Source organism: Leucopleurus acutus (genome assembly GCF_964270905.1).
Source record: "Leucopleurus acutus genome assembly, chromosome: 15".
Classification (NCBI taxonomy): domain Eukaryota; kingdom Metazoa; phylum Chordata; class Mammalia; order Artiodactyla; family Delphinidae; genus Leucopleurus; species Leucopleurus acutus.
Window position 1 is genome coordinate 32,464,817 of NC_139157.1, and position 60,948 is coordinate 32,525,764.

The 60,948-nt window shown below is 38.1% G+C and overlaps 1 protein-coding gene across 1 annotated transcript; it reads left to right on the forward strand.

Annotated features, from left to right (window-relative positions):
* Positions 1–26,411: 26,411 nt before the first annotated feature.
* TMEM244 (transmembrane protein 244) lies at positions 26,412–52,738 on the forward strand (the record flags this gene model as incomplete). The annotated part of the gene is given in 9 exon segments (XM_082855855.1): positions 26,412–26,444; positions 43,682–43,750; positions 43,752–43,768; positions 45,638–45,711; positions 49,104–49,130; positions 49,133–49,225; positions 50,796–50,840; positions 52,643–52,665; positions 52,667–52,738. Coding segments are annotated over 9 exon segments (453 nt in total).
* Positions 52,739–60,948: the final 8,210 nt, after the last annotated feature.

The window sequence follows — 60,948 nt, forward strand, 5'->3', positions numbered from 1 at the left end:
GATAACCATATAGAATACATGAAGCCAGACAAGAAGCCCTAGGACAAGTTCAAGGTCACTCAGGGCTATAGTGTTTTATCATCAATGTATCTTCAACCATAGAGAAGTGCCTTACTTGGAGAGCACAGATAAGGTACAGTATATGTCCATGTGCCAATTCCACAACAATGACAAATGTTAGGTTTTAAGACCAAATATCTGCTATCTTCATTGTTCAAAAAAAAAAAAGATTTCACTTAAGATGAAAGAAAGCTCAATTTCTCACCAAGTGCATTTGTCACTCTTTGTACCATTAGGCTTATGCTTCCTTAATACATAGACGATATTGTATTAACCAGATATTTTGCACTGTCTAGTGTAATATGCATATATGATATAGTGTATTTATAATTTTCTCTTTTGTATAATTCTATGTGTAGATTGTTTGCCACCTCGTGGCAGTTGTTTTCAATTCAAACATTAATATTCACGACCAATTTTAATTAGTTTGGCAATGTGCTTTTTTTTTTTAAGGAAAGATCCCAAAGTCATAAAATGTTTAAAAATGTTGACAATGACATTATTCTGCTCTAGCAAACTTAAAAAAATACCTTGCAAATTTGGTTCATATTTAATCCTTGACAATGACAGATGAGGCAGTGTATTCAGAAGTCATTTCCTGTTGCAAGAAGAATGTAGAGAATGGTAAAATGAACATTTCAATTTTTAATAAATAATACTAAGATGTTCTTTGGATGTGGTGGTTTTCTGTTTTGCGTTCAACATTGCTTAGCAAAATATACACACACAGTTGCAAAATTCATTGATTTATCACATGCACATTTTGGCCTATGTAACTCTAAGGACTTAATCATTGCTCCTGGTGGTCATGTTTAAACTTTTAATATTTTATTAAAAGTTTTTATGCAGTCAAAATCTCATACAATCTGGGGCATCAGGGTTAGAATAATTCTCAAAAAATTGCAAATAAAAATAAGATTTTAATTCACATCAATCAGACTAGCAAAAGTTAGTATCTGGTTAGTGAAAAATGTTGTGCATTGCTGGTAGAAATGTAGATCAGTGCAGACATTCAAGCCAGCAATATGACAACACTTAAGTATATGTTTATTCTAGCTTTTGCACAGCAAAGGAAATCATAAACAAAAAGAAAAAAAAAACCCTACAGACCCCGAGAAAATGTTTGTAAACAATGTGACTGACAAGGGATTTCCAAAATATACAAACAGCTCATAAACTCAATAACAAAACAACCCAATCAAAAAATGGGCAGAAGACCTAAATAGACGTTTCTCCAAAACAGACATCCAGATGGCCAATAAGCACATGAAAAGATGCTCAACATCACTAATTTATTAGAGAAATGCAAATCTAAACTACAATGAAGTATTACCTCATACCGGTCAAAATGGCCATCACTGAAAAGTCTACAAATAATAAATGCCAGAGAGGATATGAAGCAAAGGGAATCCTCCTACACTGTTGGTGGACATATAAACTGATGCAGCCACTATGGAAAACAGTATAGAGGCTCCTTAAAAAACTAAAAATAGAGTTACCATGTGATCCAGCAATCCCATTCCTGGGCATATATCCAGAGAAAACTCTAACTCAGTAAGATACATGCACCCCAATGATCATAGCAGCACTACTGACAATAACCAAGATATGGAAGCAACCTAAATGTCCATCGACAGATGAATGGATGAAGATGATGTGGCATATATATGCAATGGAATACTACTTAGCCATAAAAAGAATGAACTAATGCCATTTGCAGCAACATGGATGGACCTAAAGATTATCATACTAAGTGAAGTAAGTCAGACAGAGAAAGACAGTTAATAACCGTATGATACCGTTTAAATGTGCAATCTAAAATATGATACAAATGAACTTATTCACAAAACAGGAACATACTCACAGACATAGAAAACAAATTTATGGTTACCAAAGGGGAAAGGGGGTGGAGGAGGGATAAATTAGGAGTTTGGGATTAGCAGATACAGACTACTACATATAAAATAGATAAACAACAAGGTCCTACTATATAGCACAAAGAACTGTATTTAATCTATTTAAGTAGAATAGAATAGTTGGGAAAAGAAGATGGAATTGGGAAATGGATATAAAAAGGAACAAGTGAAGGGATGAATTAATAACTCAACTAATAGGAAAGGGCCTTGCAGGGATCAGTGATGATAATGTGCCTTAAACTGAGAACCAGTGATGATGAAGATCAACTCAGTCTCTGAACATGAGGTCAAAATAATAATGATGCTTGTGTCAAATTTAAGATCAAATTTAAAAAACAAAATTTTCTCTTCGAAGCCAAGGAGATATTTCTCTCAGGTAGAAGTGATATTTATTTTAGCTGGATGATTTTTGTTGGGGGTTAATTGTAGACACCTGAAGCTATTTATATTTTAAATTCACTGGGCAGTGAGATTTTGAATATAGTTATTAAATGAACAATTTTTTTTTTTTTTTTTTTGCGGTACACGGGCCTCTCACTGTTGTGGCCTCTCCCGTTGCAGAGCACAGGCTCCGGATGCACAGGCTCAGCGGCCATGGCTCACGGGCCCAGCCACTCTGCAGCATGTGGGATCTTCCCGAACTGGGGAACGAACCCATGCCCCATGCATCGGCAGGCGGACTCTCAACCACTGCACCACCAGGGAAGCCCATGAACAAAGTTTTGAGCTTAAGGGTAACAGTCTGATACAAACACTTGGTGGGGTATAGTGGGAAGAGAATAAAAGGGAACAGAGATAAAAAATAGAGATATTTAAGGAGAGAAAGAGTTTAGGTCAGCATTTCTCAAAATTTGAGAGTCCTCTCTCGAGTGGAAAACCAATGCTGGGCTCGCTCTATAGAAGAAGATGGTGTTGTCAGAACTACATTTACTCTCTGCTTTGCAGACTCGCAGGAAACAGGAGCACATCTGCAAAGATATCCTGTGTTAAACAAATAAACCTGTTGACTTCACCTAACTTAGTGCTTCTCAGACCTACTTGACTAAGTCATCTTTGTTTCTACGAAAGAAAGCCATTAACATCTGCCAAATGTGCCTTTCATGGCCACTTGGGAAAACACGAGCTTAAGCAAACTCCCTACCACTATCCCTTCATTTTAACCTGTATTTTCCATTTCACCAGTCTTTGTAATGCTTATAACTTATATCGGCTTCCTTAAAAATACACACACACAATGGTAAAAGTACATATGCTTATTGAAACATGTTAAACAATAGAGAAGTAGATTTTGTCTCAGAAATGAGATCATACCATACATCCGGGGCTGTATTTTCCTTTTGCCGTTCAGTAGTAGATCCTTGTCAGTATATTCACACCACGTATTTTGTGCTTTTTTAACAGCCACGGAATATTCCAGAGTAGAGATGTAAATGACCCGAGGGCAGGTTTTAGTACCACGACGGGGAAACGGGGCAAACCCAGCTCACACAGATAGCCTTAGGGTAGGGACCCGGCGAAAGCTGCACCAGGCTAAGGGACATGTGGCCCTGGACAGCGAGAGAGAGTCACGAGGCAGCTTTAAACAGGAGGGGGGGGAGGGTAAAGCTGTGAAAAAGGCAGTGAAATGAGAAGCCATGGATATTAGGAGTAGACCAGGGAGGAAAATGATACGTGTACAGAAGCAAAACAACATTAAATATAGCTTTTGAATATTTGCAATATACCAGGTACTAGGCTAGGTGCTTTACATAGATATTTTTTCTTAAATCTTCAGCACTCCCCCCTCAACGACATCTTGTGAGATAGGTATTAATATCTCCATTATACCTGTGAGGAAACCAAGGATTCGAAAATTCAAGCAAGTTGGTGGAGGTCGTGATGCTAGCAAATGGCAGGCAGAGGTGACTCCCGAGTCTGTCCGACTTGAGCAGGCAGGACCCCACTTATTACCGCGTAGCTAGCACACACACCGGGGGAGAGAGGCTTTGACTGCTCCTTCTTGGTGGGGAGGGGCTGGAGCCACCGCTCAGGACCACACACGAGATGCGGGTGAGGGGTGTTAATATCAAGGTGGGAAAAATGCCTGATGCCTCTTTTCCTGCGCCTAGAGGTGGTTTTCTAATCTCTTTCCTTCCAAACCCAGCTGAAGAATGTTACAAAACCATGTGGCTTGAAACTCTTTAAACTCACATTCTTCCAGTGTCTTCTCTACACTCCCTCACCAGCTTTCTCACCCTTCCGCAAAAAATAGTCACCGGCCTGCTACCTTCAGGAGGGGACTTTCCCTTCTCCAGCTTCCCACAGCGTGGAGCTCTCTCAGCGGCACCATCGGGACGGCCCCTAAGCATCTTCATCTCGTTAATCGTGAGTTCCTGGAGAGCGGAAAGAGCGACCTACTTTCTGCACGTAGGTGCAGTGCTTCACCTTGCTCTGCTTGGCACAGTGAGTGGCACAAAGGCAGGGGCTCAGAAATGATTGTTGAATGGACCGTAAGACACCTGGCCACATTCAAGGCTGGAGGGGATAACAGGTGTGTGAGATGCGCTTCCTTGGTTTCCATGGGAATGACGTGAATGGGAAAGGCAAAATGAACGATAGGAATGGACATAATGCTAAGATGATTCTCCAGGAAAGCAGCTAGAAGGTGTGCAGCTCACTTTACAAAGTGAAAGAAAAATAACTGAAGTTGTCTATTTTCAAATGTTTTACTCAATGTTAGCCATCAATAGGTCAGGTATAAAGTAAAAGCGCAACCATATACCCTTTATATATACATATACATACATGCATTTGTACACATATACACATACAAATACATATAATCTTACAAATGGAATAACTATATATAAATATCTATATGTAGGGCTTCCCTGGTGGCGCAGTGGTTGAGAGTCTGCCTGCCGGTGCAGGGGACACGGGTTCGTGCCCCGGTCCGGGAAGATCCCACATGCCGCTGAGCGGCTGGGCCCGTGAGCCATGGCCGCTGAGCCTGCGCGTCCGGAGCCTGTGCTCCGCAACGGGAGAGGCCGCAACAGTGAGAGGCCCGCGTACCGCAAAAAAAAAAAAAAAAAAAAAAAAAAATATATATATATATGTAAACATCTATATAAAATATACTTTACAGGCCTCTAAGAAGCTTAATCATCTGTGTAGAAAAATCTAGCTCTAACTAGTATATACAGTTATAGTCATTGACACATCATGGTTTTATTTTATGAAACACTTCATCATAAATTAGTCCCTTCCATCTTGAGGGAAGATTTCCCACATTGGTGACTCATGCTACTTTGGTTTTATAACCTTTTGAGTAATGTGATAATAGTAATGCTTAATTTGTATGTGCCTCTACAAACCTCTGAAAATCACTTAGGCAGTGTGGAACAGCAAATAGAGGCTTTATAATTTTAATTCCAGCTATACTATTTCTGAAGTATGTGCATTTGGGTAAGTGCTAAGCTTTCATCTCTCTCTGTGTGAAGTATCTACCTTAAAACAGCCATTTTGAGGATTAAAGCAGGTAATCAACCGAAGAACCATACTACGCTCTCAAACGTTAGGGGTATTTCTATCCTCCTGCTTTTCTTCTCAATGACAATGAAAGTGTTAGGAACTAGGCATTGACATTCAATTAAGTTAAACCACATGGATTTATATATTTTGGCCTATTTTTATTGATTAGCAAAGTGAAGCTAAGATCGGTTACCCAATTAGATGGTCTGTGTTGAAGTCAAGACTTGAATTTGTGCTTATTGTCGAGGGTCTTCTGTGCTGTATACTCTGACATTCAGCCTGCCCTGTGAGGAGAGGCGAGGAGAGGATGAAAGCAAGTAGCATTTTGAGGCTTGACATCTCACAACATCTTTGGGGGTAGATCAAACTGTGTAGATGATAAAAGCGAGGCACAGAGAAGTCAAGTTAACTTGCCCGAGGTTATAACAAAGTTGGAAAGCATGAGTGGATAAAACTGGAAAGCCAGTTTTTTATATTCCAGAACTCTCTGTGGTTTCCTGTTATTGTTGTGACTTGTTTGACTTCCTATGGTTTGTATGCCGTAGCGATTTGCAACAATCCAGGGAAGATAAATTGAAGGCCTATCTGTGCCAACCTCCAAATATTTCAATTCAGCCAACACTTCCTGAGCCCAAACAGCAAATGTTAACTCTCATTGTTTCCTCCATTCTACTCAATGCTCTCCTTACTCTCCTTCCTGATTACTGAAAATCTACCACTGGAAATTTAAACTTTGGATTAATGGTTAGCTCCTTGTTAAAATGTAGACATTTTTTCCCACATCAGTATCTTTTTTTTTTTCCCACCGTATCAGTAATTTGTGCCTTAAAGTGAATTAACTTGCCAGATCCTTGCCTGCATTTTGACAATGACAAGAAAGGAATGCCACAGGCCAGTAAAAAATGAAAGGGAAGGTTGTGGAAACATTTTACAGGTCTGCCTCAAAGGACACCCTGACTTAATTCTCTGCTCAACTAGGCCTGTGTAGTCCCATAAAACATTTCGGGAAAGGATGTGGTGTGTGTACTTGGTAGAACATTGTGCAGTTGTTAAAATCATATTTTCAAAGAAAATTTAATGAAATGATAGAACACTCCTAATTATATCATTAACTGAAAAGAATAGAAACAAAAAATTGTGTTTACCACATGATCGTAATTTTGTAACATATGTGCATGTGTGTGCACATATGTGTCTGGGCATGTGAGTGTATGTGAACGCGCGCGCGCACGCGTGTGTGTGTGTGTGTGTGTGTGTTAGTATTTTGGCTGAGTCAGAGATGAGACAATGTGAGCTTGGCTTGCAGTGTTCAACCCACCACCACCTGGCAGAAGTCCTCTGTGAGTTCAGGGCAAACCAGTCTTCTGCCTGTCATGAAATCTTCTAGGAGCTGTTGCTGATGAAATAGAAATAAAAGAACTCGAAACTGTACAGATGGGTGAAGATTAAAGGGCTCTGAGACCATCTACCTCCTTTCCATATCCCAGAGGTAAACTCAACATTTCTTGGGGTGACTTCCAGAAATGTATCCTCATGCAAGTATGGATCCCACCCCTATCATTTTTTTTTAGATATATGGAATTATACTGTTCTGCATCATTTTACTTTCTACTCCATGGACTCATGGACTTTAATTTTTCATATCAGTATTTGTTTTATTTCACAAAAATTTATATAATGCTTTCCATGTGCCAAGCCATCACCTAAGCACTTTGCAAACATTGAATCATTTAATCCTCATAACAACCTATCAGATGGGTACTGTTCTTGCGTCCATTTCGTAGACAAGCAAAGTGAGACATATAGAGATTATGATACCTGCTATAGATAACTTCAGCTGTAAGTGGTGGGGCCAGGTTTCAAACCCAGGTATGGTTCCAGAGTCTGCACTGAGGCTCCAGAATCTATTTCTAATCACCAAGCTAAGCCTCTGTTTGGTATGCACAGTGTATATAAATCTTGGTGTATATATAGACGTCATCCTTCTTAACAACTGGGTGATGTTTCATTGCATGAACAGCCACAATCTATAAATCTAATCTCCTATTTATAAGTACTTTAGTTGTTTTCAGATTTTTATTATTATAAAAAGTGTTACCAAAAAATCATTGCATTTATCATCTATCTCTGTATAAACGTGCAACATAGCCTCAGGATAAATCATTGGCAGTGATGTTGCAAAATCAAAAGGCAAATTGTTTAAACATTTGATAAATAATGCCAAATTATTTCAGAAAAATTTGTTATCAATCTTTCTCTTATTAACAGTCTATGAGGGACTTCCCTGGTGGTGCTGTGGTTAAGAATCCGCCTGCCAATGCAGGGGACATGTGTTTGAGCCCTGGTCCAGGAAGATCCCATGTGCCGTGGAGCAACTAAGCCCGTGCACCACAACTACTGAGCCTGTGCTCTAGAGCTTGAGAGCCACAACTACTCAGCCCGTGTGCCACAACTACTGAAGCCCGCGTGCCTAGAGCCTGTGCTCCGCAACAAAGAGAAGCCACCGCACCGCAACGAAGAGTAGTCCCCACGTGACGCAACTAGAGAAAGCCCGCGTGCAGCAACGAAGACCCAACACAGCCAAAAATAAATAAATAAATACATTAAAAAAAAAAAAAAAGTCTATGAGAATGCTTATTTTCTTCACACCCAAATGCTCTGGTTGCCAGTTTATCAACAAGGAAGGGTGGAAGCTGAGATTCGTTTCTCACTATTTGTACTTGCATTTTAAAAATTACAAGTGAGTTGGGCATATTCTGTGTGTTTATTGAACAGATAATATTTTTCTTTCTATGAACTGCCTTTTATGTATTTTATCCTTTGCCAATTTCTCCAGTAAGTTCTTTTCTTATTGAGTATCAACTGCTTTTTGTTTTTGAAGGCTATTAGCCTTTGTCTGTCATACATAGTACATATATATTTACCCAGGTTGGAGGAAATCAGTGTCAGCCAAGTGAACATTGTGGAATTAGTAGTTTGAACACTTCCAGCAACATGGCATCAAGATGGGCAGTAACACATAATGAAGAAGTCATGGTGGCCCCCAGCATGTAAAAGTGCAGAGCTGAATATGTACAGCAAGGCATCATGCCCAACCCTCCCAGAAGTTCCCAGAGGGGCTATGTCAGAGGTTCATCTCAGGAAAAGACTGAGCTTCCAACTAATCAAGTACGTTGAAAGAGGTTTAAGTACACTGAACATAGAAGGGTTTCTAATAAATGTGAAACTTGTTCTCAATGGTAGCACAGAGCAGTGGCAAGACACATACTTTCAAGTCAGTCTGCCTAGACTGAAACAAGAGCTTAAATATTATTAGCTCTGGGCCAGTTATATAGTCTCTCCGTGTCTCAGTTTCTTCACTCATGGTTGGTGGGCGGAGGGTAGTTCCCACCCTAGATTGTGAAGATGATGTGATAGTGTATGGGAACTGCCCAGGTCAGGGCCTGTACCTTGGGAGTACTCAGTAAAGGACGGCAGATAGCAGCAGGGGAGGCCAAGAGGTCCATCTGAGGCATATTCTTCATGGAGACAAGATATTAAGGAGAATGACACCAAAATGTTAACAGCAGGTGTCTCCGGCTACTGGGATTGTGGGAATTCCATTTTCTTTTTTTAACTTGTCTGCATTTTCATTAATGAATAAACATATACTTTTATCATCTGCATAAAATATTACTTTTAATAACCTTTTCCCTCCCGTAGACTTTGTTTATTGACCTCAATCAACTCTGATTTCTACCATGTTCCTCAGATTTGTCAATCATATCTAGCTAGCTAGCTGCCTCTCCAGCCATGACCTTTGTCTACAAGTAATTTATTAAATTCTAAACCGAAAACAGGTCCAGGGGAGGAAAAAAGAGAAAACAATGAAAAATACATGTAAGTATGTCCTAAGATCCAACAGAGCTGTTATATTTTGAGAACAGTTTTGGCTCTGAGCTTCCAGGAAGACAGAGCAATAAAAGAAAAAAGAAAGATTTTATTGTCTTTAGAGGAGAAAAAAAAAAGTTCCCTGGGGAACTTTTCCCAGTTGAAGAGGCAGTAGGAGATAAAGCAGTCACTATTTTCAGAAATGGCGGTTCATACTAGTATTTCTTGAAATGTCTCTCAGTGAAAAGCAAAGTAACAACAAAACCCAGTTAAGACAATTGTGTAAGTCAATAAAATAGCATGGCCCAAGAACATGGCTTTTGCATAGTCAGAAATGATTAGAATGAGACTACATAGTGACATGGAGACATTACTTGTCCTTCAAAGAAACCCACGTAATTAGCATATTGCAACTCCTTCACCATAATGCTTTCATCTTTCTACTCTTGAGATATTGGCTTGAACCATAAATTTCATATATGTATGAATTATCTTGAGAACAAAATTATATTTTCTATTTTTGTTTTGTTATACCACACATAATACATTCAGCAATTTATATCTCACTAACTGCTTTGATCCAGCATCATATATATATTCCTTTTCATCTTTAGCTGTCGATATATGAATTTCAAACACAGTTTATTTTTAAATTTAGTTTTGATAGAATCAATTTGACGGTTTGAATCACATAAAGCTTTATGTGAAAATGTTACAGGTAAGGTCCTTTTATTGCATGAAATTCAGAAACGCTTTACTATCAAAAATTGGGATTGAAATGTTCCTTTAACTTATGTCTTTTAATCACTTTGCATATTTAGTAAACACTTCAAATTGATGAGGTGCTGTCCTCATCAGATGTTTGATGTTAAAATTTAGTTATTGCTCTGATTTCCCTACATTGTGTGTTTTAAATCTAAAATTTAAAATAATCCCCAAGTTTACTTAGATATGATAAGAAGGGAGTTAAAAATACACAAAATCACCCCTTTTTACTTTCAGTTTGAAGCAAATGATCATAAATTACAACTACTTCGGTAACTCACCTAAATAATGAACATTACAATATTTTGAAGAAAAATCTATTCTTCCCTAACCAAGTGGGGGCAGGGAGGATTGATTTTTTTCCAGGAATGGTTTTATTGTTTTTACCTTGATATAAATCCAAGAAAAACCACAACTTCCTAAAATACCGCAAATTTGGGAGAGTGACACATTTATCTTTTTATCTCTGGTATAATTAGATAGATAATGATAGAAGATAGATAGATAGATAGATAGAGGTTAAAGAAAGATGAAAGACAGAAAGAAAGACAGACAGAAAGAAAGAAAGAAAGAAAGAAGAAAGAAAAAATAGATTTCTTCTGTATCTATTTTATTAGTTGCCACTCTTTCATCAACTCGTATAATGGAGCCTTTTAATGCCTTATATTATGGTTTTCTTTTTTTCCAAATAGGTCTTTAACCTGCTCTCTAAAATGTAGAAAGAAAGTTACAACAATGTACTACACCTAGTAAATACTTGTTAGGTTTGTTAGTGCCTTGTATTGTTTTAACATATTTCCTCTTGACGTGGAAGAGCATTCCACCATCAAAATACTATAACCTGTGCAGGGCCGTATCTGAATGTATATTGACAGCTTGTTATTTAATTTGACTTTTATCACATGAGAACTGAAGTAATTTAAGATGTGGCATGAAATTTTGGATACCAATACAAATTCTTTTTACATTAATAAAATTTCTTTTTACACTAAAGCCTTGCTTCTTAGTCCAAGTGCCCTCTGAGAACAGCTGAGGGACCCCTTCAGGGTGAATCATGTTGTAATGAGGCTTCTCTGCCTTTCTGACAACTAACCTCCCTTGGAGGCTGACCCAAATGTAGTCACATAATGTTAAATTTCACTGTAGTAGACTGTGTGGTCTAAATTGTTATTAACAAAATGTCTGATATGAATCAAAGTAATTTTTGAAAACTAAGGTACAAATTTTAGGCTCTCATGAAATTTGAAGCACATTTTAAAAGCTAATTGAATAGCTGTATCATTAATAAAAGCAACTTTTTCAGTGTTTTTCTGAAAGCAGCTCTGAAACAAAACTAAGATGAACTAAAGCCCTCTCTAAGTAGAAAAAGTTAGAAAATGAAGCAAATTTAACGAGACATAAACAAATCATTACTGCTAGTAAAAATACCAAGCTAGACTAAATAGCACTCAAATAGATGCAATAAAAACATTAGTCCAAATAATTCCTAAACTAGATGAATTGAAGGGTCTTATATAATAAATTTCTACCACTCTATGATGAGTATATATATTGACAGCTAACGGTTAGTGGGTGCTTGCCAGATGGCACACAAAAACCATATCACTGAATTCTCACGTAAACTCTCAGAGGTAGATGCTATTATATTCATGTTTTACGGGTGAGGAGACTGACGAGAGGTTAAGCAAATTTCCCAAAGTTATGTGGTTATTAAGTGGTATACAGCCAGGATTTGAACCTGTAATCAGGCATCGTCGTCAAATATCTTAATCACCATATAGGCTAACCTGGCTCCTATCTATACTAATTAGTGGTATTTGCTTGCTGTAAACATAAGTTACTACATGACAAACTAAGTAACTGTGGACCAGAAAGGTTAAGGGAATCATCCCAAGTCTTTTTTTTTTTTTTCATCCCAAGTCTTTTGATTAGTTAGTAGCAAAGCCAAGCGTCCTGGTTTCCCTGTTCAGTGTGTTCCTCAAAACTGTGCTGCCTCCCAGTTATATGATATGTGAAGAAAACAGGAAAGTAAATTCAGAAAGATAATCTGTAAAATGACCACAGAATAATTAAACATCACCAAAGTGAATCAATCGTTTCAATTTACATTGGCTGTCTGGGTGCTGCCCCACGCCCCCCAATCCGCACCCTGGTTTTCTATTCATCAGGGCATTTTTAAAAGTCTCAAGATACTGATATGATTGAATTTCTTAGACATGTGTAATTCTGCCACAGTCCTGAGTTATGGCCATGGAGCGGACACACTTGCAGCTCACTCGTGAATGATTTTATTAGAAGTATGTTATTGTTTGGATCATAGATTAAGAAGGTAGGAGGAGCCTTCTGAGCTATTCATCTGACATCTTTTATTAATTTTAAATTAACGTAGAAATTAAAGTGAGTTGCTTTTATTAGAAAGAAAAATTGGTTTGGTAATTATCTGAATAGTCACTGGCTTGTGTTTTATTCTCAGATCATGGCTTGAGTTGTTTATATAACCTTCAGAAAGTCGATAAATCTCTCCCGGTCTAAATATAAAAATTATGAAGCTTAATTTCATCCTGCTTTCTGCCACTTAGCACTGCCCAACAGTTCTCCTGTGTGTAATGTGTTCCCCTTATCCGGTGATATGGGATAAGCAGAGAAATCTGAGGAAGCATGAGTGCACACAAGTTTAGCTGGGCTTTCCCCTTCCCACCCCAAATTCTAGGCCTTGGGTACTGTCCCTTTAAGACCCAGTGAGGCACAATTACAAACAATGGGGCTGAGACCTTGAAAAAGGACCCACCTTGCTACATTGCTGGTTATCAGTCACATAATCTTTCTATGATTATATGATTCTGATCTAGATTTAAATGTGCAAACCCACAGGCCTAGCAATTCCACTTTTAGTAAGTCACCATATATAAAGATTTATTCACAATCATAAAAGAATTCAAATCACAGCACCACTTAAAATAGTACAACAATTCCAACCAAATCTGTATATGGTAAAAGTCTAGCAATAAAGGATTTAAGTAAAATGATACTTCCATACTATGCAGTATTTTATAGTCATTTTAAATATAGTTGTTGGCACATGAAAACGGCAATAAATAGTTCACAAAATATCATCTCTATTTTTAAAAATGTTATATTAATACTCTGAAATTTAATGAAGATTATAGTTGAGGGGTAAAATTATTGGTAGATTTTACTTCCTTCTTTGTGAATTTCCATATTCCCTTAATTTTCCTAAATGAATTTGACATATTTCCCACTCTTATCTCTAAGTACTAACTGAGTTACCACTAAATTCGGTTCATTTCTTGTCTAGATTCCCATCCTGGCCAGGTGCTACTGCCATGACATCTGTCATAGGTAATGGTGACCCATCACTCTTTCCTGGTCTCAGTTTGGCCTGTTTTTTTGGGTTTGGTTTTGGTTGCCATTGTTTTGTCAATGTTCTCTTGGTAACGTCTACGGGAAGGCCTGATTGAAACCTTTTTCCCTTTCAGTAATTCTTGAGCATCTTACTCACCCCTGTGAGTTAAGTGATTAATAATTTATCCAAAGCAAAACTTTGGAGTAACAGAAAACAGGAGAAATCTTTCTCAATCAATATTACTAACGTTATGTATGTCAGAGTACATCATGTCACAGGGATGATCAGGCCTGTGAATGAATATTTATATAAACATTGACAAAGAAAGTGGTGTGTATAATATGATGACTTTCTCCAAAGTCTCCTTCTTACATAATAAATGTGCTCCCCAAACTAAGCAAGCATAAACAACAAATGGTGACCTTATAACTGCAAGAAGGGACAAAAAGCTTCGTACAAGACAAATATCCATTTGTAAAGTTTCTAACTGATAAGTTTAAGTCTCACATATACTAAACATTTAATGTCTTAGAGAAGGGTATAGGAGAGCTCTCTTGGAGGAAACTGTTTATCTGAATAGCTTCAGTTTTGCATGGGTTCAGTTTCATGCAATCAGGTTTCACTTCCTGTAAGAGATTGTTATGTTTTTAACCCATGATGAAAAAACTATGTCAGTTTATATCATAGCAATTTGTTCAAGCTAGCCTAATTTAATTAACATATCAGACCTGATCATACCTGGGGTTTTTATGCAGAACTTCAGATCGTCCAGGAATGTCATTGCCATGTGCAAACATAAATGTCCTGTGTTGGCACAAAACTTTCTATGTAAATTTGTATATATTCAACAGTGCTCAAGAGCTATTATGATTGAATTTCACAAGAACACCAGGCTGGAAATGCAAATACAGAACTTGTGGACTTATTTATGGAACACCTGTCTGCAACGTGGCTGTCTCCAACAGTATTATTGAATGGTTCTTTTCATAAATTTTGAATATGCTCAATTCTGTAAGATAGTATCTATTATAAATCCAGTAGTAGTTTGGGCTCATTTATTTCCAGGTAGTTTTCAAATGCTTCAAATTTGGTAAAACTCAAAAGAACTTCACCAAACATCCCCTACTCCCATCCATCTGGAAATACTCTTACCTCGAAGGGTAACTGAATCCTTCTACAGATACTTGCTAAATCTGTAATCAAGTTATCAGGGTGTTGTTTTATCTGCACTATTTAATTTCTAAGAAGCTGCAGAACTTATTTCTCAAACTGCTGCTGCTGTTTCTCCTCTTCTCCTTCTTTCAAATTACTGGAAAGATGTTCTCCCCAGTGTTAGGCAAAGCAAAATCTGGAGAGATCTGGAAAATTTGCTTTATTCCAAACTTAGATTCCATGAGGCTTTGAATGGGCCTAAATTTGGTCAAACCTGTTCTCTCATTCCTACCGTCAGCTTGTTTCAGAGTCATCTGGACTTGATTTTCAGAGAAGAACCTGGAGATCAAAGTTCAGCTGCACAACTTATGGTCAACCCAGTGCTTTACAGGGTTGTGCATACGCATGTGGGGTGTGTGTGTGTGTGTGTGTGTGTGTGTGTGTGTGTGTGTGTACATGCTAGGATGTGTCTTTAAATCAAAAACAAACTATACATTAAAACTAGTGATTATTCAAATCAAGTTTTAAGGCTCCTATCCCACCTCCCTTACTAACTCTGGGTTTGCACTGGAAGGAACGGTGGAAAACTGTCAGGAAATGGGTCTAAATGTTCCAAAAGTTTTTTTGGAACTATTTTTTAAGGCAGCAATCTATGCAAGTCATTCCTTTCTGTAATTTCTTGGTTAAAGCAGCAATACCTTTACTGGCCTAAGTTACTTTTGAAAAGAGGATGACAAAAATCATTTTTTCACAGCTGCTTTTGCAGTACTATGTATATAGCAGTTATTCAAGAAATTTTAGTAAAATGAATGCTTGGCTAAATGAATGAATGATCTTGTCTAAAAAGATACTTGGAATTTTTTATGATTAGTACAATTTTGTATTCTTGTATATAATTAGACATTTTCATTTTAAAAATAAAGTTTTATTTAAAATTTTGAAAAATTATACAAAATATTTTTCAAATTATATTACTGATTGCTACAAGTGATTCATTTTCCTTAACTTTAGTCATGAAAAAAATTTTTTTGGTCCCTGGGCATCCTCTAAGCATGTTATCTACCCAAAATGCTAATATTTAATGATATTTGCATTAGCAAGCCTCCAAAATGGCCCACAATCATCCACATCCCCTGGTATTCACATCCTTGGGTCATCTTCTCTTGCAATGAATCCAGGCTGGCCCTGTATCACCAACAGAGTTCAGAAGTGACAGTGTATAACTCTCAAGGTTGTCTGATCTCTTGGATCACTCACTCTGGGGGAAGCTAGCCACATATTATGAGGACACCAAAGCAGCCCTGTGGAGAGGCCCATATGGAGAGGAACTAAAGCACCTGATCAACTTGTCACACCTGTGAGGGAGCCACCTTGGAAGTAAGTCCTCAAGCCACAGTCAAGCCTTCAGATGACCGTTGCCCCAATCTGACTCCAGTTACAAAAGAGCTCTAAGTGAGATCTAACCAACAGTGCCTTTCTTGAATTACTGACCTAGAATTTGTGAGCATAATAAATCATTATTTTATGCCATTAACTTTTGTGGTAATCTGTTATACTGTCATAGTAACTGGAACAATATTTAAATGTACACATATTCAGCAAATTTATAGATTTAATTCTCACTTTTAAGAGTACAGAAAATCAAAAGAAATTCCAAGATCAAGCACACACTTTAGTCTTCCAACAATCTTCTATCGAATTTCTCTTCTTAGAAAAGTTTCTATAGGAAATGTATTCAATTCTGGACCATTTAATTCCTGGATGGGCTTTTCTAACCTTTAACTGCTTTGGTGCACTTACTTCTTATCCCTCTCTGAAGACATGCCCCTTTTTCCATCAATATCTATTGGCGCCCTTGGGTTTGATGAACTACATCTACTGAGTGAATGAATAAACGGATTAGTGGATAATGGGTGATAATATATAAACCAATGAGCAGATTTGGGTTCCTAATATGTGTCAGGTACTGTGTTAAATGTTTCACATATTATGTTCCATGTTTCCACTTCCATTACCCTTTTGTACATGTGCAGTCATTTTTGCAGTATTTCACATGCACTTTACCTTTCCAATAATCCAATGTATTCAGGGAACAAAAAGGACTCTCAAGGACAAAGGGAGTTTGTTAGCATTTAGAGTCTCCCTGACATGATTTTCTTTTTAAGGATGTAATCAGCTTTTGGTTTGTGGAAAGAAAATCTGAGAACTACCCATTAACCAAGAGCTTCCACTTCCCCAAGAGACACAGGCTCCTTCTCTCAAAGAGCTTCATGCTTATGAGGAGACTGACAATGAATGACCAAAAGGAAAATTAGTACAAAGCAACGACTTCCATGCAGAGATGCAAAAGAAGAGAGATGGCTGCGTTAGAGGACGGATATCCTAAGATCTGAAAAGTGTTGGCATCAGTGACAAAAAGCATGGATCTCTTTAAAGTGATATCTCGAGACAAAGATGGATATAATCAGGCATGCTGAAAGCAACAAGTTTTAGCCTCAGTGGTTTCTCAATGAAATCTAAAGAAGTCAACGGTGTATTCAACATTGAGAATGTAAGAAAATTAAAGATTGTATAAAATGGATTAATGTACTGTTGAAAATTCTTTCCGAGAAAAAAAGAGGAAAAGAAAACATTACAGGCAGAAGGAGCACAGCATTGAGGCCACAAGGTAGGAAAGAGCTTGGCATATTGGGGACAAAATGAAGACCAACAGCAAAGAGAAGAGTGCACAAGGATGGTGTAAGATGAGGTCAGAGAGGTATACTGGCCCAGTCAGGGAGGCCTTTGTGCAACAGAATAAGAAATCAGAATCTTTTTTCTAAAAACAATGAAAAGCCAATGAGGACTTTTAAGCCAATGACATATTTCTAAAATATCCTTCTGGCTGCTCTGTGGTAAGTGGGATACTCTGTGGTGGGGGGTGGGGGGGGAATCAAAGCAGGGGTTGTAAGGAGACTTGTACAGCAGGATCGGGAGGGATGATGGTGGCTTGACCGTAGAGGCTGTAACACGGAGGAAAAGAAGTTGATCTATGCGAGGCATGCTTTGGAAGAAGATTCCGAGGAACTAGCTGATGGATTGCATGTGGGGGTCTATTGCTGCCTGCCAAACCTCAGCTGTTTTGGCACCGTCACCTTTCTGGCCTCTACAGCACTGTTTGTACAATCATTTAAAGCTTCACTGACCTTTCCCTTATTATTTTATAAAATAAAAATTGGAAAAAATGAAAAATGTTGCTATTAGTGATAAAGAGCATGCATCTTTTTAATGTGATATCTCGAGACCAAGATGGATATCATTAGGCATGCTGACAGTAACAAGTTTTACTCTCCACTGGTTTCTCAATGAAAACTAAAGCAGCCAACAGTGTATTCAATGTTGAGGAATACAAAAAAATTAAAGACTGTATGAAGTGGATTAATGTATTGTTGAAAACTGTTTCCAAAAGAAAAGGTATATTTGTACTTTTTTGACCTCTCTATCATGTTTAAGTCTATTGCTCAACATTTGTACATTCTTGATAGCATTCATGTTTTCATGCTTTCAAATGTATATAGCCCTTGAGTAAATATCACATCCTAGTATAAGACTATATATATTGATTGTTACCCAAATACATTTATTCATGTATTAAAACTTCCTGAGTTTCTGCCTTGTTCTGGGCACTTTTCTATGTACTTCAGTTATAGAAATGAATAAACGAGGTCAAACACAGTCCTTGCCTTCATGGGGCTTATAATCTATAGTATATAAAAATAAGTAAACAGGCAATCACAATGGAAAGTGATGAGAGCCATGATGGGCAATGTTCAGGTTGCCGTAGGAACACAGGTAGAAGCACAAACTAAGAAGGTGGGCCACTTGGGGTAGGAGGCAGCATTGGAAAATCCCCCTAGAGGAGGTGACCTCCAGGCTGAAACCCCAGTTCTCATCAGTAAGAACTGGTCACCTCCCTAAGAATGAGCCCAGCCATTCATTCAGCAGCCACAACTCAATGTAGCATATTTCCTTCCCCTAACATGGCACATGTGTCTCATGTTAGACACTTCTAACATGGTAAAGAGACAAAAGTTGTATTTATTTTTAAAAACAGGCCCTGGAAAGAAAGTCAATTGTCAAGGCCAAAGATGGAGGTGCAGATGAAGCAAACTGGTATAAGAAATTCATGGCTTTTAGCCAAGACAGAGAAATCTCTGCTATATTGAAAAGTGGTATATTGGGGTTCACAACGGCTCTGCTCTACAAGGCAACTGAGTTCCCTGTTGAGCTCTACATGGAAACACATAAAAGCAGACTGTAAAACAGATTCAGAAAGTACCAGAAACAGTAAAATGTACTTATCAAGTGAGAGAGATAAATCGCTACGTGTCTGAAAAGGTACATAGATGTTCACTTGTGGGTTTGCTTTTGTTTTGTGGGAAAATAGTATATTATGGTAGAATTTGCAAATTTTGACATTCACAGAGGGCTCAGGCTCTCCTCCTTGGAACCAAAAGGCCTTTATCCCCTTCAACTGGATATAATATTTCCTCTAAAGAAAGACTTATAGAAACCCAGCATTTGCATCTTCGGTCTCTCTTCCATCTTCTGAGTGAATCTACCTACTTTTGCATTGTTTGTCATCTCCAAGTTCCCCTTCCCTGCATATGACATGATATTACTAGAGTTAAGAAGCCAGCGGGACTGACTTTCAAATATTTCAAATGTTATTTATACAACTAATTTAGTTTCCCTAAGTAATAATGTACACACCCAGCAGGATCTGCTCTGTAAATGACTCCCCAGTTCACGTTGGATCCCACTTAAAAGCTGCCCTTATTACTAGCTTATTAGTCAGAAAGTGAAGAGCTTATGATAGATTTTATTATGCTCACAGGAGCTTTCCTTCTGGGGAGTTAGAACCCATCTGCAAAGTAAGAAAAAGTGAGTGTACTTACCCGGGGTCAAGAGCAAATCTGGAGGAAGTGAAGGTTTCTAATGTCCTTGCTTGTTTCCACAGTGTAAGTTTAAATTTTAGGTCTGTGGATTAAATACTACAAAGATTATCATCCTTTCTGGTCTCCATATTCATAAAAGCTCTCACTATGCATTCTATTCCTCTTCTTTACCTCTCTTTACAACTAAACATTGACTATTTAGAAAATGTCTGTCTTTATATAGTAGTTACTTCCTAAGCTATTATATGAATGTAGTTATTGAATAGGATCTTATATGAGTCCTGTATGAATGGGATGTTAGGATTTGATCCTCCAGAAGAAGGCATGGGGAAAAAAATGTTACACTAAGAACTTTGATAAGGCTGAAAAATATTTAATACAATGAAAACAACAGAACTGAGATTTTTTCAATGTATTTTCCTCGTAAATCATTTTGTTGATGACTTTAAATGTTTATAAAGCAACTTGAAGCTTATTTTGACTTGTTAAAGTGCCAAAGTTTATATAAATCTGGCTCTGTCTTACCTGATATTAGAAGTGCCAGAAGGCTCTTAACTGCGATCTCAGCCGCAGAGTATCAGTTTACCGACATGCTGTGTAAGAAAAAGCCAAAAAAACCAAATAAACAAAAAGCGAGTAATGCACACAAACAGGCATTACAGTGTGTTTTTCTTAAAATAATATTTTAGTCATTGTTGTTGTTGATCTTAAGTTCCTTAGGTGAGCGAGAAAAGTGGCCAGCAAATAATGCTTTCCCTCCCCAGCCTCAGCTTGTGCTCTGGCTGTATCTGTGGGCCTAGAGCATTTGTAGTCTGCAGAACTATTGCTCCTGTTCGATTGAGATTTGTTCTTAAACACCCATAGCCTGATCTCTTAAAACGCTGGTGCTTATCTGCAGAGCTTGCTAGTTGCTGTACAAGCAGTATCCCATGTCTTCGTTAAATTAGTTAGGTCATTTTCTTTTCTTTTCTTTTCTTTTTATTGTAGTGCAGTTTATAAAAATGAAAGAATTTGGCACTGTTTTGTGTCTACCAAAGCACCTCAGATTATTTCTTGAATGTTTTTGGTTGGATAAAATCTCAAATGTATCTTGCCAAGTGCCCTTTTCTCCATGACTTCCAAATCCATGCAAATTTCAGGGAAAATTTAATCCGTATGTTTCTGATTCATTCACTCTTAACTCATCATATTGTTGTTTTCAAAAAACAATTTTATGTCCAAGAAACTCTAGGGGCATTTTTTTTTTTATATATAATCTGTTTTTAGTCAAATTTCTTCCCAGTTGGAGCATGGAAGTTGTGTATTTTCAAGTATTAAGTATTGAACTTGAACTTCCATCCACCCCCCCATTTTAACTTCAAATTATTCTTGTAAGAGGTAAGTTGCAATCAGAATATGGAGAATGTGAAATGACTGCACATTTCTGCCAGCAGCTGCCTTGCCAGAACCGAGGCTGACTCAATCAGCCAGAGCCTGCTGAACAAAGCCAAGTTCACCCCTGAAGTCTCAGGCGAACTTCCCTCTGCTGAGTCACCCCTTAAAGAGTTGCACTTGTGGATCTGAACCTGCCATTTTGTAAAAAGTGCGGGCTTAGGCACGTCTGAACCCTTTTGGAACAATGGAGTCTCACAGTTGGTAACCATTATCTCTGGAAGGGGGAAAAGGTCTTTTTATAAATCATGTATTCTGCATCTACCACAGTATTGTTTGTTTACTTTTTTTTTTTTTTTTTTTTTGCGGTACGCGGGCCTCTCACTGTTGTGGCCCCTCCCGTTGCGGAGCACAGGCTCCGGACGCGCAGGCTCAGCGGCCATGGCTCACGGGCCCAGCCGCTCCGCGGCATGTGGGATCTTCCCGGACTGGGGCACGAACCCGTGTTCCCTGCATCGGCAGGTGGACTCTCAACCACTGCGCCACCAGGGAAGCCCTGTTTACTTTTTTACACACCATTTTAGGGTCATCAAATCACACTACAGAGGACTTTAGGTTTCATGCAAAAACACCAAAATGCTGAACACATTAACAAGTAAATAACAAATACATGTTTATGCATTGACTTCTAGTTGAAGCAATCTGGTTGGCATTTTCTCAAGGGAGTTATTTAAATTTTAAATGGAACAATATCTCATTTAGAGTTCTGCAAATATGCGAGGGCACAGAAGTAATTTATATGTACATGAAACTCTTCACTGAAGCACCTGGGTACTTGACAATAATTAAAATACAAAGTAGACTTATTAACTTTTCCTTTTAACTTTCTACCTTTTTGCTTCTTCGGGGAGAGTGAAAGGAAATTTCTAGAGTAGTCTGTCAAGTACCTAGAGGTCCTTTTTCCTACCACCACATAATGCCTGACGGCAGTTTGCACCTCCATCTCTTTCTGTTGCATCCTTCAGAAGCCCTGCTATGATCTTCCCTTACACACTCATTGTCTATTTTCAGAATCAGTGTTTTTATTTCTTAAGCTATCAGTCCCTTTTCCCCAACTGCCAGAGACAACATTTATTTCACTTTAATGTCAGCAATATAATTAAGGAAACAGATGATAGAGGGTATAAAAATGATGGAAAGTGCTCTAAATCAGAAATTTCCACAATATAGTTTCAACAATGACCTGGGTATGGATAATTCCCATACTTATATTGTTGGCCTCAGACCTCCACCCTTACCTCCATCATCATTAATTGTCTATGAGGACATGACTTACATAAGTGGCTCTCAAAGTGCAGTACCCCGAAACACAAACACTGGGTTCATCCCCAACCTGTGGAATCAGAAACTCTGGGAGTGGGTCCTGGCAATCTGTGTTTTATTAGCAAGACTTCCATGTGATTCTGATGCTTGCTGAAGTTTGAACTGGCCCTGAAACTTAATGTGTTGAATCCAACAGTTTGCTTCTCATTTCCTATTTTCTTAACCTCACCATTTTTATCAATAGTATCACAATCACCTTAATTTGTTGCCATCAAAATCTTGAAGTCACTTTTACTTTTTCATTTTGCCTTCTTTTCTAGTCCTCTATTATGAAGATGGCCCACTTCTGTACCCAAGGTGTTTTTAAAAATCTATTCCTTCTCACTTATTCTAGGCCCACAAAAATCAAATCCCAAGCCTTCTCCAACAAGCTAACCAACATTCTCTCTGTGGTCTTTTATTCTATCCTGCTATTAAAATAATTTTCCTCATATGATGATTTCATCTGTCACATCACTGCTCAAGAACACAGCTATTTTATTTTGAACCAAAATACAATTCTCTTGTCTGTCTGTTGAGGCCTCCACCAATAAGCGGTCCTCCACTACCTTAGTCTCATTCCTCAGTTTCTAGCAAAGCAGATCTCACTGGCTTGTTCTCACTTCCCTTGTGCTTTACATTTCTCTTATCTGGAATGCTCTTCCTCTCTTTCCCACCACTCTGTGTTCTGTTCGTATTGGAAATCCAATTCGCATTCTTTGAAATAGGACTCTAACTTTATCATTCAGTATTTATTTTTACTCTGTGATCATTGTATTAAATTTGCCCTAACTTGTATGTTTCTTTCCCAGGCATTGCTTCAAATTGATATGATGTATATACTCTTCAGCTCTTTTCTATAACCTCTTCAAGTTTATCCACCCTGTACTGCCCATTTCAGGCCCAGAACTATGGCTAACTGGATTAAAAGTAGGTAAAGTGAGATACTAAAACTCAAGTGTCCACATTTGCAGTTATTAGTAGCCCTGGCTTAGGTTCATGGGAGGGAGCATGAAAGTTACCATCTAATAAGGGTTTAAATATTCATAACTAATTGGCCGTGCCAACTGTCTTTGATTCTGTGCCATTACTGTTTAGATGTACTGTCCCTTATTGTGACTTTATCTTTCAAGACACAATTTATTACTCCATAAATCTGAAACAATGAAATCAGTGTGTACTTGTATATGTAGACATATATTTTCTTTTCAACATGGACCCAAACCTAAAGGAAACTCCATTAAGGCTATAAACAGGAAAAATTCACCTCAGTTTTGATGGGTATTTCCATGGCTTCCTGAAATAAAATAGAGCCTGTTTGTTCTTAATATTTTTTATGATTTAGTGATAGCCTGTAGAGTACTATATTTTAATTTCAAAAAGGCAGTGAACAACAGATGTGGTAGAAGGCCAGGAAAGGGAGAAATGGGTTAAAAGAAGCAGTCAAAACTAAAAATATACAGCACCGGGCTTCCAAAGCAAAGCCAACTATAATAAGAGGAACAGAAAGCATTAGTGGGAAACCGGTTTCATTCAACCCTGGCACAAGAGGCAAAGAATTTTACTTTTTACTTCTTACAGATAATTTGACTTTGTTAAAGCACACCTTTATCTTCACCATATCATTTAAAATTTTATTTGGAGTTCTATCATCAACACCAATCTTCAGATTCTTATGATTAAATTTGTACATCTCTGTAGTTTGTTAGCTATAGATCCAAAAATCTAAAAAGTTCTGAAAGCTAATTATTTTTCCAACTCTTACAGTGGTAGAAAATTACCTGACCTGAATTAATTTGGTGGCAAAACCTTACCTGAACTGACATAAAATTATTTACTCTTTTTATTTATCCCGCTTGAAGTGAATATTCATACATTTTGCTGCTCAAACAATGCATTTGAATACAGAGTGAAGTTCCAGTCCTCTTGGGAGTGTGATGTAATATATTATATGGATACTATTATCTGCCTAAAATTCAAATTTTTCTAAATTTGGAAACATATCTGGCCCCAGAGACTTAGGATTGCTGATTGCAGACCTGAACTAATTTTCTCTTCTGAATTTCTCCTCTGATTTTCTCAGGAAGAAGTTTTAAATTATTTACTATTATCTTGAGAATATCTCTTTAATAACTTGGGTTTTTTTAAAGGTCTCTGCTATGAAGGAAGTAGCTAAATTAGGTTTTAACAAAGAACTCTGGATACAAGTTATACAAAGGGACTAAAAACACTTTAAAACAAGATCAAATGTCAAGGGGCACAATTTAGAACCCAAGAGTGTAAAGAGTTTTCCATATTTTATTTCTTAACTTCCATATGGGTGTGCTGAATGAAAAGAAATATACATATGCACATGTACATATATACACACATACATATACACATACAATAGGTACACATGCATATATTTTATCAATCTAATGGCAAACTTGAAAAACAGAATTAGAGCTATTAAATGTGTGTGTATGTGCATCTATATAATGCCATATTCTCACAATAGATCATATCAGTAGTTCAAATAAAAGATATTTATTGTTGCAAATGCAACCCCCCCACACACACACACACTTTCCATACAATGTACTCTATTGGTCACTTAATTTTTCTAGTATAGTTGTAAAAAATTAGTACTTTTCAATATTTTATCCAGTGGGATGGTTATAATAAAATTAGTATTGGCTCCCAATGTATAGTGCCAACTTCCTGAGGGGATAGGTTTGGGGTGGATACTACTGAACTAAATAACTCCGATGGAGTCTGAGTTGTACACAAAACATTCTGAATGTGTTGGGAGTAGAGCAAGTGAGCACAGGGCCTTTGATCTGCACTGGGTTATGACTCCCTGCCCTCTTTAGGGAGAAAGGCTGGCCGGCTGCTGTTACAAACAGGGCAAAGCTCTGGATTCAAACAGTGAATCAACATTTACTGAAGGTCCACCATTTGTCAAAATCTGAAGCAGATACTGGGAGCTGTTCCAAAGCTACCAGCAGGCAGAAGAGCCCTTTTCTGCAAGAACTCACAATGTAAGTAGAGATTCAGGGCAGCCACATATTAATGGAATTATCTAAGACATATTAATAAGAGAGCACTGATAGTGTTATTAATATGCATTATGACAGTCAAACTTAAAACATTTCCAGAAGAAAAATATCAAGTACTGGACTTGCTAAAGATACTCTTTCCACCTTTACCAGAGCCATACTCCTACGTATGGGGATATGTATTGCATTATGTGATCTATACAGAGGTTAAGAAGATACCGTAATGGGAAAAAAACTACAGAACACAGTTGAATTGCCATCTACAAGTGAGCGCCAATCAAAAGATGGGGGGATGGGGCTTCCCTGGCGCCACAGTGGTTGAGAGGCTGCCTGCCGATGCAGGGGACACGGGTTCGTGCCCCGGTCCGGGAAGATCCCACATGCTGCAGAACGGCTGGGCCCGTGAGCCATGGCCGCTGAGCCTGCGCGTCCGGAGCCCGTGCTCTGCAACGGGAGAGGCCACAACAGTGAGAGACCCGCGTACCGCAAAAAAAAAAAAAAAAAAGCCATTATTTTGGAGCATAAAAATCCTTCCGCTCCCAACAGAAAGTGAGAATTTTTATACTGCTTTGTCATGATGTGAAAGGGAGTAATGATTTCTTTCTCCATCAGTCTCTGATCTTTGCAAATGAAACAGAGAGGACAGGTCATGCTTTAACATGGATGGCAGCAGCCTCCTCTGGAGTCAACCTCAGGACTTCCTAAGTGAAAAGCCATGTCTCTAATTTAAGTATGAGACAGTAATTACTCTCACAGCCAGGGAGAATTTCAAGTCCCTACCTATTTGCAGCCCTGTCTAAAAACAATCAACTCCCCTTTCAAACTTGACCAAACTACAAATGGTATGAGAACTCAGTCACCTAATAAAGATGTTCATTTTGGCACTCAGTAGCTTATGCGTGGTTCACAGATGGCTTCTGTCTCATTTTTTGTGTAATCCAATCATACTGAGTCTCACAGTCTTCAGGAGTAATTGCAAAGCTCACCGTGACAACTGTCTCTTCTTCCAGATGTCGATATAAGGAGTGTGGCTTTCACCACTTCTTTGACATAGAATGTGTACATGGCTCTCCAGGTCAGAGTGGCACCCAGCAAGGTAAAGAGAAATGACTTCTTTGCATTGCCTTTGAGTTACTGCCTAGCGCTGGTATGAGCAAATATGTTCTATAAATGGCCTCTCTGTCTGTAGGCAACTTGTTTCACTTTTGGCTGGGTACCATGCAGAAAACATTCTGCAGTACTGCTCGCATTGTGTGGTAATGGTGGCAATATAGAGGCACCCGTGCCCAAGGAAAGATTAAAAAACATTTAAATAGGGGCTGTTACGGAGGTACCATTTTACTTACAGGCAAACTTTCTAGTATTAACACTTGCACTTCTGCTATCATTTTCTGAAATCATGACAGTTTGTCCTCAGTCTTTTTTTGGCAGGGGGTGGCTTTTACTTTTCCAATTTCTAAAGGATACAAGATTTTAAAGGCAAAATATTGAAACATTTTAAGCTGTAGGTTTGTTAGTTTCTTTTTCCCTTGAGGCTGGTGTTAACAGTTGTGTTTTATTTCAGTATAAAAATGCCCCTTTAAAAAAAAAATCAAAGCACCTAAAACAAGGAAATATGCAAAGCCTCAAAACAGCTGTGTAAATTCACATAGGCTTTGGGCCTATAAACATTCAGCCTTAAGGGAATGACACTCTGGAAAGTCTGATTTTTACTTAAAAATTGAATTATGATTATGAATTAGTGCTACACTCATTTCAGTAAAATATCAGCGCTGTGTGTATTTCCTTAAGCTTTTTCTGCTTACTGCCATCATCATAGCATAGATCGTCAGTAAGAAATGTTAAGTGTGGCAACAGCTAAGAACAATCTTCTACATCAGTAAAAACAATATGTTAGGCAAAGTCTTTTTTAAAAACTTATTTTTAAGAGGATTTTAAACTGTTCATAATTTATGCATAGTTTTGGATTTGAACTAGCAATAATAACTTTGCTGTAGAGATAAAAATTAAGACAATATCCTTTCCCTTAAGTAGCTTACATAAAGAATGAAGACTTTATATTTAGTCTGGGCTTACACACACACACACACACACACACACACACACACACACACTCTCTCTCTCTCTCTCTCTCTCTCTCTCTCTCTCTCTCTCTCTCCAGTGGAAATATCCAGGTAATTGCTGCAGTTCTTCACTCTTTTAAAATCCCAGAGCTTTATACGTAGAATCACAGCCTTAGAACATTAAACCAATAGTGAATACGTTCAAAATGGGAGAGTTGTTGAAAATCCGAATTTTCATGATAGATTCCTGTAAATTATGAGTTAACTTTTCTTAAGTCCTTGTTCACCGTCAATATTATCAGCACAGGAATTACTGATATGCTCATAAATTAATAGTAATAGCAAAACTGACCTTCATCTAAAGAGAATTCCAAATCTCAACAGACATTTATGGAGTGCGTGCAATGTGCCAAGCATTGGGCTAATTAAATCCCTCCTATCTCTACACTTTAAATGAGAGAAAAGCTGACTCAAGGGAAAGAGTTATGGCCAAAGGCCATTTAATTAATTTGTTGTCTGGGGAAATAGCACAGGAACTGGGAAGAAAGCCCAGGTATGAGAATTGCTAAGTTGTTGTTCAGGATACAACACATTGTTTTTCAGAATTCCAGTGGAAGACACATTTCAAAACTATATTCAGCTAATGTGAAACTATAATTCTAAAACAAATGTTGCATGTAAAAAGTCTCAGAGGCACAACACATGGCCTGCATTTCCTTATCGTTGTTGACCCCAATTGGAGAATTTCATCCCTATAGACATTTTCATAGTGAACTACCATCAGTAGGCTGGATACTGTGCTTTGATACTACAGGCAAGAGAGAAATCTCATGATTTCTCTAGGAATTGTCCAACGAACCAAGCAGCAGGCTTTCACATGGGGACAAGTTATTACCTGTTGAGCACATATAGTACTTAATGCTAGGAATCTTACTTGTGTTCTGAATACAAAACCCCTATGAGACTTTACCTATTTTTTAAAGTGGGCTGTCATTGTTTTTTTTTCCTTTTCTTCATTCATTATTATTCAAAATATATTTCTTGAACACTTACCAAGGGCTAAGCAATATTCTGTGGCTGAGGATCAAACATGAATAAATTGGTGTCTCTGTCTTTGAGAGTCTAGAGACATGGTCACCTCCATAAATAAGTATGCTACAACATGTGATCAAATCTGTAAGACATATGCATAATGCTATGAATGTAAAAGAAATAAGAATGTAAAAGAAATAAGGAGGGGACTTCCCTGATGGCGCCATGGTTAAGAACCCGCCTGCCAGTGCAGGGGCACGGGTTTGATCCCTGGTCCAGGAAGATCCCACAACTAAGCAACTAAGCCCATGCGCCACAGCTACTGAGCATGCACTCTAGAGCCCACAAGCCACAACTACTGAGCCCCTGTGCTGCAACTACTGAAGCCTGTGCACCTAGAGCCCATGCTCCCCAACAAGAGAAGCCACCGCAATGAGAAGCCCACGCACTGCAACAAAGAGTAGCCCCTGCTCACCGCAACTGGAGAAAGCCCGCGCTCAGCAACGAAGACCCAACGCAGGCAAAAATAATAAATAAATAAATTTTAAAAAATAAATAAATAAATAAGGAGGGATTGATTCTGTCCTTGAGTGAAGGGTGGAGTGTGAATATGATATATGAGTGAGACCTTGAAGAATACATAAGACATTTGCTCTGTAAAGCTGTGAGTTGGTTGGAACATTCTGCTTTGCAGAATCACATAATGTTTTCCAGTTTTCATAGAATAAATGGGGAAGGTTATTATAAAAGGATTAGGCCCAGTTTTCGCAAGGGAATCCCCCTAAATCCGCAAAGATAGTATACTTTCAACTTACTTAAATTATTTCTGAGTATAGAAAAAGAAGAAAAGCCACAAGATACTTTTATGAAACAAGAATTATATTGTCATCTAAACCTTATAAAGATAGCACAAAAAATAAACTATAGATCAATCTCACTTATGAGTACGGAAATAAAAATCTAAATAACATATGAGCAAATAGAATCCAAGAATTCATCATAAAAATTAAATAGCATGACCAGGTGATATTATTCCAAAAATCTAAGAGGAAAATCATATGATCATCTTCACAGATGTTAAAGTGGCCTTTGACAAAAATTAACAACCATTCCTCATTATCAAAACATTGAATAAAATGTTGAATAGGAGCTGAACAATTTCTTCTTTAGTGTTAATATATGATTATAACTACACACACACACATACACACACACACACACACACACACACACACAAAATGCAGTCCTAAAGTCAGTATGTTACTTACTAGCGAAGACTAGAGGCATTCACATTAAGGCCAAAAACAAGTCATGGATACCCACTAACTCCACTACTATTTAAAAATATATTAGAAGTGGCTGGTGTGTGTGTGTATGGCAGGGGCGGGGAATCAGTGAACCACTTTGGTGGACACCTGAGACCTGGGTGGGGCTGCTTCCCAGGCGGCTAGTAGGCGTGCAGCAAGGAAGGAGGAGGAAGAGAATAGGACCAACCTCTGCGCCTTTGTAGGAGCCGCGACTCCCGCCTGCTGCTCTCCCTGCTCCGTACCGACCCTCCTTCCTCCAGGGACCTGAAGGCGGCGCCCGGGCCTTGCGTGCCTTTTACACGCGGTAAACAGAGGCTCGAAGCGTAGGTCAGCCTAGGTCACGCCCCGACCAGGGCCAAACGAATGGGGGATCCACTAAGCTTGAAGGCCCCGCCCAGGTCCCGCCCAGTTCACAGGGTGGGCGGGCTACAGTGAGCTGGAAGCTGGTGAGTGGGTGGGCTTCGGGCTGCCAGCCACTAGGAGCCTCGTCCTACTAGCCTCCGGGCCCGGATGTAGAGGATGCTGTCGTCCTCGGACTTTTCGCCTTCCGCTGTCTCTGCCCTAGAGTTTGGGGTACCGAGAGGTGAGTCATTCTTGGCCCTTGGTCCTCCTCAATCGAGACCAGGGATTGTGTGGAGCGCTTCTAATTTCTGGAACCGTACAGTAGGATGAGGTAAGGAAGGGCTTCCAGGCACAAGAACTAGCATGTGCCTATGCTTGGATGTGACGCTGAACTGAGAAAGTTCTTGAAACCGCCAAGTCTAACTGTGTCTCTTGGGACCAGAGAGCAGGTGGGCGGGCATCAGCTGTGGAATGGCACCTGAGGAGCTGGGCCTTCTGAAGGTGGTGGGAGCCATAGAAGACTTTTACTGAGGAGGGAGGTGGCCCAGCTCAGGTCTTTACAGGCTCTCTCTGGCTGCAGAGAGGAAAACAGACTGTGGGAGTGAGAGCTGATTGTTTCCCTAGGTCCACTCAGCCATTTTTTCCTCTAACAAAATTCAGTGATGCATATTTTATTATTTTTACTTTTTTCTGGATTTAATTTGCTATATATTTTGTTAAGAATTTTTTCACCTGTATTAATTAGGACTATAGTCCTGTAATTACTATTTTTTTGTATTCATTAAAATTTTATATCAGTAAATAAATAATAATAAAAGTGTAGTAGAGGCACGAGTCAATGCAATCAGACTCAAATAAACAATAGAGCCACGAGGATTAGAATAGAAGAAGTGAAACTATCTCTATTTACAGATGATATTGCAGTATATTTGGAAAAATACAAGACTGAAAACACTAATATAATTTTTAGAAATTCAGTAAAAGTAACAGAATATTAAACTAAAAACAAATATCATAAGCCTTTTTATACCTAAACAGTAGCTGATTAGGTGATGTAACAGAAGATAAAACTTCAGTTTACATTAGTAGCAAAAAGAGAATTCATTTAAGTATAACTTAATAGAAAATGTGTAAAATCTATGTGAGGAAAAATTAAAATACTTTTGAAAAATATAAAAGAATTTGCATAAATTTGGGGATTTTTCTTGTTTTGGGATAGCATGAGTAAACATAAAGCTATCATTTATTCCCACCTTATTAATAAATCTAGCATGATCGTAATAAGAAAAACAAAAGATTACTTTATGTAGCTATTCAAATAGATTTTTGAAGTTTATATGGAAAAATAAACATAAAAATAGCCATGAGAACCCTAAAAAATGAACAATGAGGGATGACTTTATTAAAACATACTATAAGCTTCTGTAATTAAAACTGTGATATTGAGGCTTCCTTGGTGGTGCAGTGGTTGAGAGTCCGCCTGCCGATGCAGGGGGCAGGGGTTCGTGCCCCGGTCCGGGAAGATCCCACATGCCGCGGAGCGGCTAGGCCCGTGAGCCATTGCCGCTGAACCTGCGCGTCCGGAGCCTGTGCTCCGCAACGGGAGAGGCCAAGACAGTGAGAGGCCCGCATACCGAAAAAAATAAACAAAAACTGTGATACTGATCCTTGAATAGATAGAAAGAGAAAGTAATGGGAAAGAATAGAAAGCTCACAGGCAGATGAAAAATCACATGGAAATATAGTAATGAAAAAGGCAGTATCTCACTGGAATGTCAGATTGTGAGGGAAAGCAAAGAAGTACAAATAAAATGATGGGGATACATAAAATGAACACTGGAGATATAAGTGCTCAAAGTGGTCAAATTTGGGACAGTTTTAGCATCAACAAAAATCATGGTATTAATGCATTTTAACATACTGAAAATGTAAAAAAGAACATGTTACCAAAAATAGATGAATAATAAATACATAAGTTCAAGGGTAGGAAGGGAAATTATAGACGAGTGTGTACTAATATGTAGAGGAAAAAATAAAATGAGAAAATCACCATTTACAACACCAGTGTAAATAATTGATTCAGACAAGGTCTATCAATGGATGTGAAAAACTAATGGGTAAAAAGTTTTGAAGAAGCAGGGCATTCACATAGTCTCAAGTGCAGCCGTACAGATTACTTATCAACTGCAAAAGATTAACTGTACAATTAAAATAGGGAGATCTGGCAGACATCACCTTTACCAAGTGATCAAATTGACCACCACTAATAATGAGACAAAGTGATATTATGTATCTCCTCATGAGACACTTGGGAAATACACAGTGTTACCTGTGTAGAATCCTTCCCCAGAGACTCTAATCATGTGGAAACTATCAGACAAATTCAGAATATGACACTAAAGAGCTATGGCAACCAAATGTAACATGTGAAAATTTAATTGATTCTAGGTTCTTCAGATTTTGAGGACAATTGGAGAAAGTTCAGTGTGGACTCTATATGAATCATATTTTGTATCCATGTAAAATTTCTTGTGTATGATAATAGTTTTGTGGCTATATAGGAAATGTCCTTGCTCATCTGAGAGTTTGGGAAAAAAATTCTTTGAAAATTTTATTTTTACTTTTTACCATTGAGAAATAAATGTTTCAATTTCACTTTACCCTCTCATATTAGACCTAGTCATCTTTTTTGCAAAGGCTGTAGTTAAGTTTTGAGCCATTTAAAGGGGAAAATATGAATATTAATATAAAAAAGATTTATTTTGAAAATATGTTTTTGTGTGAAACACAAAATACCTTGGTATAATATAGTTTGAGATCTGTGTGCATAGATGAATGCTGTGCTACGTCCCAGTATCTATTGTTTAGCATCTGAAATATCCCTATCAGGAATCTGCACTTGAAGAGGTTATCAGGCAGTTCAAAAATTACTATTAAAACCTATCCCAAAGACTTTGTTAATGAACATAAGAACAAGTTATTTTTTTCCACTGGTGAAATGAATGTTGTCAAAATATGCAAAATTGAGCACACCTCGCTATCCTTACCTGAACAAGGTTATGGAATCTGGGAAGTTCAGTAACCTAAATACCATCAGAGAAGCACCAGTATCTAGAGCTCCATGTTCTTGTATTGTACCCCTACTTCCTGGAGGAATCTGTCAACTGATCTGGCCAGGGTAGGTATTCTGGCTTCAAGATGTCACTGTGACTGCCTCAGAGTAAACCCGACAAACCCAAGGTGTTTGTCAAAGAGACAGAGAGTGGAACTTCCCCAAGTTTTCCAAACAGGTTGCATAAATATCTTTTGTTTGTTTGCTAATAAATGCCAGTATATTTGGCACAGTTTTAAGAAGGACTTGCTATTATTGTAACATACAGAAATCTGGTTTTTTTCTTTCATTAGAAATTTATGAAATACAGAAAAGGGAGAAAGGAATACCCATGATTTCCACATCTAAAGACAAACACCATTAAGACATTCACGTTTCCTATCAGATTTATAGTTTTTAGACACTGAATTGAGGATATGGGAGAGAGGCCTAAAGCCTCCGCTGACTTCCAATCACTGTAAGCTACAGATGTTGACCAAAGGAATTGATAGCAATTTGTTGTTGAATAGCAATTTAACCTAGATTTGTTTGAATCATGAATTATGGGGTTGTTTTTTTGTTGTTGTTGTTGTTTTGCTTCATGTTATTGTTTTCCAAATTTTCCACAATGACTCTTAGGTTGACAGTCAGATTTGTTTATATTTTTACCAAATACTTTGGGGACTGAATTAATGAATGTATATTATTTAAATAATCGCTAGAATTTAGAAAATCAAAGAGGCAGCTGGGGCCTCTTTAGTATTTTTGAACCTTTTGAACTTTAGAAGCTAGGAAAGAAATTGTGAAGGCCTGAATTGACTGAAAACTGCTAACCAGTACATGAAAACAAGAGAATTTACTTCATCTTCCCCTACCTGCCAGAACTACCTCAATCTTGGTAACCAACACTATCATATAGTTTTTTAAAAGTCTATATCGAACCTTGTTTTCCAGATGTTTGTCTTACTAATAGTGTAACAGCAGCAAATACATGAGAGGCCTGCTGGTTACTCTGCCTATTTCTGGGAAGTATTCTAGATACTGTCCCCATTTGTGGGGTACCTTTTACATAGGTTGCCATGCTTCGTATGACGTGAACTCTATAATTGGACATGCCTGTTTGCTTTAGAGAAGTTCATTTGACTCAAAGACAACCCCATCCACAGCCCAGCCAACTACCCACTGTCCATCAGCACCTGCTGATAACGCTCAATCCAACCAGGCTGCCATATATCAGATAGTGATTGGTTTATCTAGTCAGATTTTCTCTCTCTCTCTCTCCCTCCCTCCCTCCCTCCCTCCCTGACTCTCTCTCTCTCTCTCTTTTTGTATTTCCATGAGAGGGAGTTGATTAGTTGAGAGAAGCGTTAAGAGGAAAAACACAGAGAGAAACAGAGACCAGAAGAGTTTAGTCCTAAGCATGTATTGGGTCTCCAGTGCCACTGTGTGCTTATCTTCTGAGTTGCTGTAGGTCCTGAATGGTGGCAAAGTATAGCTGAGCAGCTACTAAAAGTTTTCTCAATTGATTCTGAAAGTTTTTCAATTATAACCATTAAGAGGGCATGCTCTTTCTGTTACCTACAACTAGAGAAAGAGCGTAATGAACATATTGAAATTTGAAATATAATTTAAAATACTATCCTACAAATAATATTTATATAGCTTGCAGCATCTGCCATAGTTGTTGATATGATGAGTAGGTTGATGCTTTCTTTACTTCTTCAATGGGGATGGGGATGATATCTCCCCTACAGAATTTTAAATGCACTTAAATGATGCCTGTATAGTTAGAGTTAGAATTATCCTTCAAGATTAGGAATTCTTAATCTGGGATCCACAGTGGGCTTCTGAGGTTCTTAACAACATTGAATTTGCACACATTTTTTTTGTGTATACGTGAGCATATCTATTTTTCTGCATAGTCCATAGTTTACATTAGCTCTTCAACAAGATAATGAGTGCAAAAGGGTTAAAAACACCACCACTTAATTTTACAGATAAAATATCACTCTGAGTAATTTGCCACAATCTAGCAATCTGTAACTGCTAGAGACTAGGTTTCTTACGTTCTTTCATTAAAACTTTAAAAATACAGTAATAAAAGAAGAAATGCTTTTACCATGTAAAGACAAACACCATTCAGACTTTTTATTTCTTACCAGAAATATATATTTGGGTTCAGAATCACAGTATGTATTTTGAAAATACATATTGATATATTGCTTTCTAATAGACTTGCACTAAATTCCACTCACATCAGCAGTCTAGAACAGTGAAGATTTTATTCACCAGAACAAGTTATTCTTTTTCAAAAAAGAAAACTATTTTGGCTGACTTGGTAGGAGCTCAGTATCGTCTCATTGTTTTAGTGTGCGTTTCTTTATTAATAGTGAAGTAAAAGATTTTATTTCTTTACTTCCATTGGAAATTTGTCTCATGTCCATCTTGTCCATTTACCTCAGGAATCCAGTTTTCTTAGCTGTCCATCCAATTCCCATTAAGAAATTCTGCCTCAGGAGGAAACTACAGGAGAAAGCTAGGTTTCTGTTTATCACCTGAGCTCGTTCCTATGTCCTCAGTAGATCTTTGCATTGGGATCATCTGAGAGATTTGTTAAAATGCAAGCACCTGGGTCCTATCCACTATCTACAGAATCCGAATATATAAGGTATGGGGTATGAGGAATTTGTACTTTTCACATGCAAACACTTTGTATTTCTTAAGAACAATAAAATTTGAGGACCACTTAAAGGACAGGTAGGCTGATATGAAATATGAAGAGTGTGGACCATTATGATTCTTACAGTCTATATCTTTATGAAACCTAGGTTATCTCTCTTCTGTGAGGTAGTTTTGCCCTTATAATCATAACCATAAAGTTTAATTTCTGCCTCAGAGTTAATAAACTTGGTATAAAATCGCAACTCTACCAGTGACCAGCTTTGTGAATATCCTTAATTTCTCTGAACCCCTCTTTATCTATAAGATTATAATCCTACCTCATGTGTTTATTTTGAAGGGTGAGCTAATCTATATAGTACAAGTATACTTTAAATGGTCATATAAATGTTGGATATACTTGCTTGTTCTAATTGTTTACAGTATGATAATTTTATCTGCCTCACTTCCTTTGTAATGCCAGAATGTCTGAAACAGCTTTGGGCACAATATCAATACTTGATAATCATCTGCTGATTGATTACTATCTCATTGTACTCAAAGATTGCTGTTATACAAGGCGATGTTCTTTGCGGTCTGGGCCCTGACTAATAATAATGGATACTCCTTAAACAACTCGTGTGCAGACTGAAAGTCAGCCATGCGTCTATTAACCCTAAGACCATAATGAGTCATTCAATTCATTTCCTTGAGTACCTACTATGTGCCAGGAACCATGGCAAACACTAAAAATACATTAGTGAGCATAAATGGACACATCCCTTCCCTCCCAATTCCTCCTAGATGAAATGGGGTATCGTAGAGCAATTAGGTATCGTATCTTTTAGCAATTCCATGAAGAAATTCCATAAAACAGCATGTGGAAGACATCCCATCAGAGTGTTATCAAATGGACAATAAGAGAAATTTAAGAGACAAATGAAGAGAAGAGTGAAAGGTGGCTATCAATCGGAAGGATGGAATGAGTAGGTTTTCTTTTTTGAATTATTCCCAGTCAAACCAGTATAGGATCTGGCAAGACAGTTGAGTGAGTTATGCAGTTAGAGCGCTCAGGCTCCACTGAAGTCCTCAGGGAGTCACCTGCACATACTCATACTCTGCCTGGTCCCAGTCTAGTCCTTACAATGACACTGGTCCTGGTCTGGCAGGATTCTGAAACCTCAAATGAATACAACTTTCCTCTGCTAAATCTCCAGTTACAGTCAATTGCTACCCATATTCACACTAATGAGGGCTATGTTAGGGACAAAAGAGTGCTAGAGAGCACCTGACAGAGAATAATAAGCCAGGGAGAGCTTTTTGGAGGAACTGAGGTCTCAGCTGAGACCTGACAAGATGAGTGGGAGTTAGCTTTCCAAAGAGAGGAGGAGTTAATTTTAGACAAGGGGATATCATTGGACTTCCCTAGGAACAGAAAGTATCGATACTTAAGTATGGCTAGAGTGCCAAAGAGGAGGTGAACACAAAGTAAACAGCAGTACCTAAGAGTGGCCTTCACAAAGGTACAAGACAGTATTGAGAAATGAGTGTGTGTGTGTGTGTGTGTGTGTGTGTGTGTGTGTGTGAAACCGAAGAATTAGGTTTGCTGTAGCAGGAATGCAACCAAAAGAAAGATACAACGTTTAGCTAAATGCCTCCTGATTGCCTTGGAGAATCCAACAGAACGACATGCCCTCCAGTCCCTGGGACTTTGCTGAGTCTGTGGAACTGCCCAGTGACTCTCTTCCCCACGTCTCAATGGTCCAGAGTACATACTCATAAACCCCCTGAAACCGTGGTGTCCTTGACCCCAGAGGGGCACACAAGGCAAAGCGCCAGCATTTTTTTTCTTACCATAAATTATGGATAAGACTTCCTATTGGGCGGTGTTGTGAGGATTAAAGGAAACGAGGTTTGCAAAGCCGCTAGCTCGGCCCTTGGCACATATAGATATTAAACGAGGGTGACCCCCTACACCATCCCCTAGGGAATAGGGATGTTCCTCAGTTTTTTATTAATAAAATAATATTTTTAAGTCTGTATAGATGTTCACTGGTTAAATAAATTTATTGAGAACTTTTTACAAAATTATTATGAACAAATAAGTGTATTAATGCAAATGTAAAAATAGAATGAATTCCATTTATCCATCACCTAGCTTCACAATTATCAACCAAATTCAATCTCATTACATCTACACCCCCACCTATTCTCCCATCTTTTACTTTGAGGCTAACTCAGAAATCATATTATTTCATCTGCAAGTATTTCTGTATATACCTCTAAAAATAAGGACCCCCCCCAAAAATCACAATACCATGATAACACCTTAAAATATTAACCAGAATTCTTTAACATCAAATAGCCAGTCAACTTCACATAGCCAAAAGTCACATAAATATATTTTTAATAGTTTGATTCAGGATCCAAATATATATTTTAAAAGAATAGGGCTTCCCTGGTGGTGCAGTGGTTGAGAGTCCGCCTGCCGATGCAGGGGACGCGGTTCGTGCCCCGGTCCAGGAAGATCCCACATGCCGCGGAGCGGCTGGGCCCGTGAGCCATGGCTGCTGAGCCTGCGCATCCGGAGCCTGTGCTCCGCAATGGGAGAGGCCACAACAGTGAGAGGCCCGTGTACCGCAAAAGAAAAAAAGAATAAATAAAAATTTTGGCACTAGCTATATATTGAGACTGCCACAAATTCTGGATCTTATATATTGGATTTTCCTAAAGTGCGCTAATAATATCTGTACCAGAATGAAGTTATGTGTTCAGTCATTTGGGCAGCACTATTAAGTGCCTTTCCTTTGGTAATTCAATACCATTTTTTTCCTAACCCACCTCTGGCACTAAATAATGGTATGACTTTGGGCCATTCACTGAACCTATCCAAGTCTCAGTTTCCATAATTTTAAAAAGAAAGTGTTGAACTAGAATTGATTATTCAACATGCTTTTATTTCAAGCCTACCATGTGGAAGGCAGGACAGCCCAGGGTGAAGAGAGTTCTGATGTCCAGCAAATCTGCACTGGAGCCCTGACACAGGCTACATGAGCTGGGATAAATTTAACCTCTCTTTGCCTCAGTTTCTAAATCTGTGAAATACAGATGATAGTTACCCAAATCCATAATGGTGGGGTAGGGGGAGGGGTGGATAAAATGAGAAACTATGGGTACAGTGCTTGGCACATAATAATCCCACAATAAATAGTAAGTGTAGTTAGACTCTCAAGTGTTTGGGACAGGGTTGAGGGGATAAGGCTGGAAGGAAAGGCAATGGTTAGAGCCACATTGTCTAATACAGTACCAACTGGCTACACATCGCTGTGGAGCACTTGAAAAGTGACTAGTTCAAGTTGAGATGTGTTGTAAGTAAAATGCACTCCGGGATTCTAAGATGTACTGTGAACAAACAAATAATAATAACTTTTAATATTTAAAATATGTTGAAATTATATGTTGGATATATTGGGTTAAATAAAATGCTATTAAGATTAGTTCCATCCTTTTTTTTTTTACTTTTATGAAAGTGGCTAATAGAAAAATTTAAATGACATACATGTGGCTTGCATTATAAATATCTATTTATTTATGGAATATGTATGATTTATTTATAGAAATCTGTTGGACAGAATGGGGCTAGATCGACTGCCCCTCTCCCTTAACCTCCACAACTTGTTGATTCTGTTTCCTCACTAGCTCGCACATTTGTCTTCTTCTCCATCTCCACCACTGGCTTAGAGTATTACAAACCCATTTACTTTATTTTATGTTTTGCATTTTTAATCGAGATATAATTGGCATACAACACTGTGTTGGTTTAAGGGGCACAACAAGTTGATTTGATATATTTATATACTGCAATATGATTACCACTGGAGCATTAGCTAACACCTCTATCATGTCACAAAGTTATTTCTTTCAGTGCTTAATGGCCCCTCTCCAGTCTATACTGCTCCTTCTTAAATCTTTCAGTCTCCCCTTGGCCTTCAGAGACATTGGAAGTGCCTCATCACAGCATAAAATTCCCTTCATGATCTGACCCCAACTCTTTAAACTCTCTCCCTACCCTCCCCACCACCACCTCTTTGCAGGTGCTTCTCCTGCCTCAAGCAAAACCCCTCACCGTCATCCCAGCATAACTGTGAAGAGTTAGAGAGCAGGCTTTGAATCCCAGCTCTGCAATTTACTGACAAACTTTGAAATAGTAAGTAGACCTCTCTGAGCCTCATGATTCTTCTCTCTAAAAAAAAAAAAATAATAGACTTGAACTAAATGAATAGACTTGCCTTTCAGAATTTTTATGAGGATTTCATGAGAATGCATAGATGGTGCCAGGTACATAGCAAGCCCTCAATGAACGTTACTGCTGAACATTTTCTCCTGGAGAAGTATTCCTTGCCACCCCGCCTCCACACATACTAGTGTCTCCCTGGAGCTTCCACAGTACTCTGTACACTCCTCACCCCCAACTTTTCTCTCAGTGTTTTAGCTGTTCACCATTCTTGCCTCTAGATCAGTGGTCCTCAAAGCTTCATCTTAGAAGCAGCAGTGCTCGCATCCCCTGGGAAGTTGTTAGAAATGCAAATTCCTGGAGCCCACCCCAGAACTACCGACTCAGAAACTCTGGGGCTAGGGCCCAGAAATCTGTTTTCACAGGCCCTCAAGGTGAGTCTGATATTTACACATTTGAAAAACACTGCTACACTGGGTATGTATGCCTAAGACCACATCCAATTCATCTTACATTGCCACCCAGTCCAGTGACTATTTGTCAAATGAAAAAATGGATGAATGAATCCTGATGACAGGGTGAAGCCATCGAAGGATAGCCAGCAGGGGAATGTCATGGTCTGATTGCCTTTTAGAAAGTTACTTTTGTAGGCTGTGCAGAATACAGATTATAGGCAGAAGTAACCAGAGGCAATTGAATTTGCTTATAGGAAAATTATGATTTGAAAATCTAGATTTATTATTCAGGCAGAAAAAATAATTATTTACAAAAAGAGTGCCTTGTTTTTCAAAATATTCCTTTCAAAACAATTTTAAAATGCATTATTATATCATTTTATTTATATGTAGTCTTTTATAAATTTGTTGGGAAAAGTAGGTATATCTATATGTTGAATTTGTCAATAAATACATTCTCCCACAAATTATGATTTCATTAAAAAAAATAGTTCCAAATATCTTACACAGATTTAGTATTTGTGGGTTTTCAAAGTATGTAGCACAATCCTCTGCTTGGATTATGAAAGCAAAATTCTATAGCAAGTGAGTATATTTAAAAACTAAAATGTTATTTAAATTTCAGTATTAACATAGAAATAAGAATAGTTTCATGTTTGTTTGACCATATATTAGTATAGAGATTATGTATTATTTATCTTATTTTGCATGGAAATGCAGTAAGCAATCGTCTAGAAATATTTCAACTAGAGGCTATTAAATGCCCAAATTAAAAGAAAAACACATTGATATTAATGTACAGAATAAAGAGTAAAGCAAACCAAAGACGTGTGACCCTCCAGAAAATTATAAGGCTGCAAAAGCCCCAAGGTTGCTCCCTGTCATAATACCATATTCCTTCAGCAGATTCTCACCTCAATAATTGGGCAGGAATTCATCCAACTTAAATATGGGCACAGTATCTGGACTTTCAACTCAGGTAAAGCTTTCATATTTTCTCTTGACCTCTAAATCATCTTCTCTACAAGTGAGGGCTTTTTGTTATTTCCATTTTGATTCCTCTGCCTGGAGGACACTGTTAGTTGCCCACCCCACAGCAGACCCCTCTCTTCTTTCTTCTTTGCTAAAAGAACTAATTTTTATTGTATTAAGGCAGTAGGTGCCTATCTCTGAGAGCAAAGTTCCCATGTTCGAAGCCTATCATGGTAAACTGCTTTTCCCTTTGCCTGTGGTAGTTCAGGAAGTGAGCACATGACGAAGTGGAGGTCACCGAGACATCATGGAACATCTGATGGGGGCTTCTAGGAAAGATTTTTTATCCTCTAATGAAAGAGAGCTGTGGGAAGAAGGTCTCCTTTACACTCATTCTTTTACTTCTTCCCTTAAAAAGCGTTGTGTCAGCTATCACGAAACCACAAGGCTATACAGGTCTTAAAAAATAAATGGGGTGTTGTTTAAGGGTACACATTTACAGCTAATAGTAAATAAGTCCTAGAGATCTAATGCGCAGGATAGTGAATATAGAATCATATTGTATTATAATTGTCATACTTGAAAAGAGACCAGATATTAATAATTCCAGCTACACACACAGAACTGGTAATAATCTAACATGATAGAGGTGCTAATTATCACTACAATGGCAATCACATTACAGTATGTAAATGTATCAAATCAACACGTATACACCTTAAATGTACACACGGTTAAATGTCAAATATATTTCAAGAAAAATAGTAGTAAAATAAATTTTAAAAGGAAAGAATGAGGATAAGAGGAGACTAAGGATCATGAGGGAGGAAGGAATAGGGACAAGGAGTGGGAAATACTAAAGAGCAAAGGGAGGATGAGAATGATGGGCAGAGAGAGAAGGGACTTGCTGAGCAAAGGGTAGGAGGGGCTAAGAATGACGCGGGGATGGGGAGAGTGGGAGTGGGGTTCTGAAGGTCTCAGAACCCTGCAGTCTGGGTTTCTTATGGCCCTCTTAGGCCTAAGAGACAACCCATTTTTATAGTTGGAAGAAGTGAGTTCTTGGTAAAGCTGTAAATTTAGTCCATTTCAGCCAGTTGGTTGCGGTGTACTCTGTGCTAACTTTCTTCTCTTCTGGCCTGTAGTGGAGGGCTCCATCTGTACCCCGGCCAATTAAAAGACTTGGTAAAGTTGGCGAATTGGTTATTCAGAGAAAATGAATAATTGTAAAGTGTTGACTAAACATGATGACTTTTTAAAAGATTCAAAAGGAAAAAGAATAAACTGAAAAATTCCGATGTGAAATGCTAACATATTTATTATATTCCCAAGACTGTATTTTAAAAGATTAATAGTGAGGTCCAGCACATTTTCAATTGCTCATTGGCTTTTAAAATGTTTATTCGCATGAACTGCCTGTTTATATACTTTGTCACTTTTTTCATTGGTTTTTCTGTCTCTTTTATGTTCTTGTGTGTTTATATATTGTATTGAATAGATATCAGTCCTTTGCCTGTGATATATGTTGCAGATATTTTCTCCTGTTCTGTTTCTTGGCATTTAAGCCTTAAATTCATTTGAGGTTTATTTTGGTGTCTCGTGCAAGACTGGAATCTAATGGGATTTTCTATCTAGAAGTTAAACAATTTTCACAACACAATTTGTTGAATAATTCCTCTGTTCCCCATTCATCTGCGAGGTCTCCTTCTTAAGTCTCATATGTGGTAAGATCCATTTCAGGACCATCTATCGTGTTCTAGCCAATTACTCTGTAAATTCTTGCACAGGAGTTTAACTGTTCTGTGTAATTTTATGTTTATACTTTTCAAAATTTCTTAGCCGTTCTCATATTTTTACTATCATGGCAGCTGAGATTTGGAATCATTTGGTCAAGTAAAAATATAAGTATTAGCACTTAGGAACTTGGTTGTGGTAGATGGAGAGCAGGTGGTGTGGGTTTATGTACTGCATTAATCCTTGCTACAAATATGTACTATGCCAGCCTCTCCCATCAGCAATACTTTCATTGTGTACTTTGAAGTCCTTCCCACCCCGTGGATCTCCAAGCAAAACAGCCAACGCTATCTAGCAGTCATTCATCGTCTTTTGTTTGTCAGACTCATTACCAACAACCATGTGAAAAAGCCCAGGCTATTGGAGCTCACCCCTGTGTTCTCTTCACGTTGTTTTGCAGAACCTTCTCATATGTGTCATCCTCTTCTACACTGTGTACTACGTGGCTCTGGGCATGTACTGGGGTGATGCTCAAGTAAGTAGCACATCGCCTTCAAGCAATTCAAAAGTTCAGATACAATATGAAAGGAGTTCATACTGAATACTCAACATGTCTTTATAGAATACATGATGCAAAAATTTTTAATGGTATGTTTTCTTAATTTTTTTTAAAGTAAAATAAGCAAATGTGTCACCTTTGAAAATGGTAAAAGTAACAATCATGAAATGGAGTGAATAGAACCAGGCAGGATTGTTCCTCTTACCTCTGGAGGATGATCATAGAAAGAAAGTGAAGCTATTACTCCCTGGGCTGATGTTGAATCAGAGGACGTTTGAACCAGAAGGGAATTTAGAGATAATCTACATCCAAGTTAAATATGTTCTGATATATATTGGAAATAGCTTTGGACTGCGAGTCAAGAGATCTGCATTCCGGCCCAGGTTCTCACTAATTTCCTGGATTATCGTGACTAAGCCAGAGAGCTTCTCTTACTTCAGTTATCTTCATTTGTCAAATGGAGGTAATAATCCAAAAGAGGGTTATCATGAGGACAAAGTAATACATGTATTTCTAAAGATATTTTTATGTAAGTGTGAGGCATGTTTACAGGTAATTTTTCTTGTCTTGCTATGGTTGAATTTTATTTTACAAATTTAGCTTGCCAATATGTTGATTTCCTTGAAATACATTATGTGTAGCTTCAAAGAGTTGCCTAGAAGTTGATTGTTTATACAATTGAATTTTATTGTGTAAGCAGGGAATTGGGGCCTTTCAATTTCAATGTGCAAATTAGGGCCCGGAAATGATGATACTGACTTTCGCAATGGGAATAATGTTATGAAGCTTGCTTGCAGGCAAACCCACTGAGGAGGAGTCTGGTTTTCACCCACAGTTTCAGCTATTGCCTGGGACTGGAGATGGCGAAGACAGTACCCAGAGCAGGGAGGAGCTGAGAATATTCAGGGTTCTCTGAACATGGGATTTCAAGGGTTTGTAGTTAATGGGAATCAGAGGTGAGAAATTTGAAGTAATCGGGCCTTAAAGCTCCAGGAGGCAGCTGACTGACCAGCTGCACGCAACTACAAACTCAGGCAAGGTATGAGATATGTAGTTTACAGATTCAGATTTAATTTTCATTTTCCTCTATTCTTAAATCGTTTTATTTATTTTTTTATTGAAGTATATAAAGTTGATTCACAATGTTGCGTTAGCTTCTTGTGTACCGCAAAGTGATTCAGATGTATATATTTTTTTCAAATACTTTTCCAATATAGGTTATTACAAGATATTGAATATAGTTCCCTGTGCTATACAGTAGTAGGTCCTCGTTGTTTATTTTATATATAGTGTGTGTATCTGCTAATCCCAAGCTCCTAACTTATCCCTCCCCCACACTTTCCCCTTTGGTAACTATAACTTTGTTTTCTATGTCTGTGTAGACTCAGATTTTAGAACAGGAAGGGATCTCAGAGATCAATTGCTTCAAGTTATAGATAAGAAACTGAAGCCCAGAGAGGTTAAGCAACCTGCCCAAGTTCATAGTTAACAGCACTGTCAGGATTAGAACCCGGGTCCTGTTGCTTCCCAGTCTATGCCCTCATCACAGTATTAGTTTTTTACCTCCCACATTTGATAGAAGGTCCCTCCAAGATTACAGCTGAGACCTCAAATACAATGAAGTCCACTTGGAGAACAAAGTAGACTTAATTGGACAAAGAAGACAATGTGGATAAAGAGGTTATTTGGCTGCCATTCAGGTCGGCCAGTTTTCAAATGTGCCACAAAGTGATTAAAGCTGATGACTTACCCTTGTGTGGGAAGACTTGACGTGCAAAACCTTGACGTGCAAAGTTATGGACTGCCTCCTCCAGAGTGAACTATGTTCATTTGTAACATCTTCAGCGTGTATGTGTTGGATGTCCTGGCACCGTCTGACTTCAAAACAAATCCCTCATGGCTCAACACAAATTATAAAGGTAATTGGTTTTAGTTTTCCATCTTTGTTCGTTAGTGAACTAAATGCCTCCAAAAATCAAAATAGTTTTTGTTTTATAAAAATTTTAAAAATATCAGGCCTTCTTCTCAGCCATCTGTGTCCTATATCTGACTCCAAACATGTGGAAACGTGCCATCAAGATGTTTTAAGTGACTATTCCTAAAAGATGGGACAGGATGAAACAAGTGGATAGTTTTACTATATGAATTTTTATTTGGTGATATTATGGGTAAATTTTTGGTGCATTAAGTATTTTTCAAAGGAAAGGAGGAAGAATGGCTTAATATACTGATGTAGAAAGATATTTGTGAGATATGAAATGGAAAATGAAGACTACAAGACAGTTTGTATAGTGTAATTATTCATTTTTGTAGAGTAGAGTAAAACACATCATGTCAGTGGTAAAAAATCTGGAGAATTATGCAACAAACTGTTATCTCCCAGCTGGAATGACAGAGGACTTTCATTTTCTGCTTTGTATATTTCTGCTTCGTTTGATTTTTTTTCCTTCCCCAAAATAGTATAAAACTTGTTGCAAAGGAAAAATAAGAAAGAATATACTAGGAAAAAATTAACCTCTTTTAAATTTACCATTTTTGTTGAAGAAATAATTATTCTTAACATTCCGTTAAATTTCTTCCCACCTTTTTAAAAATGAATTGTGGATTCTTCAAACCGTGCAATTCTTTAGAAAAGCACTGGGCATCATTTTTTGGAACAAATATACAAATATACAAAAATTGGGCTTCCCTGGTGGCGCAGTGGTTGGGAGTCCGCCTGCCGATGCAGGGAACACGGGTTCGTGCCCCAGTCGGGGAAGATCCCACATGCCGCAGAGCGGCTGGGCCCGTGAGCCATGGCCGCTGAGCCTGCGCGTTCGGAGCCTGTGCTCCGCAACCGAAGAGGCCACAACAGTGAGAGGCCCGCGTACCGCAAAAACAAACAAACAAACAAATATACAAAAATTGCCTGAAGCCAAATGTGACTTGTATAGGAAACTTGGTCAGCTAAAACTACTGAATTTAAATAAAAAGCTTCAGAACAGCCTCCTCAAATGGGTAACCTTGTTTTGTGCCATTATTGATTCAATTTGGGATAGAGGAAGCGTATGTTAGGACAAGAAACTTTCATGCTAATGAGATACAAGAGTTCTAACATTCTATCTTAAATTTCTCTTCATCCATTTCCCTATTGAAGATTGAATTAACTTTTTTCTTTCAAGCCTATTCACAAATGATAAAGAAATAGTCACAGGAAAGAGTTAAGTATGGGTTGTGTGTGTGTTTGGGGTAGGGGGACAGATTTAAAATCCAACTGTTATTTAACTCTTGCCTTTGAGTCAGTCAATGAAAGATAGGACAATGACACAGGCTTATTGGAGAAAGCTGTGTTTTGACATAGCGGAGATTAGTGAAGATCCTCAGGATGCCTGGCGCAGTTTATGTCGTTCTTTCCTCTCTCAAAACAACTAACATTTGTACAAAGATATCAATAAACCCTTAGCCTATTAGATCTTTAGTTTTGGGCTTGAAGAGATAAGTGCCATAACTCTTCAAAGTTATTACTTTGAGAATCCAGACTTGTTTAATCTTGGAGATAAAATGTAAGAGTAATCTCAAAGCCTTGGGCATGTATTGAGGGTCAGGGCTCTTGTCTGTTTCAACAATTTTGTTACCCAGGAGATCAGGCTTAGCAAGGACACTGGAAAGTATGAGTCCAGTTAAGACATTTGACTACTAATATCTTTCCCATGCATCACAGAGAATAGATTAAAAACTGCTTTCATCTTAAAATAAAATCCTCTCAACAATTTTTTGAGGTAGATGAGATAGTACTCCATTTCCCAATTTATAGAGGAAGAATCAGACTAACCCAAAGGTTAAAATCCTGCTCAAGGTCATATCACTCTTAAGCTGTAAGGTGAGACTAGAACACTGGTATCCTGACTTCAAATTTTGGACTACGTCCTTTAAATCATGCTGTCTCTCATATCATAGACAAAGCATAATGCTTCTCTATCAATATATGCAAATACAGCTTGTTCAAGGCTTGTTCGCTATCTCTAAGCAGCTGCAAGTTAACCTATAAAATCTAAATGCTGGTAAAAGAGGCATCTCTATTTCCCTATAATAACATGGAAGCTCTGTGAACCACTGGTGGAAGCAGGAGTGGAAATGTGAGGGGAAGAGCTGGTGTCGATATGATACTGCTGTATAATTCCTTCCACAGCCTTGATTTTAGAGGGTGGACATACTGAAATTGTATTTCCATATGGTAGAAAAGGAGCTAGTATGAGTTCTCCATTCAACTTTTGAAACCTGTTGAGTTGAATTAAATAGAATTGAAGAGGAATAAGTGTGAGGTCTTTTAAAAGGCTGGCACCTGAGACTTGCTTACTTGCTTCATGTCTTACTCACCCACTAGGCAATTGCTGGCATGCCATTAATAAATTGCTTATGCACAATAAAACATAATGTGACTGTTTTACTTTTTGCTTTGAAAAATATGGAGTTTGCCTGCCTAAACTGATCAATTCCTAAATTATATGAGCATACCAATCATTTGCTGTGTTTTAAAAGGAAAGAAAGGTAATTTTTCTGGAAAGTGATATCATTATAAAGGGACCTTGGTGGGATATCACATATATTTGTCATTTTAAAGTTTGATGGATCTCATCTTTGGAACCACCATAGTCTTAGACATCCATATCAAAGTACATGACTCTTCACGTGTTCAAGGCTCTTAGAGATCTGTGGCACTGACCTGTAAAAACTAACTCTTTATGCATGTTCAGGGACAGCACTCTGAAACAACTGGTGGATTTAGAAGGGTACCTCCATCCACATGAGTCATTTATGAGACGTTCTTTCATCCATGGTTATCCGTTATGTTTCCCAGATGACTATCTGAACATACTACTTTATTACAAAGACACAAAGGAACTCATTTCCAAGTTAGGCAATAACTGGTACCAAAGAAACGTTATTGTTCAATAAACTCTTAACATTTTTTTCTGAAAACCCAGAGCTGAATTTTTCATTAGTTTTTAATATATCTTCAAATGAGATTTGCAATCTAGTTACAGATCGGTGTGCATTGATTACGTTGTAACTTTTACCTTCTAAAATGCTAAGTATAAAGAATATAAAACAGAAATTATGTACTGTTATTTTTCTATGAGTTCAACAATTATTCAGAGATGAATATTTTAAAAGTTCTTATTCAAATATGAGGACTGTTAAGAGATGGAACATTAAAAATTTCTTACGAAAATATTTTTGCAGAATAGGTTGTAGTGGTTCTGTTATTAATTGTATTCAGAATTATTAGTTGCTCTAATCCCAAATAATTCTATTCTTCCTTTTGTTGCACTTCTTTTAGTCTCATCAGAGGTCACCTACTTTGCAGATTGCTTTTTGTTCTGGTGGTAGAAGAATGGGTTTGGGATTATGGTATTTCAGTAACTATTCTTCATGTTGCCATCACTTCAACCGGTAAGCAAAATAAAATAAAGGAAACAAAATGTACTCAATCTGGATGTTGTACCTAAATCGATTCATAAGAGTAGAAGTTCGTTGTATGCATAGTGTCCTCTGATGGCTAAATAATAAAAACGAAAGATGAAAGTTCTTCACCTACTCCCCTCACTCCTTCTCCCCCACCAAGTTCTTCTACCATTTCCTCAGAGAGGTTTTAATTAGCTACATCTTCCAACTCAAAAGTGTACTGAAATGTAACAGTTCACTATTCTCCTTTCTCATTCAACTCATCATCAGTTGTACAGGGTTTGCCTCTTTTAGAATACTTTCCCTCCATATCCTTTCTTGAGCAGAAATTGGCCAAAGACTGGGACCTGGGACCTGAGGAAACGTGTATTTACAGGCTTGCAAACTTCCCAACAACTATTTTAACAAGAATACCGAGTTCTAAGACTAAAGCGTTTTTGTTTCTACTTGCGATCTTTGAAGTCAGAATAAGATGGATTCAAATTGCAGTCCTAACTTTTTATCAGGTGTGTAGTTTAAGGCAAGGCACAGCATCCCTTCCATTAGTTACCTCCTCTACAAACTAAGGCATACTTAGTGAAGTTTCAGTGAGAGTGAGAAAGTGTCTGACATGGTGTCTAGCCTGTAAAAATTACTGACTAACAGGTAGTTTCATCCATTCCTTCATCCATTTATTCAAAATTTACCCTTCTATTGTAACTTTTTCTCTCTTACTGAATTCCATTATTAAAAAAAATACTAGTCAAACTATAGGTGGTAATCAAGCACAAGTTATAATTCAAAGTTATTACTTATTAACTACTTAAATATCACTCATATTTTCAGTGCCTTGATCTATTGATGGGTATAATCAGTCTCCAACTTAAGAACACACGGTTTTCAAATGAATTGCCACGTCTCAACATCAATGCTATTAGAAAATGCTGGTGTATCAATCTCCTAGCATCAATTTCCTCAGATGCAAACACTTTTAGTAGCTTGGAGAACCATTTAACCCCATCTCAAATTCTCTGTTTCACTTTGGGGCTTAAGTATTCCTGGAAGACAGCCATGGGATATTTGCAAAAAGGTTTGGGAGCCTACTGTGGCTCAGTCTTCAAAGTCAAGATAGGCAGTAGGTTTTCTGGATCCAGAAAAGTTACAAGTTGATTGTCTAACACCTGGCACATAGAAAACGCTTAACAAATATTGCTCAATAGATCTGATATCAGAGTGAAGTCGCTGAGAGCTCCAAAGAGAGCCAGGCACTGAGGATTCAGGGCGGTGTTAGGATTATTCCTGCTGCGTATTACTTCAAGTCGACTTTGTGAGCTGATCTGAGAATCTGACAATTCATGGCCTCATTCCTAGGAGAGGAGTTTCAAATACCTGACTTAACAAATGACCTTTCTAGACAATGACTTAGGTACAACTTTGGAGCTACTTGATTTCACGAATATGGGTAAGATTTCTCTTTGTTATGGAGATATGATTTGACCAAACTTAAGTATTTCTTCATGAGTAAAACAATAATATATGTTTTGAAAATGAACAAGACCTTTTTTTTTTTCTATTGCAGTTATGTTGGAATTCCCTTTGACATCACATTGGTGGGCTGCTTTAGGTGTATATATATTATATATATATATATATATATATATGAGATCCATGTGTTATATATATATGTATATATGATACTTATATAATATAAATATATATTTATATATAAACTGGGGGCATAAAAATATTTTTATGTGGGTCAGATAATTGGGCCAGAAGACTACTCAAGGGTTTTATCATTCTAAAATTGTAGGGAATAAAACACTGGATATATATTTGTGACATATTCTTTTGGTTCTCTTTCTACATGAATAGTATTACTGTCTTTATAGTAGTACAAGAAGAAGGGAAACTATTTTATCTCATTAATTCTTTTCTGTCCACCAGTTGAACAACTGAATTCATCAATCACATATGTAGTAAGAAAATTAACCAAGTGGAAGTAGGCTTTTCTAAAGCTTTTTCTTTAGATTAAGCCAGACACTGACCACAAAATATTTTTAGATTTCCTCTTTTCAGTAAACTTGGCAGTGGGTTTCATCTAATTATTGTCATGCTTAGTAATGGAAACGCAGCACTTTACCACATTCTTTTCCTAAAGTCGAGTTATCTGTTTTTAGTACCAGTATTATTTATATTACTTTCTAGCAGCCTTCACTCGAGTTTAATTCTCCACTTACCTTGCATATCCATAATTCTCCAATATTGTTTAGTGTATACAGAAAACACTTGTGAACGTAGATGTTTTATTTTGCATAAGCCTTCCCAAGATGTTGATTTTTAATAAATCAGAAAAATGATACTAAAGAGATGCTTTATGAACCCAAGTGGAAATCATCTTTTCTCTATGAAAAACAAGAACTTCTCTCTTTTGGGTTTTATTTACAATACCACAAAATTTATTGAGGCCTAGCCAACTAAGTCACATATCAAATGCAACCCTGATGACAAGGCGAGTCAACTTTGGCATAATGAAATAGCTAATAGAATTTGCTAAAATAGTTGGGTAACAATTTCAGTTTCAATAATCAAGTTTGGATTCCTCAGGTGACAGTTGCCAAATGATATCTGAGGTAGCCGCCTTTGATGTTTTTTTGAGTTAACAATTTAAAAATAAGAGAATAGTGGCTAAACATCTTGGAAATTCTATCTTGTGGTCTCACATTGGATGTGCGTCTTTGTATGAGGAAGTGGTCCTGTCAGGCCTGATTCACTAAGGGCTCTTACCTCAGGGACTTTTATCTTTCATGGGAGTTATGCAGTTACTACCATGCAAGGAGCAACAGATTTATGGAAGCCCTGTAAGGCCTGACTAATATTTTAAAACAAACAAGAATCATTGGGCCAATGAAATTAGAGCTAAAGGCATTTTTATAAAACCAAATAGCTCAGGTAGGTGGAATTCTTGTTTTCAAAATCTTTTCGATACTCAAAAATATTTTCCACATTAGTAAGCATGTTTTCCTTTTATAATTAGAGGGGGAAAATAACTTATAAAGAATATTTTAAAATAACAACAACACAAACAAATGGCAGGTCTCAGGAACTAAAAGAATTGAAAATTGTAAATTCCTTGGCATGTGCTTTGACTCCTTGCCTTTGAATTTCTGAGTTTTAAGAGCTCCTTACTATTAATTTGAGAGAACCATGCACCTATTCCCGAAGGAAGTTTTGAATTTCAATAATTTACCAGCACAGAATATATACCTACTCTACTTTAGCTGAATCTATAAACTCCTCTATTTCAAATGCTATGTCAGTTTCAGGAACATTATTTTAGTCATGACGATTGTTCTTATTCATAATCTCACCAATGAATTATTCATTATTAGTAGTTAACCAAAACTTCCCTTTCATTACTTGCAGGATTTGGCTTAATTTCAATGATAATGTGGAGACCAGACTTTAGCATACTGTTTGTTCAAAGATAATCTTATCTATCCAGATCTGGATGATTTTTAACAGAACAGCTGATTCTGTCTATGTTATTACATACATTGTATCCAGGCTCCGGACGCGCAGGCTCAGCCGCCATGGCTCACGGGCCCAGCCGCTCCGCGGCATGCGGGGTCATCCCGGACTGGGGCACGAACCCGTGTCCCCTGCATCGGCAGGCGGACTCCCAACCACTGCGCCACCAGCGAAGCCCCCAGGTAACCTTTTAAAATCTACTTTGTGTTGATCAGTTACTGGTTAGATAATTTAAGCTTCTCGTGCACATGTAAGTATGAAAATAATGGTGCTGTCTCCCTTGCTTCTGCCTCACATTTACTTATTCACACAGACATTTGTTTTCCATCCATTATTCCCATTCTTCCTGTAAATTTCCTTCAAAATGTTTGGTTATAGAAGTATCGAAATCTGTAACATTTAAATCAGCCAAGGGACCGTAAATCTCAATTACCAGTAACGATTTTTTTTGTCTTTAAAGGAAGGCAGGATAGGGTAGCTAGGAAATGGTCAGCATTATGATATTTCATTCCCCAATTAAAACACCATCGACAAGCGCAAAGAAGAGTGTCTTGTTAGTGATACAAAAAACTGAATCTTGCTCTGTGAAAAATGCAAGTATCGAACAAACCACAAATACACTGATGAAAAAGACTGCCCCATATTAGCTCACACTTGGAAGAAATTTACAGAAACATTAAAACTGCCTAAGTAAATTTGATAATTAAAAAAGATTTGGTTGATTAAGCACTTTTTAATATAATGAGAATTAAGTTACACTAGTAAATTAGAATAAGAATGTCTCCAGGGCTTCCCTGGTGGTGCAGTGGTTGAGAGTCCGCCTGCCGATGCAGGGGACACAGGTTCTGGATCCCACATGCCGCGGAGCGGCTGGGCCCGTGAGCCATGGCCGCTGAGGCTGCGCGTCCGGAGCCTGTGCTCCGCAACGGGAGGGGCCACAGCAGTGAGAGGCCCGTGTATCGCAAAAAAAATAAAAATAAAAATAAAAAAGAATGTCTCCAGATTCAGAGGACCTTAATATCTTGTCATTCTGTAGTATAGCTTAATTAGCATGTTTATTTCTAGGATTAGGAATCCATCTGCTCAGGTAATTACTATTATATTAATCTTTCTCTTTTTTTTTTTCTCCTGATCACAAGAATAATCTGTGGTTTTCTTCTTTTACTCATTAAAATGATTCTCATTATCTATTTGACAACACCACTTAACACACAAAAATTAAAAATACAATTAGGATGCGTATTTTAGTTAAAAATACTATGCATCTGACATATCAACTAAATATTCACTTTAGTTTTTATTGCTTTATACTATATATGAATTTCTCAAAGGTTAAGAGTCATGCTCATTTACTTCTTCAGTGTTCCACATAGAATCAGAAGTTGGTAGAATCCTATCTTATATTTTGATGCATATTTTTCAGGCAAGACTGATACTATTTTCATATTTTAAATGCAATATTTTCTTATAACATTTTCATGAATATGCTCTAAAGTTATTATACCATGGTGATAGCTTATAATTAATTCACATATTTTAAAATAATGTTTTACTTAAAATAATTATTTCTTAAATGAATGAAACTATCTTTACTTTTGCTGACAGTGATCCCAAAATATATATGAGGACTAGATTCACATCTGCAGTCTAAAGATTAAACCCCTATCTAAAATTTTATGGGTTTTATTCAACTGATTTACCTTAGTAGCTGAACTGATCAATTCAAAAGCTGTTTGGTATCACTGTAAAGCTGCAGAGATTATCCTATAGAAGTGAAAACACATATACTGTATAATAGAGAATTTTATAACAAACATCTTAAGGTAAAATAAGGGCACTTCCTAAAGTTGTTGCTTCATAAACTTTATATACCTGAATTGCCAGGTAAATAAATCTATAACAAAAGCATCCACAGATGCTTTTTGTAAAAATTATCAGAAAAGAGAGGAAATACAGTTTGGTTCATATGAAGATAATGTATTCTTCTATAGATTTCCACTGCAGAAAAAGGTCTCATAAAAGATGTAACATTTGGGAATATTCCACATTTTTAATAGAGGGCAATACAGTTATAACTTTTCCAAGTACTATGCCTTAACTTACATTAGATTTTCCTTTATTCTATTTAAATGTTCCTGATAGTTTAGTAAAACTATCTCTAACCAAATCTTCTTTAAAAACAGAGATAATTACCATCTGACATTCTTCTTGGTGAAGAATATTCACCCTTCCCCACATGCTCAATACTTCAAACAGGAAGGAAATATTATTCCAATAACTCTCTTAAATGACAACTGAACAAAATATCAGTTTATTAATCTAGCCGGTATTTTCAGAGCTGGTATCATATATGCTTGATTATCACAGTAATATGTTTAAACATGTTGCTAATGGCTGTATATATCTCTATAATATAAATGCATTACAACTTATTTAACCATTTCCGTTTATTGATGCTTAAGTTTTGTATAATTTTTTCTCACATTAAGTAGGTAGACATTAGATAGCTCTTCAGATTCTCAGATAAAATGGATCACTAGAAGTGAAATTATTAGGCCATATGGTATCAATATCTTTCAATTATTGAAAAATATTTCCAAATTTCTGTCTACAATGTTCGACCCAAAGTATTCACCCAACAAAAGTATGAGAGTACCCATTTTACCATACCCTCCAACACTAAGAACTATCATTTTTACACTGTTAATATGCATCTATTAAAATGATAATTTTGTAGCACATATCAACTCCTAGGCACTAGGAATGTTCAAGTGTAACATAGGTAAAGCATCACACCTAGTGGTTGTTCTATCTCTAACTAGCTGTTGTTGGGTAGATGTTGCTGGGTAGGGCATTAAAGGGTAAGGGATTTAAGCTATTTGAAAGCAGGGATATGGTTTTGTTCAATGCTATATATCCAGCTCCTAGAACAGTGTCTGGGTTGTATCAGACATATTAGATTCACAATCAAATGAGGAGGAAAAGCAAATACATTTTTTTTCTTGCTTCAAAGCAGTTGGCTACACTCCTTCAAATTACTTGCACATTGGAAGACTCCCCTGGCACACCTGGAAAGGGATTGATTGTTGTACCGATCCAACCAGAGTCTTTAGTATCATAAGGAAAAGAGGAAGCATAGATTGCCCCTGGAGAAAGAGGATACCCAGTAACAAGGTAGTAAAATGTTAAACTGCATATAATTGGACACATTGTACCTTCGTCATACTCATATTGAGAGCAGACTCAGTAAAAACATTTTCAACTCCCAAAGCACTGGTGAGTAATGCATATTTTACACAAGATTTTTAGGAGAGATAGAGGAGAGGGTTGCATTGCACTCACCACAGCACACTTATCTCCTTATCTCCTCACTAGACATCCTGGCTTTCTTCTCTAGCTGCTGCCGCCAGCCGGGTCTCTGTTCTCTTCCTCACTTTCTCTCCATACAGCCTCTAAAAATACCCTATATGTTCCCAGCGAATCAGATTCTGACCACAGCTAATATATACTAGTAATATAAACAAAATTCTTACATTGCCTGAGGGACACCCATTCTTTGTTCTCCCATTATGTCCCTTCAGGGTATCACCCTAACCTATCCCAAATGACTTTCCAAAAATATTTACCTCACAAAAGATATCTAGTCTCTTCTCAGAGCTAAATTTTGCCACTGGAATGGAAATAACTTTTTGTATGTTCTAGAGCATTTCTATCCAATAGAACTTTCTTCTGCAATGATGAAAGTGTTTTGTATCTGTGCCGTCCTATACAGTAGCCACTACCTATATGTGGCTATTGAGCTCTTGAAATGTGGCTACCATGATTGAGGAATTGAATTTTAATTTAACGTTAATTAATTTAAATTTAAAACTAGCGGCTGGGCTTCCCTGGTGGCGCAGTGGTTGAGAGTCTGCCTGCCGATTCAGGGGACACGGGTTCGTGCCCCGGTCCGGGAGGATCCCACATGCCGCGGAGCGGCTGGGCCCGTGAGCCATGGCCGCTGAGCCTGCGCATCCGGAGCCTGTTCTCCACAGCGGGAGAGGCCACAACAGTGAGAGGCCCGCGTACCGCAAAAAATAAAATAAAAACAATAAAACCCAAACTAGCGGCTGCTGTATTGGACAATAGGGGAGGATCTCCTCATTTACCAGGGAAACATGGTACCACCTGCAGATATTATAATTCAGCCCATCAGGCTGAGTTCAAGGCTCAGTTACTTAGTGCAAAAAGATCCACCCTCAAGGAAAGGAAAAAGTGCATGGAAAACCCAGAGATTGTCATCCCAACCATGATGCATAAAGTCTGTGTGTACATTGTCTAGTAATGCACAGTGTGTTGGTGTCTTTATTTTTTTCACATAAAAAATATAACTTCTATCTTAGAGCTATGACTGAACTTGATTTATCTTCCCTTCATGAGTGTCTAGTATCAACAGATCTTAAATGTGAAAATGTGCTAGTCATGCTTTAAAAAAAAAAAAGAAAAGAAAAAAAGAAATTTTTAATCTTGAAACCTAGCCAAAATTTTGCTCATGGCACTCTGAGAGGGTACTTAGTAGTCGGATATGGGATTAGAATATTTAATTCAATATTCACTTATGAATATTGATACAAAAGTGGTACATATTAGCAAAAGAATCTATTCCACTTTTTATAAAATACAGCATGACCGAGTAAGCTTTATTTCAGGAATGCAAGGTTACTTCAAAAGTAGAAAAATTAATTACTATGTTACATAGTATATGGCATAATTACTATGCCATGTTAAAAACTGTAAGAAGAAAAATTGTATACATGATTATCTCCATCAATGCTGGGAAAAAATGCTCTTGAAAAAAGTCAACACCCCTTCCTGATAAAAATGCTTAAGATTATAATAACTGATACTTTGTTAACATGACAAAATATACATTCCTTAGTTCTAAAGCCAGTATCTTACTTAATGGCAAGACACTAAAGAAGAGGAACAAAGCAAAAGTTGGCTATTATTTCCATTACCATCAACATTGTACTGGCAATGTCAACCAAGCAATTAGACAAAAGAAATCAGAGGCATAGGAACTGGAAAAGAAGAAAGAGAATTATCTCTATTTGCAGACCTTATGATCTTATACTTGGAAAACCCTAGAGAATCAATGATAAAACTCAAACAATCGAAGTATTGTAGCAGGCCTTAAAACTAACATGTAGAAATCAATAGCAGTTAGTTACAAAGTGATAACAGAGAACACAATGGTATAAAAAAATCCATTTACATTAGCAACAAAGAAGATAAAGTACTGGGAGTGGCCAAAGACCCTGAGCTCACCTCCTCCCACAGGCACACCAAAACTGCAACTATTTACAGAGCAATTAGTGATGAGGACAGCCTGAAGACTAGCCGAAAATATCCTCTACAACTAAGCATATAAAGAAGGAACTCCAGTGAGATGGGTATGAGGAGAGAGATGCGGTACAGTGAAGACCCACGTCCCCGGGTGGGTGACCCACAAATGGGAGGATAGTTACAATCGCAGAGGTTCTCCCCAAGGAACAAGGAGTCTGAGCCCCGCATCAGGTTCCTCAGCCTGGGGGTCCTGCACTGGAAAGATGAGCCCCCAGAGCGTTTGGCTTTGAAGGCAGTGGGGTTTACTTTCAGGAGAACCAGAGGGATGTAGGAAATGGAGACTCCACTTTTAAAGGGCTCACACAAAATCTCACACACTCTAAGACCTTGGGCAGATGCAGTAATTTAAAAGGAGCCTGGGTCAGACCCACTTGCTGATCTGGGACGCTCCCCCAGAGAGGCAGGAGGCAACTGGAACTCACCCTGGGGACACAGACAATGGTGGCAGCCATTTGGGGGAACTCGTTCTTCCACAAGGACACCGATGCTGGTAAGTGTCATTTTGGAATCCTCCCTCTAGCTTATTAGTGCCAGGATCTGGCCCTGCCCACTAACCAGTTGGCAGCAGTTTGGGGATACCCCAGACCAAGTAGCTAAAGTAGCTAGCTGGACAGGGACCACCCATCAGCAGACCAACCGCCCTGTTATCTCCTGAGCCCCCAGCCACCCCAGGACCCAGCCCCACCTACCAGTGGGCTGGCATTAGCCCTGGGACCCTGCTGTCAGCTTTTCGGACCCAGCCCTACCCACCATCAGGCTGATGCCAGCTCTGGGAACCCCAGACCCTGCAACCAGAGACCCCAGGACCAAGGTCCACTGACCAGTAGGCTGACAGTAGCCCCAGGACTCAGCTTCACCTACCACAGTGACCCACAGCTAGCCATTTTTCTGTAAGTCTGATATGTCAAAATAGAGAAAAATTACTTTTAAAAAAAGAGAAAGAGAGATGGAGAATCCGAGAATTTAAGTGACTTGTCCATACAAAAGAGGCAAAGAAGGTGTCTGGGGTTCAAACTCCTGCTGTTTTCACCACACCTCCCTCTCTCCATGACAACTTTTTCACATTGTAGTAATGCACGTTTAGAAGAGGGAATGATTCCTAGAGAACTTTCTTGAACACTTCTGTGAGTCCTGCTGGGATTCTAAGGCAACCAGCACAGGAGGCAGTAGAGTGGCCTGTACTAGAGACACTGTCTTGGCAGCATGTCTTGGCCTCTAAGAACTTGTCTAGCTGTCCAAGATACGATGTCTAATAAGGAACAGTTGGACTGTCATTCTTCTCTCTAAGAATCATGGTCATGATGGGGGCAGTGCCTTGATTGAAGAGGAGTTCCAGATAATGGTTTGGGATAGAATGACATGGCTCATCTGTAGGTAGAGAGGAATAGCAAAGATTGACAGGTTGGCAGGCAGTTTGAGCTCAGGCTGCGCCCCAGTGCTATTTGGGAACCAGAATACAAACCAAGAACCCCAGGCTGAGGAAGGTGTCCCCCTTCTGTGCTTCCTGTGCAATTTCTCATAATTGTACGTGCCACATTGCACCACAGGTGTCAGTGTATACACTTGTCTTGTACACACGATTCAAGCAACTTAAAGGCAGAGTCTGTGTCATTCATTGGACAAAAATCTATTGAGACCTGCACTGTGCCAGGCACTGTTTTCGGTGCTGGGAATAATACATCAGTGAACAATTTTTAGACAAAAATCTGCATCCTTAGGAAATGTACTTTCAACATCACATATTCAGCACCTAGAACAGTACCTGGAACATGGTAGGTGCTCAGCAATAAACAAGAAGATGTTCAGTTATAATGGGAGTTGTGGTGATTAGCATCATGGGCATTTAGGGATCTGTGGATCTCAACTCAGACACCTTGGAAAGTAGGCATAGGTCAGAAGACTAATTCCAGTCCCCACTCCGGAGGTGATGCAGTTCCTGGGTCTGATATATTTGTAACTGCCTCTGAATCTGGAAGCTGAGTGTCTAGAGAGAAATTTTACTACCAGTAGTTGGGCAGAGCTCCAAGAAAAAAGGAATTGAGGGACAGTACTCAATATATAATAGGATTGCTGTAGTTTGCAGAGTTGAATGTGAAGGACAGGAGGAGATTTTCAAAAACATATGGTCAGTCCTTTCCTCCTCCATTCCCCCCCGCCATGTTATTTTTTACTCTCCCTTGCAATAGCTGTTGTGTTCATTTCAGTCATACCTATGACAGGGATCTCACAATTTACTGACACAAGCATTCCATTCTGAGGATCTGTCATCATTAACAAATTCCTCCTAAAGTCAAGCCAAACTTAATCTTCCTCTAGTTTCCTCACTGGTCCTGTTTCTGTCCTTTGAGACAACTCAAGAATTCTAATTGCTCTTTCTTATAATTTAGATATCAGAAAATCATTCTCTAATAGGTGAAGATGAGCCTAAATTTTCTCTTCATGAAAACATAAATGTATCCATCCTTTCCTCCTTTCCCTCTCTTGCAATGGAGCAAGTTTCCTTTCCCACCTCTGCAGTTCACCCTTCCACTTGTCCTCTGAATTTCATCCCTTCCCACTGGACTCAGTTCCCAGTTACTTTTCAGCCTATTCAGGTCACACTTCCGCCCGCATCACACTCTTGAAACTCTTCTAGGGAACCTCAAGACCTCCTTCAGTTGTACACTCAAGAGACATTTTTAGCGATGGTTTCATTTCAGCCCTCCATGGCGTGGCATGGCATGGTGTGGCAGAGGCGCTGCTGACCACGTCCTCCCACTTGGCTGCCTTTCCTGTTCCTTCCCCAGCAGCTCCTCTTCAGCCTCATGGTGGGCACC